General features: G+C 43.5%; 2 protein-coding genes across 2 annotated transcripts in view; both read right to left on the bottom strand.

Annotated features, from left to right (window-relative positions):
- The window catches only part of LOC120309534 (cytochrome P450 2J6-like), a 14,744-nt gene extending 9,076 nt beyond the window's left edge, over positions 1-5,668 (bottom strand). Inside the window, exons 1-3 of the mRNA XM_039346867.1 lie at positions 5,546-5,668; positions 2,727-2,886; positions 1,319-1,468 (exon numbers count right to left, since the gene is read on the bottom strand). Of these exons, the coding sequence (XP_039202801.1) occupies positions 1,319-1,468; positions 2,727-2,886; positions 5,546-5,668 (433 nt within the window). The remainder of the gene's footprint in view (positions 1-1,318; positions 1,469-2,726; positions 2,887-5,545) is intronic.
- A 35,050-nt stretch (positions 5,669-40,718) lies between these two features.
- LOC120309529 (cytochrome P450 2A5-like) lies at positions 40,719-70,940 on the bottom strand. Its single transcript, XM_039346852.1, has 8 exons — positions 70,755-70,940; positions 64,207-64,369; positions 62,280-62,429; positions 57,740-57,900; positions 53,990-54,166; positions 47,725-47,866; positions 43,600-43,784; positions 40,719-41,060 (listed from the first exon to the last, which is right to left on the bottom strand). The coding sequence occupies exons 1-8, from the start codon at positions 70,929-70,931 to the stop codon at positions 40,869-40,871; spliced, it is 1,347 nt and encodes a 448-aa protein (XP_039202786.1). The 5' UTR covers positions 70,932-70,940; the 3' UTR covers positions 40,719-40,868.
- Positions 70,941-72,089: the final 1,149 nt, after the last annotated feature.

Here is a 72,089-nt window from a genome sequence, read left to right as displayed (position 1 = left end):
GGAAGGCTGGGGGATGGAGCGGGGGCAGGGGCAGAGCGGAACGGGGTTAGGGAAGCACAGTTTTTGGGCACTAGATCTCTAAAAGGTTTGCCATCACTGGTCTACTCTAATGAAAAGAAGGACTAGGGTAGACCTGACAGCAGTGTTCCAATATCTCAGGGGTTGCCACAAAGAAGAGGGAGTCAAGCTGTTCTCCAAAGCACCTGAAGGCAAGACAAGAGGCAACAGATGGAAACTAATCAAGGAGAGAAGCAACCTAGAACTAAGGAGGAATTTCCTGACAGTGAAAACAATTAATCAGTGGAATGACTTGCCTCCAAAAGTGTTCCAACACTGGAGGCTTTTAAGAAGAAACAGGAGAGCCACTTGTCTGGAGTGGTATAGAGCAAGGTATAGAGCAACCAGTGGTACGGGTACCATCTGTAGTACATTGGCACCTGGCAGGTGATACGCGACCATCCTAAAAAAGTGGTAGTGGGGGAAGGGAATGAGCTGAACCGGTGGCAGCACTGCACAAGCCTGAGAGGGAGATGGCTGGAGTTGCAGGTCTGTCAGGGCTCAGCGGAACCACCAGGATCAGCACTTCTTTGAGGCTGTCAGGGCTCAATGGAACCGCCAGGATCAGCACCAGGCTCCAGCTGGAAAGCAGCACTGATCCTGGCACTTCTGCTGAGCCCAGAAGAAGCGCTGATCAGCTGGAATGTTGCAGCATCTCCAGGGTCTTGTGATTTACATTCAGATGCTTGGCAACTGATTCATATTTATGACAGTCACAGTGTCCCAGGGTCATGTGAAGTGACCAAAACCTGCTGCAACCACCCAGCAGACGGGAGAATAAAACCAAACACCTCTCCCCCCCACCCTACACCCCCCCACCAATTCTCAACAGAAATGCTCACAACAATGAAAACCTCGGACAGGAGGAAGAGCGCCGCCAGGTGGGCAGGCAGGTACCTTGCTCGGCTGTGGCTTGGGGGGCACTTTTTTCAGTGCCATTTTAACTTTGAACAGTCACTAAGCGAACTGTTGTAAGTTGAGGACTACCTGTACTTTATCACTTTTTTCCTTTTTTTTTTTTTTGGCTCATCAAGTTTTTGACACCTTGCTAGGCGACTGGCGGTACTCAGACGTTACCATATCCTAAAAGTAGTACAATGGGTAAAAAGGTTGAAAAGCCCTGGTATAGAGTCTCCTGCTTGAGCAGGGGGTTGGACTAGAAGACCTCTAACGTCCCTTCCAACTCTGTTATTCTGTAGTCTGTATTAATGAAACACCAGATATATCATTCTGAAGCATGCAGAGATTGTAGACAGGATACCTTTTGCACGTGCAAAGATTTTCACCAGCCGATGGGCCTCCTCTTCTATTCGATTCTCCATGCCTTTCTTCCCAAGTCCAAGTTTTCGCATAGTGATTAGGCCAAACCGTCTTTGTTGCTTCCAGTTTTGACCATTTGAAAATATAATACCTGAAGCCAGAAGAAATGAGTGAGTCATTATGCTCACAAAAATTATCACTAAAATATTGTTAGGTAGCTTAGATCAAGGAGTCTGCAACCTTGGCAAGATCAAGACTTTGTGGACTTCAAGTCCCAGAATTACCCTGGCTTAGATGAAGTGTGTTCTCGTGCAAATTCTACTTGGCCATCTCAGAGATCCCTCTTTTTTTTTCCAGCGAAAAACAGGATCAGTGATGCAAAATCAGCTTCTGCCTGGTACAAGTGGGACTGCCAGAATAAGACTAGATCTGCTCTGAAATCTCGTGGATTATACTGAACAATGGCAGAGAAACCAAAAGTCTACAACACTATTTCATTTTTTCCCTCCCCAAAAATGAGTTTTGCTTCTTGTCCTGCTTTGGAGAATAGATTGATCCCCTCTTCTTTGTGATGACATAGTGATGAGAATTTGCAATTTGATTTCTCAGTGCTCCTCTCTCTCTTTCTCTTTTTCTTTCTTTCTTTCTTTCTTTCTTTCTTTCTTTCTTTCTTTCTTTCTTTCTTTCTTTTTCTTTCTCTTTCTTTCTCTCTCTCTCTCTCTCTCTCTCTCTCTCTCTCTCTCTCTCGCTCGCTCGCTCTTATTTATTTATTTTATTTTATAATATATATCAGTGATGGCGAACCTTTTAGAGACCAAGTGCCCAAACTGCAATCCAAAACCCACTTATTTATCGCCGGGTGCCAGGTGGGCGTGGCCCACTGGATGGGCATGGCTGTTGTGGTCATGGCAGATTGGGTGGGTGTGGCCAAGGTGGGTGTGATCACCTTGATGTTGCTCGTGGGGATGGACGTCTGTGGGGGCCGGGCAGGGCTGGGGAGATCCAGGGGGTCTCTGGCAGGTGGGGCGATGGGCAGGAGGCTCATTCTGCGGGGTGAGGCGAGGCAAGGTGAGGTAGGGCTGGAGTGCCATTGTCACAGGGAAAGGTGAGGCAGGGGCCGGGGTGACTGCTGCCTAACACCATCTGCCCCCGCACACAGAGGCCAGCGAGCACATGGGTGCTGGGATGCATCCGGCCATGTGGGACCTCAGCCAGTTAGCGGGTGGCTGGTTGAAGAGGGACGGTTGCCATCTCTGGGGCATGGCGCGCATGTCCACAGAGAGGGCTCTGAGTGCCGCCTCTGGCACGCGTGCCATAGGGTCGCCACCACTGATATATATCATCTACCCCAATCTGCAAATTCTCTATTTTACCAGATAAATTACCCCTTAAGCTTCATGAAAACTTACCCTTGTTTTTAAAGGCCTCTTTAAAAAAGGGAGTCATTTGTCGCTCAGCAAAATCTTCAGTTTGAATGAGGGCTTCTTTGACTGCCTGAAATCCAGAGAAGACCACTATAGCCATGTGTCCCGACCATATTGTGTAGATGTTTCCATATCGCTTAGCCAGCTGCCATTTGAATCAAAACAGAAAATGAAAATATGACATTCAGCCAGCGGTGAGATTCAGCCAGTTTGCACCAGTTCAGCAGAACCGGTAGCTAATTTTTTTGTTGCCCAGAATGGCTCAGAACGGACTTCTGGAAGCGGCATCCATGCAGAGAACGGGTTGTTTACATATTTGAATCCCACCACTGCGTTCAGTCCTGGTTGCCTTGCTGCTAAGCTTAAAGTTTACTAGGCAGCAGTGCTAACTACCCTGATGTATGCTACTGAGACCTGGACAGTATACAGGAGGCACGTTAGGCAATTGAACTACTTCCACATGACTTGCTTCGTAGAATTCTGAGGATCCGGTGGCAGGATAAGATACCAGACACAGATGTCCTCTCCAGAGCAGGCCTATCATCAGTTTACACTCTGTTGATGAAAGCCCAGATGCGCTGGGCAGGCCATGTTGTAAGGATGTCAGATCATCACATCCCTAAACAGCTCTTTTATGGCGAGCTGTCTCAAGAAAACAATTGCACGGGGGACAAAAGAAGCAATACAAAGACACGCTGAAAGCCTCTCTCAAGTCCCTGGATATTAACACCATCTCTTGGGGACTTCTGGCGCATGATCGACCGACATGGCGCACCTTGGTGTACCAGGGTTGCCAGACATATGAACACAGAGGGACAATCTTGGCACAAGAGAAGTGAGCACTCTGCAAAGCCAGAGCTGTAAATGCTGAAGTAACAGTGTCTACATTTCTTTGTTCAGTATGTGGTAGAACATTCCGTGCTACCATCGGTCTTATCAGCCACCTACGGACACAAGATGTCAAGGTCCTCATCGAAAATCGATGGACGAACAACACCCTATTGTTTCCTTATGCCTGAATGTTTGCTTGCAGTAAATAGCACCGTATAAACAATCAGGGAAGAAACAATCAAGAAATTATTAAGGAAGAAATCAAGATAGGCAGGACAGGCTGCTAGAGATAAACCATCAGAAAATTACATCTTTACTGTTGATGTTCCTAGCCTGATGATGCCATCCTATTGCAATCTGAGATGTCTTTATTAAGTTTTATCAAATCATACACTCTTTCAAAATATCACTGTTAAATTATCACTGTACGTGCTACAGGAAGCAAGGAATTTACATTCCTTTTATTGGAAAAGACCTTGGATTGCTTTTTTAGAAAAATAGCTAACCAAATTGTAGGCTAACCAAGGAGAGAAGCGAACTAGAACTAAGGAGAAATTTCCTGACAGTGAGAACAATTAACCAGTGGAACGACTTGCCTCCAGAAGTTGTGGGTGCTCCAACACGGGAGGTTTTTAAGAAGAGATTGGACAGCCACTTGTCTGAAATGATATAGAGTTTCCTGCTTGAGCAGGGGGTTGGGCTAGATGACCTCCAATGTCCCTTCCAACTCTGTTATTCTGTTAATTCTAATTTTGAATTTAAAAAGTGAATCCAACTCAGAATTTAAGTTTGAATGGAAACTTTCATAATATTAAGCATGGAATTGTGTCATACCCCAAATTTGCTTTTAAAGCTTATATTTTAACACTGTGTAATTAATAGAATCGGTAGAGCACATTGTTTACTACTTCTGGTTTTAATCATTTGAATAATTGTTAACCAATTTGTTTTTGTTTAAAATTCAATAGGGATACTGCATTTTCACTGGCAAATGGGTATAAAAATGCTATAAACTTCTGATAATGAAATTTGGATATATTAGTATCATAAAATTCCAGATTTGCTATTTATCCACTTGTATTTTGTATTCTGTACTTCATTTTTAACTACTTATTTCTTGTACATAAGAAAGAACTTTTAAAAAAACCATAAAAATCAGTTCCTACAAAAAGAATCCTTGTACTGGTCCACAATTTAAGGATAATGCAAATTTATTTCTGTAATTTCTGAGAGAAATACTGGAACAGTGAGGGCCAAATGAACAATTAAGTTACATGAAAAGAAAACACCTTGAGATGTTAAAATCTCTTTAGGCTTTTAGTCTGAATGCAACATCATGTAATGCTGTTCTAGTTATGATTAAAGGATTAGTAAACAGAATGAAAGGCACAACCTTGAATAGTGCTGTCTTTGTTTTTAATTCTTTAATAGTATTTCATTCATTCATTCATTCATTCATTCATTGAGAGAGAGATGATAGATTAAATCTTACTATTAATCTTCCAAACTTATATGCACACCAATCTTAATCAAATAACTCTGCCCAGCTAACCAACATAAAAATAGAAAATCAACTTGTTAAACCAAATTATTAAACTATAAAATCATAATAAAATCGAACAAAATAAGTTTACACATGTTTACACACAACTTACTTCTATTTGAATATGCACATTAATCATAGCAAAGTATGCAGGCAGTCAATTTGTTATTTTATAAGAAAATAACTGATTATTGCTAGACAGGTAGAGGAGCAGAAGGGTCATTATATACCGGTGGGAAGATAATCATGATTAAATCATGATTAAAGGATACGGAGCCATTTTATCATATTGGCTCAGTATCTGGAGAATGAAACAAGAAGCATTTCTGCTAAGCCAGTTTCCATCACTACCTTCCAGAAAATTTTACTGACCTGGCAGAAAATAATATTCTCTTTGCTAAATAACATCATGATTTAAATCACACAGTACCTTGGTTAAAAGTGTCGGAGTTACTCGGATTCCAGTCTGCCATGCGACTCCAATGAATGGAAGTGGAAAAGGCCCAGGTGGAAAATTTCTGCGGGACCACAGTTGTTTCAGGAAATACAACATTACTGCAGTCAGGAACAAAGCAAACAACCATTTTCCAACTTCCTCCATGTTTTTTTGCTTGCTTTTTTTTTTTTTTTTAAATCTCCCTTGTTCTACCTCAAGCTGGCTAAGCTGGATCTCTTTCCCCAGTAGATTTTGTCTTCCTGAGAGAGGGTGACTCTGTTTTTCAGCCTTTTATACTCCCTATGTTAAAAATGTAAACAACACTTCTTACACCACATTCAGTTATGAAAGGAATGGCTTGTCTCCAAACCTGTTATAATAGAATAAGATCAGCAGCGTGGATGCTTGGATGATCATTGCATAATTTGCATAATTGAAGGGAAGAGAATTTGGCAATATATTCTACATGCCAGGTAGAGTTGGAAGAGTGACGTGATGCTACGTTTGCCAAGCCCAAAAGAATCGTGTCATCTGATCAGCAAATGGATCAAAATGCCAGCTAGGTGACCAATCCCTCTTCTTTAAAGACCACTGTGTTAGTGGACTTGTGATCTTCAAGGATGAAAGAATTGGATGAGTTGAGAACCATCAACCTCATTAGGGAGATGTCCAGCGCCAGAGAAATCAGGGGATTCAGACAATTCCGATGAGTATAAAGACATACCCAATTCCGGCTGCTAGAATTGGGTATGTCTAGTTTAATGAAGAGAAGGACGAGGGGGGACATGATAGCCGTGTTCCAATATCTCAGGGCCTGTCACAAAGAAGAGGGAGTCAAGCTATTCTCCAAGGCGCCTGAAGGCAGGACAAGAAGCAATGGGTGGAAACTAACCAAAGAGAGAAGCAACCTAGAACTAAGGAGAAACTTCCTGACAGTTAGAACAATTAACCAGTGGAACAACCTGCCTCCAGAAGCGTTGAATGCTCCAACACTGGAAGTTTTTAAGAAGAGACTGGACAGCCATTTGTCCGAAATGGTATAGGGTTTCCTTCCTGAGCAGGGGGTTGGACTAGATGACCTCCAAGGTCCCTTCCAACTTTATTATTATTATTATTATTATCGATCATCGCACAGTCAGCCAGATGTTCAGACTGGATTTGGCATTTTGTCTACCTATCGAATCCTTACCCAGGACCTGGGATAGGCAGATGTGGATGTTTGATGGTATTACAGATATCGTCGCAGGATGGAAGCAGTTCCTAATAAGGCTGCCTTTTGCAATTGACTAATAGCGAATTTGTCGATGCCAATGGTGTTCAAGTGGTGCTCCAGTTGTTTGGGGATTGCACCCAAGGAGCCTATGACTATTGGTACTACCCTTGCTTGCTTTTGCCACAGTCTTTCTATGTCTATTTGTAGGTCTTTGTATTTTGTTATCTTCTCCAGTTCTTTCTCTTCTATTCTGCTATCTCCAGGCACTGCCACGTCCACTATCCAAACTTTTTTGTCTTTCTTATCGACAATTGTTAAGTCTGGGGTGTTATGTTGCAGGTGCTTGTCTGTTTGAATTATTATTATTATTATTATTATTAATATTATTATTTGCAAGCTTAAATTCCCTACAAGAATCTGAACTACTAATGGCCAAAAGAAAACAGCAGGAGTTAAGAAAGGAATTCGTACTGAGCTCAACGTAGATCTCTTGGGGTGCACAGGGACTCATGACTGATGATACATTTGACACCTCCCTCAGGCTCAGCCTGGTCATCTCCTACATCAGACCAGACCAGGAAATTAATTCCACAGGATAGCTGAAACCACTTTTATTGAGACTGGCTATCACAACAGAGTGGGGCGCGGTGGCCTAGCAGTTTAAATGGTGGGTTTGCTGATGAAAAGGTTGGCAGTTTGAGACCCAAGACCACATGACTGGGTGAGCTCCGATTTTTGCCCCAGGTCCTGGCAACCTAGCAGTTCGAAAGCATGCAAATGCAAGTAGATAAATAAGAACCACTTCAGTGGGAAGGTAGCAGCATTCTCTGTACCTCGGATGTATAGTCATGCTGGCCACATGACTACGAAAGCATCTTTGGATGACTCTGGCTTCCTTGGCTATGAAACAGAGATAAGCACCGCCCCCTAGAGCCAGACATGAAAGACATTACCTTTTTTTTTTATCGTAAGAGAATCTTGCAAGTCTAATACAAGACTAATGTCATTGCATTTGTCTTGCATGCCAGATGAATCTTATTGCATTCTTTGACCAGGTGACAAAATCAGTGGACCAGAGGAATGCTGTGGATATCATTTACTTGGACTTCAGTAAGGCATTTGACAACCTACTACTTGATAAGAGAGAAAAATGTGGGTTAGACAGCATCACCACCAGATGGATTCATAGCTGGCTGACCAGCCATACTCAGCATGTGGTCCTCAATGGAACCGCATCTACATGGAGGGAAGTGTGTAGTGGGGTGCCCCAGGGCTCTGTTCTGGGCCCAGGGCTCTTCAACATCTTCATCAACAATTTGGACGAGGGGATAGATGGGGAACTCATCAAATTTGCAGACAACACCAAGCTGACAGGAATGGTCAACACTCCAGAAGACAGGCTTAGGATACAGGAGGATCTGGACAAACTTGAACCCTGGGCACTATCTAACAAAATGAAATTCAGTGGTGAAAAAAGTACATTTAGGCAAGAAAAGCCAAATGTATAGGTATAGTATAGATGTACTCTGTTCAACAGTAGTAACTGTGAGAGGGACCTCGGAGTCCTAGTGGACAATCACTTAAATATGAGCCAGCTTTGTGCTGCAACTGCCAAAAAAGCCAACACAGTGCTAGGCTGCATTAACAGAGGGATAGAATCAAGATCATGTGAAGTATTAATATCACTTTACAATGCCTTGGTAAGGCCACACTTGGAATACTGCATCCAATTTTGGTCACCACGGTGTAAAAAACATGTTGAGACTCTAGATAAAGTACAGAAAACAGCAACAAAGATGATTAGGGGACTGGAGGCTAAAGCATATAAGGAATGGTTGCTGGAATTGGGTATGTCTAGTTTAATGAAGAGAAGGACAAGGGGGGACATGATAGCAGTGTTCCAATATCCCAGGGGCTGCCCCAAAGAAGAGGGAGTCAATTAACCAGTGGAACAACCTGCCTCCAGAAACTGTGAATGCTCCAACACTGAAAGTTTTTAAGAAGAGACTGGACAGCCATTTGTCTGAAATAGTATAGGCAGTGGTGGGATTCAGATATGTGAACAACCAGTTCTCTGTGTGGATGCCGCTTCCGGAAGTCCGGTTTGGGCCTGGTTCTGCTGAAGTGGTGCAAACTGGCTGAATCCCACCACTGGGTATAGGGTTTCCTGCCTGAGCAGGGGGTTGGATTGGATGACTTCCAAGGTCCCTTCCAACATCATCATCATCATCATTATTAGTACTATTACTATTGATGCTGTACCTCCTCCTCCTTCTCAAAGTTTGGTGAATAAAAGGGGTGTTTACCAGAGCCTTTTTTGAATGTTATCTCCTTCTGGGCTTGAAATGTGTTTTAGCATTTTGCTTGGTTAAAGATTCCCGCATGTCTCCTTCAAGGTCATCTTCATTACTTCCTACAATTTCTTTGATATCACCACTGCAAGCAATTTCATATCGCATCACATAATGATATGCAAAACAGTTTCAGCATCCTAAATTCCCATGCCACCAGAAGCATGTGATTATAAGATCAAAGGAAATGGGATTCAATTTAAAAGAAGACTATATTTAAATGAAATATAGTTAATCTAATTTCTTTGAACAATGAGAACTGACAGTGCCACAAGTAGGAGTTTCTTCTTTTTGTAGGGTTCTTGGTGCTCTCTGAACTTGATGGTTTTCTTAAAGATGTTTCATTACCCAACTAGGTAACGTCATCACACCTAGAGGCAAACAGAGTCATTACTAAAAACCAACATGGGTTTGTCAAAAACAGATCATGCCAGACAAATCTTATTGCATTCTTTGACCAAGTGACAAAATTAGTGGATCAGAGGAATGCTGTAGATATAATTTACTTGGACTTCAGTAAGATGTTCAGTAAGATGTTGAGACTCTAGATAAAGTACAGATAACAGCAACAAATATGATCGGGGGACTGGAGGCTAAAACATATGAGGAACGGTTGCTGGAATTGGGTATGTCTAGTTTAATGAAGAGAAGGAAGAGGGGGGACGATAGCAGTGTTCCAATATCTCAGGGGCTGCCACAAAGAAGAGGGAGTCAAGCTATTTTCCAAAGTGCCTGAAGGCAGGACAAGAAGCAACGGATGGAAACTAATCAAGGAGAGAAGCAACCTAGAACTAAGGAGAAACTTCCTGACAGTTAGAACAATTAACCATGGAACAACCTGCCTCCAGAAGCGGTGAATGCTCCAACACTGGAAATTTTTAAGAAGAGAATGGACAGCCATTTGTCCAAAATGGTACAGGGTTTCCTGCCTGAGCAGGGGGTTGGACTAGATGACCTCCAAGGTCCCTTCCAACTTTATTATTATTATTATTATTATTATTATTATTATTATTATTATTATTATTATTAGTGCTAGAAGGGAGAAAGGATTTGTACTCTTTATATAAATGGGTTGCCTTCTCAGTGTTGGTGGGAACGTTGTTTTTTTCTTGGTAGTTCCTTGTTGTTTACTATTTAGTTGTCTGAGCTGATAGATCCTTGATTGGGATATTATTTACTGCTTAATTGTCAGTCTGATATTAATCCTAGTGTTGATCCCTGCTTATCCTGGTGTTTCCTTTTTTTTACTTCTTCTATTTATTTATTTCTGCTTGATTTCTTCTTTTTACTTGTTTTCTTTCTGTGGACATATTCTGGATTTTGAAAGGTTGCCAACACTGTTGTGGTAGTTGGATTCTAATGTAGCATTTCTAGGTGTATGGACAGTTTCTACTTGTGCAGAGAGGATTAATTTTTCATCTAACTGACCACGTTTTTCTGACATTCCCTATGCTCAAGCATCATCCAGAATGTTGTGGGTATCCCCTTGAGATCCTTGTGAAATATATCTCCAAATTTAGCTGAAGACGCTGCCTACATTCTTCATAGTGTAGGTTTGCTAAGTCACATAAACCTAAAACTGTGCCATAAATAGATTTGGTTTACATCCATAGCCTCATTTTCCACAATCAAGGTTGTCTCAAATGTCAAGTAGTGGTTAAAGATTTGGTCAGAGAGAGAGAGAGAGAGAGAGAGAGAGAGAGAGAGAGAGAGAGAGAGAGAGAGAGAGAGAGAGAGAGAGAGAGAGGCTGGTTGGAGCTGTTTGTTTGAAGCAGGCCAGGCAGTGTGGGTGTGTGTGTGTGTGAGGGGTGGGGAAAGGTGAAGTTTTATTGTTTCTTTCTCTTTTGTTGCAGGCAGGCCATACGAAGAGAGGGGGAGAGGGTAGTTGGAGGAGTTTTAATTCTGGAGTAGGTTAGGCAGAGGGAGAATTAGGGAAGAGTTTGACATATGTCTTTTAGTGGGAGGTAAGGTTTTTTTTTATTTATAGGATCAGCTGGGGGAGATAAAAAGAGATTACATGGAGTGAGGTCAGAGAGGGGCGAGGAGAGCGGATAAGGGAGACCTCTGCCAGCGTCAGAGATTGGTTGCCATCGTTCTAGGCAAGTTGTTGTCATCAAAGACGGATTAACATTGTCCTGAGCAAGTTGTTGCCACCAGAGACTGGCTGCCATTGTTTTAGGAAAGTTGCTGTCACCAGAGACTAACCACCATCGTTCTGGGCAAGTTGCTGTCACCGGAGAATGACCGCCATTGTTCTAGGCAAGTTGCTGTCACCAGAGGCTGATTAACGTCATTCTGGGCAAGTTGTTTTCTAATGAGATTGACTGCCATCTTCCCTGTAAGTTCTTATTGCCTAAGATCAACCACCATCATCCCAAGTGAGTCACTGTTGAGAGAGAGAGATTGTGACTGAATACCACCGTGTTACGTGCCCTGTTAGGCAGAGGTGAGAGATCTCTTTGGGCTGGTGGCCATTTGGAGGGGAGGTCGGAAGGGCCTGGACTTAACCGGTTCCTACGGGGGTGGCGCTACGCTTTCTTGTCTGTAAAATATCAGGTGTCAGGTAGCACTTTTTCTGACCAATGAATGCAATTAAAAGGTATAGACTTTCAGAGCTGCCACTGACCTTATCAGATACCTTGAGTAGCTAGAGCAGGATTTAAATTGCGATGGAGGGTGTAAATGTGGGAAGAGAGAGAATGATGGTTTGGTTATGCAGATGCTGGTTATCTTTTTTAGGTTTTATGGAAAGTGCTATCCGCTGCTTGAGATGACAGAGAGCCCTAATACAAAAATGTTCCGAGCACAACCACTGTTATCGCTCCCAGATAAAATTCTCTTCGTTGTGAGTTCAAAATCCAGGCCAAAGATAAGCAGGTATTTTGTAAGCAGGTATTGTGGTTGACTGTTATCAGTTGAGATATGTAAGATCGATTTATTTTCATTCTTTGTTCCTTTTTTCTGATAGTCTCACACTGATGATATAGGAGGAAGATGCTTCATTAATTAGATGTAAAGTAAAGAGGAAAAGTAGGTTACCAAAAGAGCTGTGGCAATAATAGACTTGTGTGAAGATCTGAAAGTGTGCTTTACTTTGATGCTTCCAATAAAGCATTGTGTTACCTCATCAATCCAACACCCAACCCAAACCGGCACACATGTGATCTGACACACAAATGCTCCTGGATGAAAACACCATGGGAAGAAATTCAAGAATTGTAGATGGTATAATTTGGAAGGGACTTTGAAGACTTCTTGTCCCAACCCCCTGCTCCTAAATTTACTGAATTATAAGTAATAATTCATTTTTGCAAATTTCAAGATAGTAGGGGTCCTCCCCTGTTTAGGGTCAGCTATTCCTCTGATCAACAAGTCTTACTATCAAGAAATTCCTCTTTCTTTTGACTCTGAATCTCCTGTCTTTTAAGTTTAACCTCCTATTTCTGTTCATTGTTTTCATAGAATTATTTGTACATGTGTGTGTAAGTTCGATGTGTGTGTGTGTGTGTGTGTGTGTGTGTGTATATATATATATATATATATATATATATATATATATATATATATATATATGTAGGTCTTTGGTTGTTCGGGTTTTCTCCCGCGTAAAATTGGAAGTGTCTTGGCGATGTTTCGACAAAGTCCCATTCGTCATTTTCAGGCTGGTGTTTTCAGCTTCGTGCTTTGAGCAGCAATGACAACCAAAGACCTACATACAAACATCCGCGAAAACCTCAGAAAACATATATATATAATAATCCTACCAGCAGACAAGGGCAACGCCACGGTGGTTATGAACACATCTGACTACCAAACCAAATTAACCAACCTACTCCAAGACTCCACATACAAAACCCTAAATACAGATCCCACCACCTACCTGGAAAAAACCACCAGATCCAAAATAAAAGCCTCCCCCATTAGCGAAGAGATCCAGCAAAGAATCATTCCCAGAGAGAAATCATCCAGATGGCCCAAACTCTATGGTCTCCCCAAGATACACAAGGAAGGAACCCCACTCAGACCTATAGTCAGCTCCATAGGCTCACCTCTACAAAACCTAGCCAAATTTCTCGCCAAACAACTACAGCCCTATGCAGAATCCATCACCTCACATGTAAAAAACTCATTCCACTTTATAGAGATCATAAAGAAACAAAACTTACAGCCCAGCGACCTACTCGTGAGCTTTGATGTCATATCCCTCTTCACCCAAGTGCCTATAAAAGAAGCCTTGACAGCTATCCAAAACAAATATAACCCCCCCAAACACATCCTAGATCTGACCAACCACTGCCTATCCAACACATACTTCATCTAGAATGGACAAAAATACAAACAAATAGAAGGAGCACCCATGGGATCACCCCTCTCACCTGTCATTGCAAACCTCTACATGGAACACTTTGAAACCCAAGCTCTAGAAAAATCTGAACACAAACCCAAACTCTGGCTCAGATATGTAGACGACACCTTCATAATCTGGCCACATGGGAAAGAAAAAATGGAAAACTTCCTCACACACCTCAACAGCCTACACCCCAAAATACAGTTCACCATGGAAACAGAAGCTAACAACCAACTTCCCTTCCTGGATGTCTTAGTCTACAAGAAATCCAATGGCTCCCTAGGACACACCATCTACCAGAAGAAAACAAACACAAACCGCTATCTGCACGCTCTCTCATACCACCACCTAGCACAGATCAACTCTGTAGCCAAGACACTCATCTCCAGAACAAAACGCTTAGCTGACGAACAACACCTAAAAAACGAACTACACACTCTCACCAATGTACGAACATCCAATGGATTCCAAAGAAATAAGATTACAAACCTAATCCAAAAAGAAACCCCCACTAAAATCCAAGACGAAGAACAAGAAAACGGCAAAGCCCTCATCCCATACATAAAAGGCACCACAGACAGAATCAGTAAGATCCTCCATAAACACAACATCAAAACAGCATTCTGCACAAACAGAAAAATATCCACCATCCTTAGAAACCCCAAAGAGAAAATTGAATTAGAAACTCAAGGAGTATACGAAATCCCATGCACCACTTGTCCCACCACATACATCGGACAAACCAACAGAAGAATAAGTGCACGCATTGAAGAACATAAGAACTCAGTCAAAAAAGAGGAACCAACATCTTCCTGGTCCAACACCTTAAAGCCACAGGACATGAAATTGACTTTAAAAATACCAGAACCATTGTCAAAAGTGAACATTTTAATAACAGAATAATCAGAGAAGCCATCGAGATAGAAAAACGCCCACACAGCATGAACAAGCGAGATGATACCTCCCGCCTACCAGCCATTTGGAAACCCGCCCTTATTGACAAACGACTCCCTAATACAAAAAATGATACCAGACCCACACTCACAAAAACCACACAGGATGTCACCACCACACATCCAAGCAAAAAGCAAACCCAAAGCCACACCGATGATGAGGCACGACCACAAACCAGAAGCCAGACCAGAGCTGCATCATTAGCCACTTTAAAGCCCTCCAATCCATTCATGAAGCAAACTGACACCCTCCATGAAAATGAGGCACGACCACAAACGCGAAGCCAAAAAATAGCAAGGCAGCCCAAAATCTTAAACCCCTCTGCAACTCAGACTAACCTGAGCACAACCAAACAGAACACTCCCCCAGCCAATCAGAGCACAGCCAACCCCCCAGCCAATCAGAGCACAGCCAACCCCCCAGCCAATCAGAGCACAGCCACGCCCCTAACCAATCAGAACACCCCTCCACCCAATCAGAACACAGCCAAGCTCCCACCCAATCAGTTCATACCCCCACTGGCAGTTAAAAGGAAGAAACAGCTAAGACCACACATTGCTCCTCGAAGCACGAAGCTGAAACACAGCCTGAAGATGACGAATGGGACTTTGTCGAAACGTCGCCAAGACACTTCCAATTTTATGCGGGAGAAAACCCGAACAACCAAAGACCTACATATATATATATATATATATATATATATATATATATATATATATATATATTTGTTATATATATATTTGTTTTCTGAGGTTTTCGCGGGTGTTTGTATGTAGGTCTTTGGTTGTTCGGGTTTTTTCCCGCGTAAAATTGGAAGTGTCTTGGCGATGTTTTGACGAAGTCCCATTCGTCATCTTCAGGCTGGTGTTTTCAGCTTCGTGCTGAAATATATATATATTTCAGTAAAAAAAGAAGTGATCACCAGGAAATAAAACACCAATAATCAAGCTTTCGATGGCTAACATCTGCCATCATCATCAGGATACAAGCCAGCTAGTGAGGAAACATGCTTATAAGCATAGCCACACCTAAATTCTATGCATGGACCTTGTAATAGGTCCAAGCTGACTAATCCTTACTTCACTTACAGCCTTCAGTGATTCTTTCTTATAGCTCTTACTTACATCCACACAACCACCCACTTCCCCTCTCCCTTTAGTTTCTGAGTCATATAGGCAACGTGTGTTTCTCAAAATTAAAGGGTCCTCTGCACTATTGAGTTGATTCTTCTTCCTGTGTTCCTCGGGACGTTTCTCTCCTCCACTCCTCCGGCATGCATCGCACTCATTTGCATTCTTCAATCCTGTCACTCCTTCAATCCCCCCACAATCCTTGCCACCAATCTCATCCACATTTTTATTTCCCCCCACTGTTCCCAGCATATCGCATCCTCCGTGCTCCTCCTTCGTGCCATCCGGTGCAACTCTCAATCCGGTTGCCTCTCTTTCAGTTTTCCGTAACGCCGCTCTCCGGTAGTACGTGACCACCCCCATAATGGGGTGGCTGTAAGTATTGATCTTCTGTACATCCATTGAAGGCATGTCTCTATCTCAGTGGCTCTGATCGGTGTGGCTGCATAGCAAAGGTGTTATTCTGCCGTTGCTCATAGTAGGTGTTGCCTTTTTTGAATTCCTATCCATTTCCAAGGCACCGGCGACCAGGTGCGTTGTAGCGGGGGCACCATTGGGGACAGTGGAGCCGGTATGGTCACTGGGGTAGCAAGTTTGTTTTGTGTTAATTGGGGCACTTGTTGTTCTTATTCTTGAGTATTGGGTACAATGCAAGGAGGTGTCTGGGGCATCCGAGGATGGGCCACCAATATCAATAAATTTCTTAATTAACGGCGGATGTACACACGAATCGTTAACTAAAGGGGTTCTAGATTGTAGATGTCTCTCTTCTTTGTTGCCAGTTTCATCTAATGGACACCCAGAGTTTTTGTTACTCAGATGTTTTTTCCCAGGTCGTCTACGCATTTCCCACGCCTTCATGGTCTGATATGCTGGGCGTAGGTCCACATGTCGATTGATTGACATGCTGTCTGAAAACCAGGCTTCTTTGAGTAACCTACCACTCTTGGAGGTGTCACTGGCAACCACCCTTATATCGTCAAAATTAAATTTATGACCAAATTCCTCCATGTGAGTCAGTATTTGGGAGTATTGCTCACCTCTTCTTATTGCCAACTTGTGTTCCTGCATTCTTGTTCCGACCCTTTTGGAAGTTTCTCCCACATAATTGCCTGGGCAGTCATTACAGTTAATCCTGTAAATGACTCCAGATCTCTCAACTATGGGGAGTGGGTCCTTTGGTATCATAATGCAGCAACACAATGTCCGGTCAGGTCTATGTGCAACCCTTACACCATACCTTACACCATAGGGTGCCAATAGTCTGGTGGTGGCTTCCGAGACGTTGCTAATGTAAGGGAGGGTAATACGAGTCGTCTGTGATGATACCATCCCACTTGATGGATTTTGGGATGGTTTGGACAGAGTATATATATATTTCTAAAATTTGGGTTGCTAGCAAAGAATTAAGGGAGAACTGGAATAGCTATTTCGAACTCTTTAGCTCTTTTCAACCAGACATATCCTTCTGAGATTCGAACCTGGGCTGTCTGCATGTTAGGCAGCTGTATTAACCTTTAGGCCACAGGCTCTGTCTCACTTTTGCCAGCTGTGTTAGGGAGGGAAGAAACAGGGGAGGAGTTATCTAGAATGCTGTATGTTACACCCTGTTGCCCAAAAGATTTCTCTCTCCCATATTTGCTGCTCAAAGCACGAAGCTGAAAACACCAGCCTGAAGATGACGAATGGGACTTCGTCGAAACGTCGCCAATATGCTCTGATGATGTCGGCAGTGTTGGCCGATGAAAGCTTAGCTTTACCTTTAATATTAAAAAGTTTTTGTTTTAATATTATCCTGGTGCTCAGACTATTTTATTTCTATTACACACACACACACACACACACACACAAAAACGAACACCAGGATAAAAATAAACAGGACCGTTTAATATGTATATATAAGATATGTATGTGTGTGTAAATAAAGAAACAGTCCTGTTGATATATCAAACTGATGTCATATATCAAACTTCTTAAGCGCCCATCTTCCTCATAGAGGGAATTTAGGTAGGAATTACTTCTTCCAGATTGGAATTTTAAAAAGGTATCGTCAGGAAAGATACTGATAATGTGACTAACACTGTGAATTTCACAATCTTTTAAGGGATTCGATTTTATCATACAGGTTAGAGGTTCTACAAAGATAATGAATGAAAGCAAAGTGAGAAAACAACCTCATTTCTCCATTTAAATGGCTAGGAAATATAGCTATTATTGTTAATGTTGCTGCTATACCCCTTCTAAGGTATAGAAAAGAAAGAAACTGAATACTTGAACTTTTTAAGTAAGTAAAAGAAGCAATAATAACTTTGAACGGTCACTAAACGGATGGTTGTAAGTTGAGAACTATCTGTGTACGTAAAGACCGAGCAGTGCATGTGATATTATCCAGTGTAAGAGTAGGAAAAGGAGGAGGAGAAGCAGGGATTTTAAATTACAGCAGTATGGATGCAATCCAAAATACTAAATAATCTTCTAAATATAACCCTTGAAGGCGGAACTTTTGTTCAGACAGAAAAGCCAGGTGAGCTCTTTAAAGCGTTAAATTGATGTGTCTCATTCCAAGCTGATAAGATCAAATTGTTCTGAGATATAAAAAATTGCATACCCATTTCCTTTTTCAGATGATTAACCATTCAAAAGAACATATCCATCTATGAAAATTAGACTCATATCCCTTCAGAAGGAAACCCTGATAGCATATAAACACATGGTACAGACCCACTTTGCAATTTTAGCAATTAGTTATACTCACCAATTTCTTCTCTCCAAACAGACAAATAATGTCCTAAAACTTGGTTTTTTCACTGTTTCTTCTTGTCCCTTGACTGGTCCCTTCTCACAAAATTCTTCAAAGCTTTAACAAGCATCTTCTCTATATCCAACATAAGATTAGCTGGATCCGTCTGTTGTTGTTTTTGTTTGCATGTCCCATTTAATTTTTAAGACATCAGCCAGCTTCTTTTGAATGTTCAATGTAGTATCTTTTTCCATGTCATTCTTAAAGCCTGTTTTTTTTTTAATCCACTTTCAGATCAGTGTCAATCTTGTCTGGTAAAACCGGTTCCTCTTCCATAACATCTTTTAAACACACTCTTATCTATAGAGGCAGGAAAATCTTAAAACTAACTTATCTGGGCTGTGCTGGTTTCTACAGGGAATTTGTCCCTAGTTTTGTAGACCTTATACTGGTAATCCTCAACTTATGACCATAATGGAAACCAAAAGTTCAGTTGTGGTACTAAGTCGAGGAATACCTGTATGTGGAAAGAAGGATGACATAATAAGACACAGGTGTCTAGTTTGTCTATAAAGTGCCTAAGCACATTGACTTTGTTTACAAAATAGCAGAGCTGTTGCCTTATTATGATGGGAATCCTAATGGACAATTGTCCGCTTCTAGGAAAGATAGTGATAGAAACACCATCTTGAAATCTACACATTTTCAAGATTGAGAAACACTGATATCAGGCATCCAAATAAGCAGACCGCCCAACTATTCTAGTCCTCAGTCTTTCTTCCTTGCATTCTGGACTCAAAACACTTAATTTAAGGAACAAGAATCTCAGAGCTCTGGTTATTAGTATTCAATGGAAGGAAAACTTAAATTATAACAGATTTATTTATTTAGCATATGGCATACCATACATGGACCATCAATATACCATATATTCTGGCATATAAGATGACTTTTGAGAGCGTCGAAACAGCCTCCGAACTCAGAGGTTGTCTTATACGCCGAGTCATCTTATACGCCAGAAATAAGGTAGTTTCTGGTGTATAAGACTACTTTCTGGGCATGCGACTCAGCGTCGATCGTCTTATACGCTGGAAATAACGTAGTTTCCGGCATATAAGACGACTTCCTAGGCATGCGACTCGGCATTGATCATCTTATACGGCGGAAATACTGGTAGTTTCCAGTGTATAAGATGACTTTCTAGGCATGCGACTCGGCGTCGATCATCTTGCAACTCGATGTCAATCATCTTGCAACCCAGCGTCAAACTCGGGGGTTGTCTTATACGCCGGGTCACCCTATACACTGGAATATACGGTATATATATATATATATATATATATATATATATATATATATATATATAAACATTTCACCTAGACTAGTAAAACACAATAAAATATTTTTAAAAGATCTATGTTAAAATACCAATGTCTAGCTGCTGGCTCAGGAATTCTGGGAGTTGAAGTCCACGAGTCATAAAAGAGCCAAGGTTGCCTACCCCTGATTTAGGCCATCTAAACATTGAAACACAGCATCATTTATATTTTTAAAAAATCAGATACTGGACTGGTATATGCCCTCAGAATAACAGAATTGGAAGGGACCTTGGAGGTCATCTAGTCCAGGGCTTTTCAACCTTTTCACCCATTGTACCACTTTTGGAATATGGCAATATCCGAGTACCACCAGTTGCCTAGCAAAGTGTCAAAAACTTGATGACCAAAAAAAAAAAAAGGAAAAAATGATAAAGTACAGGTAGTCCTCAACTTACGTTCACTTAGTGACTGTTCAAAGTTACAATGGCACTGAAAAAAGTGCCCCCCAAGGCACAGCCAAGCAAGATACCTGCCTGCCCACCCGGCTGTGCTCTTCCTCCTGTCCGAGGTTTCCATTGTTGTGAGCATTTCTGTTGAGGATTGGCAGCGGGGGTGGGGTGGGAGGTGTCTGGTTTTTATTCCCCCCATCTGCTGGGTGGTTGCAGCAGGTTTTGGTCACTTCACATGACCCTGGGACACTGTGACTGTCATAAATATGAATCAGTTGCCAAGCATCTGAATGTAAATCACAAGATGCTTGTGATTTACATGCTGCAACATTCCAGCTGATCGGCGCTTCTTCTGGGCTCAGTGGAAGCACCACGATCAGCGCCGAGCTACAGCTGGAGCCTGGAGCTGATCCTGGCACTTCCGCTGAGCCCTGACAGCCTTGCAGCTCCAGCCATCTCTCGCTCAGGCTTGTGTGGTGCTGCCACTGGTTCAGCTCATTCCCTTCCCCCACTACCACTTTTCCAGGATGGTCGCATACCACCTGCCAGGTGCCAATGTACCACAGGTGGTACCTGTACCACTGGTTGAAAGCCCTGTTCTAGTCCACACGCACACATACACACACACACACACACACACACACACACACACACACACACACCGCTCAATAGGAAATTCTATATCATTTCAGACAAATGGTTGCCAAACGTTTCTTAAAAACCTCCAGTAATGGAGCACCCACAACTTCTGGAGGCAACTGTTCATCATATGTTTTAGCCTTAAGTCCCCTAATCATCTTTGTTGCTCTTCTCCGCACTCTTTCTAGAATCTCAGCATACAGCCAGTCATGATATGATCTACAGTGTGACATGGGACTGCACAGTCACATTGAGGAGATATTATGCCCCATTTATACAGAGAGTTCTGGCAGATGTCATTTGAGGTGTGAATCCTATTCAAGGTTGACCATTGCTGATGTGGTAATTCAAAACCTGGCACCTTTTTTGTGGGGCCATTTATATTTCTTCCTATGAGCATTCAGTGACCCATTTGGTTTTCCATTGGGAATCGATGTTAAATAATAATAATAATAATAGCAGTAGCAGTAGCAGCAGTAGTAGTAGTAATAAATAAATAAATAAATAAATAAATAAAAAGTTGGAAGAGACCTTGGAGGTCATCTAGTCCAACCCCCTGCTCAGGCAGGAAAACCTATGCCATTTCGGACAAATGGCTGTCCAGTCTCGTCTTTAAAACTTCCAGTGCTGGAGCATTTACCGCTTCTGGAGGCAGGTTGTTCCACTGGTTAATTGTCAAAGTTCTTGGGCAGATGTTGAACAAGTGTAAGGACCCACTTCAACTAACCACCCAAGAAAGCAGAACTCTTGAAACAGGCATCGTCTCAAAAGGATACTTTAATTAGGAGTCAGTGACAGTAAGGGAGTCAAGGCAAGATCTGGGGAAAATCCAGCGCAAACGGTATAGTTCAGCTGGCAATATTCCTCCTCCCACCAGAGTCATAACATCCATTTGAAATTTAGCCAATCCACAGGTGGCACGATGTGTGGGTGACTGGTACAGTTGGGTGCATCTCAAGGTCTTCTCCAGCTTTCATTTCTCTGATAAAGGAGACTATTCCTTTCTCAGGGATGAAGGCAGGAGAGGGAAAGTAGAAAGCGAAAGTTATCCCAGGCTCCCCCTCCCCCCAACAGAATGGGAAGTAGAATATGTTATGTCCCGAGCCTTTGCAAACGGCTCGGGCGTTTGCAGGCAGTCCCGGGCAGGTGCAAAGCTGCCCGGGACCAGACAGGCTGTCGCCAGCGCCGTGCGCATGCGCGGGTGCTGGCGCGGGAAAAGTAACCCATTTACCCGGGAGTTGCCTATATAAGAGGCTGCGAGGCGTTTGGGCGAAGCTGAAGCCATCTTCCTGTAAGCTGAACGCTGAATAAAAGAAACTGAGAACTCCAGCTGCTTCTCGTGTCTGTTTTCCCGCCAAGGACGCAACACTGGCGACGAAGGTGGGATGCCTTGCACTACCTGGAAAGGAAAAAGTGTAAGCTTACCCAAGGAGTCCTGAGCGGCGGAAGAGGAACGGTGTTGACTCAGCAGCTGCCCGCCAATCCAGTGCGCATTCGGGGGTAGGCTGGCTGATAGACCCGTCTCCTGAAGATCCGAAGATGGCGAAAATCGGAAGGCTTGCGGAAGTCGACGTCTCACATCCAGAGCGGTGGGAGTCCTACGTATCCAGAATGGAGAACTACTTCAAGGCAAACCAAGTGAGGGAAGATAGCTTGAAGGCTGCCACCCTGCTTTGCGCTTGCGGCCAAGACGCCTTCGAAATCGCAGAAAACCTTGCAGCACCTGTTCCAGTAGAGTCTGTAAGCTACGCAGACCTGAAGAAGCTGCTGAAGGACCACTTCCACCCCAAGGTGTCCGTTATCTCATGGCGCCACACATTCGAGCAGAGGGATCAACGGTCCGGGGAGTCAGCCAAGGAGTACATCGCCGCGTTACGGAAGGCCGCCAAGCCCTGCGAGGTCAAGGACCTCGAGGAACGACTGAGGGACCGATTCGTGTGCGGGTTGAGGCATCGAGAGCTACAACAGAGACTTTTCGCTAAGGAAGAATTATCCTTCCAAGACGCTTTAAGGGAATCCACCGCGGAAGAAGCAGCAGGCGGCGCCGTCAAGAACATGCGGCCGATCAGAAGCAGTGCAGAGGGTGCGTCCGTGCACCAAGAAGACGTCCGACGAAACTCCGAGGAGGATCCGGACGAAGAAGTCGACCGTCTACACCCCGCGAAGGGAGAAAATCAGAAGGAAAGCTCTTCAGCTCCGCTCAAGTGCATCGGCTGGGGAGGTCGCCACAGGAGACCCGACTGCAAGTTCCGCTCCGCTACCTGCCGGGCATGCGGCAAACAAGGGCACATTGCAGCTGTGTGTCTGGGCCGACGAAAGGCACAACCTCAAGAAGAACGCCTGAAGGGTACCAGAGTCCCCAGCCAGAGTAGGGTAGGTTTTTGCGCTTCGCGTAGAAACATTTGTAGGACAGGCACACACAAGCCCATGAAGAAAAAGCTGTCACTCAACGTGAAGCTACAAGGGGTTCAATTATCTATGGAACTAGACACAGGGTCCGCCCTTTCCATCATTTCATTGCATACATTTAGGAAGATTTGTTCCAGTAGTGGGACTAAGGCCAAGTTAAGTCCTTCTGATATTGTATTAACTGATTTTCAGAACTCAAGAGTGTGTGTTAAGGGGGAGGCCACCCTTAACGTGCAATACAAGAGTTTTGAAGGTCCACTAGACTTGTTAGTAGTAGGGGGTGAAAGAACGAGTCTCATAGGACTCGATTGGTTTGATGCCCTGGGGATACACGTCACAGGACTCAACAGCTTACAAACACTCGACCTACAGGAAGTCTGCAAGGAATTTGCAGATGTTTTCAGCCCCCAGCTGGGCACATTCAAAGGACCACCTGTGTCCTTAAAGCTAGACCCCACTGTCACTCCCATTAGGATTAAAGCAAGAAGGGTCCCTTTTGCTTTAAAAAGTAAGATTGACACTGAATTAGACAAACTAATCCAACAAGGAATCCTAGAACCTGTTGATTCCAGCCCGTGGGAGACCCCCATTGTCACGCCTCTAAAGGCAAATGGGGACATTCGCATTTGTGCTGATTACAAATGCACACTCACTAAGGCATTGCAGCAACATGCCTATCCTGTTCCTGTGGTCAGTCACATCCTGGCCTCTCTCAAGTGGGGGCGTGTTTTTGCAAAGCTTGACCTAGCTCAAGCATATCAACAGCTGCCTGTTGATAATGATGCTGCCATAGCTCAGACTATTGTGACCCACAGGGGAGCCTTTAAGGTAAAAAGGCTGCAGTTTTGAGTGAATGTCGCTCCTGGGATTTTCCAAAGCGTAATGGAAAACACACTACGAGGTATACCAGGGGTCTGCCCCTACTTTGACGATGTCTTGATTGCAGGAGACTCCACACAGAACATTCTAGCTGAAAGTGCTTAAGGGCTGTCCGTTAAATTCAGGAAATCAGCCTTAAGCTCAAGGACAAGACAAATGCAAGATTGGGGTGCCTATCCCCCCCCCCACACCCCCACCCCCCCCCCCCCCAAAAAAACCCCCCCCCCCCCCCCCCCCCCCCCCCCCCCCCCCCCCCCCCCCCCCCCCCCCCCCCCCCCCCACCCCAAAAAAACTGAATTTCTGGGATTCAAAATTGATGCTGCTGGGATTCATCCTGCTGAATCCAAACTAACTGCTATTTTAGATGCACCCAGGCCAAGTCTAAGGCCGAACTTCAGGCCTTTCTAGGCCTCCTGAATTTCTACAATTCTTTTCTTCCACATAAAGCTAGTGTAGCTGAGCCTCTTCACAGGCTACTAGACAAACAGGCTGTGTGGCTGTGGTCACAAGCGCATGAGGCTTGCTTTAAAGAAGTCACGGCCTTGCTCACTTCTAACAGTGTTCTTGCACATTTCAACGAGTCTCTCCCTGTGTGCATCGCTTGTGATGCATCCCCCTACGGGGTCGGAGCTGTCCTGAGTCACCTCATGTCTGATGGAACTCAGGTTCCTATTGCATACTACTCCAGAACATTGTCTTCTGCCGAGCGCAACTACGCTCAGATAGACAGGGAGGCTCTGGCTGTTGTTGCTGGAATTAAAAAATTCCACGATTTTCTATATGGCAGGCATTTCACGGTCTTCACTGACCATAAGCCTCTGCTGGGACTGTTTACCACACGTAAGCAGACTCCCCACATCATTTCCCCTAGAATGCTTAGGTGGTCTATTGTTTTGTCTGCATATGATTTTTCATTACTCCACAAGCCTGGGAAAGAAATGGGCCATGCTGATGGCCTCAGTAGGTTGCCTCTGCCAGTATTAGAAGCTGACCCCGCGCCAGCTGTCAACATTCTATCAATCCAAGCCTTACCCGAGCTTCCTCTTAGTGCCAGGGATGTTACCGCTGAAACAGGTACAGATCACACACTTTCACGTGTCCTCTCCTGGGTCCTGTCCGGGTGGCCTGAGCACTGCCCTAGTCCTGAGTTTCAGAGTTTCTGGTCCAAAAGGAACGAATTGTCCCTTTCTCAGGGTTGTTTGCTTTGGGTAAACAGAGTTGTCATTCCCACCTCAATGAGGGCTAGGGTCTTAGAATCCCTCCACGAGGGTCATCCTGGCATTGTTCGTATGAAGGCTCTTGCACGACTACGCTGGGCCCTTTCAGGGCCAGTTCTTCTTGGTCATTGTTGACAGCCATTCAAAATGGCTTGAGGTTGTGCCTGTCTCGTCCACCACCACTGCAAAGACTATTCAGGTACTGAGGGGGATTTTTGCTGCACACGGGCTGCCAGATGTCATTGTGTCTGACAACGGCCCTCAATTCACCTCCACCGAATTCCAAGCTTTCTTACAGGCAAACCTGATTCGTCATGCCACATCTGCGCCTTTTCACCCATCCACCAACGGTATGGCTGAACGCATGGTGCGCATCGAAAAGGACGCCTTGAAGAGACTCACCTACGGGGACTGGCATCACAGGTTGGCTGACTTTCTCCTTTCCTTAATCGCACCACCACCGTCATTCTACGGGAGAAGCCAGATGAACTCGTTGGGGCAGCCCAAATCCACACTGTATACTAGACTTGACCGGTTTGCATCCGGACAGACTGCCTTCATCTACCTCACATCCTAGGGCACCTAGACAACTACTTGTGGGTGCCCCGGTTTGGGCTCGCAATTACGGGCCTGGTCATACATGGGTCCCCGCTTCTGTGTCCAGGATCACAGGTCCTCTCTCCTACGAGGTTGCCCTGGACAACGGTCGTGTCCTGCGTCGGCACATCGACCAACTCCGCTCTAGGCGGGACTTTTCTGCTGAAACTCCTGGGTCTTTTCCAGGGGGGGAGGGGGACCCTTTGGAGCAAAGGGAAGGGCAAGAGCTACTGCCCATCGCCACTGAGGGAGCCACAAACGGCTCGTCCCAAGATCTGCAATTGCTCCGAAAAGGAAGTCTTGGAGCTTACCCACACAACAGGCACTCACGCCTACTCCAGCCAGGGAGTTACCCCGGGGGCATACTCAATTTCCACACACAGCACACAGCACTCCAGCAACGGAGGATACCCGGGGGCATCCCAACAAATCATTCCCCGCAAGAGAGCTGGCACACAATGCCCAAGGTTGGCCTGACCTTACCCCAAATCCTACAGGGGGTCAAACATACACAGAGCTAGTCGAGGAACCAAGTCCCGACTACAACAACCCTAGCACAAATCAGGGAACACCTGAGTTTTGGGAAAGTACAGAAACCCACACGAGCCCGAACACAGAATGGGGTTCAGGGAATGGACAGCCTCCTGACAGGTCTTGGACTGACCTAGGAGGTTCTACAGAGACGCCCAGCAGCGGCTATCACTTCAAGGGGCCTGAGGGTCTACAGCTAGGTAGGTCAACCAGGTCACAAAGTAACAGAAGCCCTGGCCTGACGAGCCCGGTGGGCAAGCAAGCAGGCCAGGCATCGGGGCACAGTCCTTGGAAGACACCAGGACACAATAGAGAGAACAGGCTCACGCCTCCCTCCAGTCAGGGGACTTATGCCAGTAATCCAGAGCTAAGAAGGTCACAGAGAGCAAAGAAATCTCCCAAGTACCTAGAAGACTACATAACATTGCTGGCAAGGCAAAGGCCAGTAAACAGTGGGAGCACTGGGGAGCAAAATGTCATATAAAATAAATGTTGTATGTTGGTAGTAGTTTTAGCCCGGGGGAAAGGGGTGTTATGTCCCGAGCCTTTGCAAACGGCTCGGGCGTTTGCAGGCAGTCCCGGGCAGGTGCAAAGCTGCCCGGGACCAGACAGGCTGTCGCCAGCGCCGTGCGCATGCGCGGGTGCTGGCGCGGGAAAAGTAACCCATTTACCCGGGAGTTGCCTATATAAGAGGCTGCGAGGCGTTTGGGCGAAGCTGAAGCCATCTTCCTGTAAGCTGAACGCTGAATAAAAGAACCTGAGAACTCCAGCTGCTTCTCGTGTCTGTTTTCCCGCCAAGGACGCAACAGAATATATATGCAAGAGGAAACACAGAGGCTTTGGGGACCTGACAGCAAATGCCAGTGGGGGCCTCCTGGATTTGAGTCTTCTGGCTGATAAAGTCAGCATTATAACAGAATTCCAGCAAGTACCCAATTTCAAAAAAAGGGAACTTGTAAATGAGCTCTCCAGCAAGTGTCAAAACTCTTTCCACTTTTTAAAAATGTACATCAGGCTCGGAGCTTGCTGGTTTGTGAAGGGCAGTTTGCATCTGTCTCCTAAATCTAATTTCTAGCATTATGAGAAACTATCTAAGCCAGTGGTGGCGAACCTTTTTGAGACCGAGTGCCCAAACTGCAACCCGAAACCCACTTATGCATCGCCGAGTGCCAGGGGCGTGGCCAGAGTGGGAGTGGCCACATAGTGGGCATGGCCACATAGTGGGCATGGCTATGGTGGTTGTGGTAGCATGAGAGGGTGTGGCCTGAGTGGGCGTGACCATCTCAATGTTACTCATGGGGACGGACACCTGTGGGGGCTAGACAGGATTGGGGGAGATCCAGGAGGTCTCTGGCAGGCGGGACGGTGGGCAGGAGGCTCGTCCTGCAGGGTGAGGCGAAGCAAGACAAGGTGAGGCAGGGGGCAGGGCAGTAGAGGTGGTAGAGCACGCCCACGCCCAGCAAGCCAAAGGCTACCCCAAGCAGAGAAAGCCGGATCTCCATCAGCGCCATAGCCCCCCAGTCCCAGCTAGGCTTGTGTGCCTCTCTCCATCTTTGCTGGGTTTCCCTGCTTGGGGTGGTCTTTTGCCTGCTGGCCCTGGGTGTGCTCTACCACCTCTATGCCTAAGCGGGGCTTCCTAGCTGACTGCTTCATCCCCTTTGTGCTGGGTGGGCATGCAGCTCTGGGCGGTGGCCTAATGGACCTGCGCGAGTAGCTGGCAGCCATGTAGGTACTGAGGTGTGCGGGGAGGGGGGGAGCGGATTATATAATCCACGTAAGGTGGATTATTTTCTCTGCCATACTTTTAAAACTCTCTTTAAAGTTTACTTACTGCAGAATGTGGATCCTTCCCATTCTGCTGCATCAAGCAAAACAGTCCGGCAGCTGAAATGCTCCCCCCCCCCATCCCACGTAAGGAGGCTTCTCTCCTCTCTCTTTGGCTTTTTGCTCCCAGATGGTCTGGCAGCGAACAGCCAAAGGGAGTGGAGAAAAAAATCCTGATCCCATGTAAGGGGCAAGATTTTCTCGAATACTGCCATACTTTTAAAACTCTCTTTAAAGTTTACTTACTGCACAGAGCGTGCAGTAAGCTCCCCCACACACACACACGGAGTGTTCTGCTCCCGCAGCCCCAACCCTCCCACGGAGCGTCCTCCTCCCCCCGCCCCAACCCCCACATGGAGTGTTCTCCTGCAGCCCCAACCCCTGCACGGAGCATTCTCCCACCGCCCCAACCCCCACACGGAGCATTCTCCCCCCACCCAACCCCCTCACGGAGTGTTCTTCTGCCGCCCCAACCCTCGTACGGAGCGTTCTTCCGCCTCTCCAACCTCCGCATGGAGCATTCTCCTGCCGCCCCAACCCCCGCATGGAGAGTTCTCCTGCCACCCCAAGCCTCGCACGGAGCATTCTCCCACCGCCCCAACCCTCACATGGAGCGTTCTCCCACCGCCCAACCCCCCGCACGGAGCATTCTCCCGCCGCCCCAACCCTCACATGGAGCGTTCTCCCGCTGCCCCAACCCCCGCAAAGAGTGTTCTCCTGCCGCCCCAACTCCCACATGGAGTGTTCTCCCACCGCCCCAACCCCCGCATGAAACATCTTGCTCCTGCCACCCCAAACCCTCACATGGAGCGTTCGCCCACCGACCCAACCTTCGCAGAGCACCCTTTCATGCTCTGCTTGCAAGGCCCTGTCCACTGTCTCTTTCAATTTCCCTTCTTGCCACCGGATATTTTCCATCCATTCCTATGAGTCAGAGCTTTGGTGGAGATCGGCCGCCTGTGCCCCCCAGGCCCACCCACCAGGCCCGCCACCCCACATTGACCATGACAGACAGACAGCACTGCCTCTCCTATGATTTCCCCCACAGTTGGGACACAGCCAAGTTTGTTGCCGCCGGCACCTACAGGTTGTCCGCCAAGTGCAGCTCGTCCTATGGAGGAACGAGCTCCTCCTCCTCCTCTGCGAGGCCCTGCCCTGCCTGACCATAAGCGAGGCATGTCTGCACTGCTGTGCGGGGGGGAGGCAGCACCTTCCCAACAGCGGCTCCAGGCTGGCTGGTGTTGGCGAACTTTTAGAGACAACGTGTGCTGGGGCGATGGCACGTGCCCACAGAGAGAGCTCCGCGTGCCGTCTCTGGCACACGTGCCATAGGTTCATCACCACTGATCTAAGCCATCCAGATATGCTGGTTAGCATATTTTGGATGGCAGAAACCTGTGGTTGTGTCTCTGGAGGTTGTCTATATACGGTAGCTGAACTCTTTCATTAAGTTATGTATTTCCTTTGTTATTTCTGAGCGAGATCTATTTTGACAAAGTATAGCACTGAAGAGTTGACTCATCTCATACAACTTGATAAGAGCTACTTTTGTGTTAATTTGAATGCACTTGATGTTTTCCCAGCATCGTAGAAATAATTATATAATAACAGGACACCTATTTAAATTGCCCTGATAAGAAACATTGTATTTTAATGATTTAAACAAAAACCCTACACCAAAAAAAATTTTAAAAAAAATATCTTAAAAAGGTTAAATCGTGGCAACTGGACCGAAGTTTGTTAATCTGAGACATTTCGCTACTCATCCACGTAACTTCATCAGTCAAAATAAAAAAATAAAAAAAAATAGGCAGAGAGTCAAAGAATCGTTGGAATGTACCAACTCTTGCTAGATCAACTGCGGGGATTTCTCCCCAAAATATATTGCAGCATGTCAATGAAAACTCAATCATCCAGGCCAAAAATATCTTTAAAAAAGTTAAATGGACCAAAATTTGTTTCGTTACTCATCAAAGTAATTTCATCAGTCAAAATATATTTTTTAAAAAGTAATTGGGGGTGAGTGGGGAAACTCTTCAAATGAAACTTTTCAGATTAACAAACTTTGGTCCAATTGCCATGGATTTAACCTTTTTTTAGATCTTTTTGGTTTTGATGATTGAGTTTTTATTGACATGTTTTTAAATGACAAACTAAACAAGAAAAAAATGACAAAGGATTAAATCATAAGCATCCTCACCTTAAACCAGACCTGATTAAATCTTCACAGTTTTTTTCAGGTTGCTGTGGCTGGAGAATTCATTAGTATTGCTCCATTCACGTACCACACTTAACCAGGTTACTGAATTAATCTTTTTTTCAAGACTGGGCTAATTCCTTAAACCCCAACCAAAGGGACTGTTTTGCACGGCATACTTAGCAGAAGAAAGCTAAGACTGACACAGCTTAAGCTGACATGTTACGCAAATGTAGCTTCTGGGTTTTTATTTCAACGGGTAAAACATGTCGGATGATTCCAATTTATTTTTTATAGGTTCACTCTCTTGTTTTTCCATTTCTGCTCCTCATTCATCTTTCACCCCTCAGCTCCTCGTCACTTTTTCATCTTTTCCACCTCAATCTCTATTTTGGGTTTTTTTTTTTCTTTTTTAAAAAAGTTTAACCTGTGGTCTTTCTTCTCCATTCCACCTTCGTCCTATATTCCGTAATTCCATAATGTTAGGATATTAAATTTAGTAGCCGGAACAGTAAAGTGTACAGGTAATCCTCGAATTATGACCACAATTGAGCCCAAAATTTCTATTATTAAGTGAGACATTTGTTAAGTGAGTTTTGCCCCATTTTACAACATTTCTTGCCACTGTTGTTAAGTGAATCACTGCAGTTGATAAGTTAGCACCACGGTTGTTATGTGAATCTGGCTTCCCCATTGACTTTGCTTGTCAGAAGGTCGCAAGAGGGGAATCACATGACCTCTTGGGACACAGCAGTGGTCATAAGTATGAACCGGTTTGCCAAGCATCTGAATTTTGATCACATGATCATGGGAATGCTGCAAAGGTCGTAACTTTGACAAATGGTCTCAAGTCACATTTTTAACGCCGTTGTAACTTTGAACGGTCACTAAATGAACTGTTGTAAGTCAAGGACTACCTGTATAATGGGCCAGAGCACACAGCAATAGTTGATTGGTTGGAGAGTTCTGTCTCCTGCATGAGGCAATCTACGCTATGATTGGTTGCTGTGAGTGCGAAGGGGGAGTTTCCCTTTTCTCCCGCCTTTTTCTTCTGTGGGCTCTGTATGCTGTTAAGATTTACCTCATGATGTTTCTGTGTTTCTGACTATCTTGTCTGCTGTAAATACAGACGTTAAATATATTTATGTATATAAAACTACAAGTTTGTGCCAGTGTCTCTGACTTCATTTGACACCTGCTGAGCAATTACTTGACATATAACATTCCAAAAACCTTGAGGAACATTTCAACCTCTTCCTTTAATTGTTCATTGCAGATAAGCTCTGTGACTCAGATTCACACCCATCGCCCCCATAGATAGTTTGTTCCCATTCTAATGCATTCCTCACCAAAAAATAATTTGGTTGGATCTTCCAGAATGCCTACACTCCTTGGTGAAGACTCTTGAAAAATACCATGGACACGCAAGAAACAAACCAATGGCATTATCGACCAAATCAACAAAGAGTTCTTATTTGAGGCACAAACGACTTAGGTTCAAATTATCGTATTTTGGATACATTATGTGAAAACCCAGGTCTCCTGAAAAGTCTAAAATGCTGTGGAAATGCGAGAGAGAAGATGAGAACGATAAACAGCAGAGTGGGTGGACTCAGTTACAATAATTATGTTTTATCATCATGTTTAACATTGTCGTTGTTTGGTTCAAGATTTAATATTAAAGCTGGCTTTAATTAATCACCCTGAACATAGTAATATGGAGGATGAAGCCTTTAAAATAAAATGAAATAAATAAAATGCTGATGCTTGTATCTCAGCTTAGTTTAATGAATACATATATAACATTGTTTAAAGAATTCCTTGCTACTAAATGATCAGTGTGCCCTGAATGCTGGTTCAGTTTTGACTGCAGTAGTGTACTTGAAAGACAGGTATTCTGGAAATCAATCGTTTGTCAGCAACAATCATAATGACATGTTACGTGTGACTTCATTCGTGCAACAGGAAGAATGTGTGGCTGTATGTGGGTGCCATTGACCTGGAATTACAAGGAACATTTCTAGAATTGTGTTCTATAGGAATAGCACTTAGACTTTATAGCCCTCTAAGCAGTTTATAGAGTCAGCATATTGCCCTCAGCAATCTGGGTCCTCAGATGGAAGGCTGAGTCAATCTCGAGCCAGTGAGGATCGAACTCCTGGCAGTGAGCAGAGTCAGTCTGCAATACTGCATTGTAATAACTACATCACTACGGCTTGCTTGCTTGCTTGCTTGCTTGCTTCCTTCCTTCCTTCCTTCCTTCCTTCCTTCCTTCCTTCCTTCCTTCCTTCCTTCCTTCCTTCCTTCCTTCCTTCCTTCACAAGCAATAGCACATAAACTTACATACCGCTTTACAGCCCTAAGCAGTTTACAGAGTCAGCATATTGCTCTCAGCAATCTAGGTCCTCGGAAGGACAGAAGGCTGAGTCAACCTTGAGCCGGTCAGGAGAAAACTCCTGGCAGTGAGCAGAGTCAGCCTGCAATACTGCATTGTAATAACCGCGCCACTACAGCTTTCTTTCTTTCTTTCTTTCTTTCTTTCTTTCTTTCTTTCTTTCTTTCTTTCTTTCTTTCTTTCTTTCTTTCTTTCTTTCTTCCTTCCTTCCTTCCTTCCTTCCTTCCTTCTTTCCCTTCCTTCACAAGCAATAGCACTTAAACTTATATACCGCTTCAGTGCTCTACAGCCCTCTCTACGCCCCATCAGGATCAAACTCCAGGCTATGGGCAGAGTTTAGCTGCAATACTGTACTTTAATCACTGCACCACCTTGACTCTGGTAGGTAGGTACTGGTCATGTTGCCCTGATCAATGAGAAAGTATCTTCTTCACCTGAAGAAAATTAGTTTAAAAACAATCACAATTTTGTGATTATAAAATGACAAACAGGACACAACATCCTCCCTGAGGTACCTGGTGACCAAATACTGTAAGTCACAAGGTTTATTTGCAGCATGGACATAGGATGGGAGAGTGGAATGGTCAGCAATTAAGCCCTGATTGGAAGGCAGTCCTGTTGACTCAGCTGTGTAAGTGGGTCCTCTGGAAGCACTCTCAGTGACATTGATTCAGTTGAACCTTATAGCCCTGTTTGCATATCATGGCCAGCTGGCCAAGAAAAGATGGTAGGGATGCAAACACTAGCTCAATTGACCCAGCTCATTACCTCTGATGGGGTTACATTTAGCTCAGCAGAACCATGAGGCTTTAGGGCCGTGGTGGCGAACCTATGGCACGTGTGCCACAGGTGGCACGCAGAGCCGTCTCTGGTGGCCCGCGAGCCATTGCTGGGCTGAGCTTCTCCCTCCTCCTCTCGCTCATGCGTAGTCTGGGAATAGGCAAGAGGCTAAAAAGGAGCAACTTTCTGCAGAAGAAGTATTTGCTGCAGACAGCAAATACTTCTTTGAGAGTGAGCACAAGTCAGAGCGGACAGTGAGCGAGCGAGCACAAGCCGACAGCCGGCACCCGGCGATGCATAAGTGGGTTTTGGGTTGCAGTTTAGGTACTCGGTCTCTAAAAGGTTCACCACCACTGCTTTAGGGGATTGAACTAATTCTCCCTGGATAGTCATATCATCCAAGTACGAGGAACCATTCCCCTATCTCTGGCGAGAACGATTTCCCAAAGGCCCCAAAGGTGCTTTTTCACAAGGCAACTGGATTTTCTTTGTGCACCCATTTGCACTATTCAGGTGACCCTGAAGGCACAGATGAACCTCCAGCTGGCCTCAATGACTCTCAGAAAGAGGGCTAAGGACCAGATGACTGCAAAGAATATAAATCCTTCCATCCTCCACCATTCAGTGAGAACTAAAGGCGCTTCTTGGATGAGAAGCAAAATGTATTCAAGGGAAAATAAATTAAAAAAAAAAGTCCAACTGCCTTTTGAAAAATCACCTTTAGTAAAACCATGACTTAGATCAGACCTGTCAAACACAAGGCCCGGGGGCTGGATGCGGCCTGCGAAGTGGTTTCATGTGGCCCGCGAACCCATCCTGGAAACAGAGGGAATGGCCCCCGCTGCCTTGGCCCTGGCCCAGGCCAGCCGGGAGCCAATGTACAATTTTGTGGTGGCCATCTTGGCACTTGCCTCAGTGGACCATGCCTTGGCACTTGCCCTGGTCCCACCCCCTTCTGCCAGAGACCCTCAGATATGTCCCACTCCTGCCCAGGCCCCCATAGGCACCCTTACGCGAATGATGTAGAACTGGGCACGCCCACCCAGTAGACCACACCCACTCCATCCATGCCCACCCAGTAGGCTGCACCCACTCTGGCCACACCCATCTGCCCCTCCCAGGGCAACCGCAATGCTGATGCGGCCCTCAGTGAAATTGAGTTTGACACCCCTGACCTAGATGACTGAGAATCTCCATAGACAATTTCCCAATGGATATCTCTAAGCCCTCCATCTTTGTGGCCATTTCCATTGTCATCTCGTAGCAGCCACGAGGAAGGTTAAAACAGATCTGGAGGATTGAGTACAGCCTCTACAACTCAAACCCATCATACTGCTGTGGGTGGTGGCTATTTTTTCTCAATTATTTTTCGCTCCAAAGGAAAGCATTAAGACGCAAGAAGGGAAATGTCAAACTCCCATCTTCTGCACAATGATTCTGGGATTGACTAATTAGGATATTCCTGACTCCAGTGCCTGGAGTTTAGGGAATGGAAGGATGTTGTAGTCAGCTGTCTCATATTAATGTAGTTACTAGACAATCACCTGTCTGAGGTGGCGGAGGTCAGTAGTGGCGAACCTATGGCACGGGTGCCAGAGGCGACACTCGGAGCCCTCTCTGTGGGCACAAGTGCCGTTGACCCAGCCTCACCTCCCCCCACGACCCCCTCCTCTCCAACAGCCCCCCTGAAGGAGAGTCGCCCCTGAGCATGGCCCACACGGAGCAGCGCAGCCAAGGACATGGCCTCCAGGTAGTGTAGACAAGACTCTGTCCTCACTCCCCATCGTGCATAATTGATGTTGCAGGGCGTGACTGCCATAGCGCTGCTGGGCTAACTGGGCGATCTGCGGCGGGCCCTGGAGGTGGTGAATGGCCCTGCGGGCAGGCGGGGCAGGGGATGGGGGGACAGAGCGGGGGAGAGGGAGGGGCCAGTTTTGGGGCACTTGGTCTCTAAAAGGTTCACCATCCCTGGCGTTGGTTCTCCTGCTTGGATTAGAAGACCTCCAAGGTCCCTTCCAGCTCTATTCTATTCTGAGACCAATCAGAGATTTAGAATTTCACTGTAATAAATAAGCAACGATCATTATTTGGATATTTACAATGAATTGTGGCGGGGAATAGCACAGACTTTAAAAGAATGGGGATGCACTGTGAGCCCACTTATAGGATCTTCTCTGAGTTGTTTAACTCCTTTAGGCAGCTGAAACCGGAAGTTCCTCAGCAAGCTGGTAAAGACAAGGAAAATCTCCATCCTCGCCATCTGCTCCCCCAAACATATGCGTGCCCCTGTGGAGAGGAAACAGAGGACAGCGGCAAGTAAGAAATTAACTGATATCTTGTTCTGAGCAGTTGTCTCTATCAATACAGATACTCCTCGCCTTATGACCACAACTGAGCCCCCCAAACTTCCATTGTTGTCAGATACCTAAGCAACTTGTGCCCCCGTTTTATGACTTTTTTGGGGGGGCATGGTTGTTAAGCAGTTGTGGAGTGAGTTTTGCAATTGTTCAGTAAATCTGATTTCCCCATTGATTTTGCTTAATAATAATAATAATAATAATAATAATAATACTGGAGAAGATAACAAAATACAAAGACCTACAAATAGAAATAGAAAGACTGTGGCAAAAGCAAGCAAGGGTAGTACCAATAGTTATAGGCGCCTTGGGTGCAATCCCAAAACAACTGGAGCACCACTTGAACACCATTGACATTGACAAATTCGCTATTAGTCAATTGCAAAAGGCAGTCTTACTAGGAACTGCTTCCATCCTGCGACGATACCTGTAATATCATCAAACATCCACATCTGCCTATCCCAGGTCCTGGGTAAGGACTCGATAGGTAGACAAAATGCCAAATCCAATCTGAACATCTGGCTGACTGTGCGATGATCAATAATAATAATAATAATAATAATAATAATAATAATAATAATACCTTGACGTGGTTGTGGGGCTTGTGTACTCTGAGGAAGATGAGAGCTATGCCAGAGGTTCAACCATACTGGACAGGTCTCATCAGAGGAGTCAGACAAAGAGTGTCTCTCCCATAAAAAATATGGTGAGACGTAAATTTCAGAATGCCATACCGGCTCGGACGTCGCCCGGGTTAACAAGGTCCGCACTAGATATTGGAGTTCCTGGATATCTGGTGAAAAATGGGTTACAGGACTCAGGACTGTTGGCTGAGCAACCAGGGCCAGCAGCTGCAGAACTACTGGAAGAAAAGGTGTTTACCCGTCGCAGATACACAGTGATGGAAAACAAAGAAATAATGATCTGTTACTACAGATCAAGTCCAACAAGACGAGGATATCTAAAACGAATGCACCAATTCTGGAAAGAACAACATCCAGAATCAGAAATAACAGAACAGAGACTAGCAGATCAACGCCGATTTATAACACGAAATAAAGTATTTACAGAAACAGAATTGGACGAACTGCAAAGGTTTACCCAGGGCAAAGAAATCAAAGCCTTACAAGAAGTAATTCAGAATGTAGAGGCAAACCAGGGGGAGTTGGCAGTGAAAGAATCCAGTAGAGATATACAACTGTTCTCATTTGGAAACCAGGCACCTCTTTCCTCAGGAAGAACAAAACCCTCTAACTAAAGAAATAAAAGAATTGAAACAAAGAATAATTGAGCATCTAGAACAGCACAAAAACAACAGAATAAGGCTGCCTGCATTGAAGCTTGTTCCAAAGAAACAGCTAGCACAAGCATTAAAAGATGCAAATACTGCAATAGCAAGTATAAGCACCAATTCACTGCAAGAAACAAACCAACTAATGTACAGCACAGCTGCAGTTATAACAGAATACCTGGGATGAAAATCAACAAAAAAGAAAAACAAACAAACAGTGCACCAGAAAAATGGAAGGTTAGACTAGAAAATAAGATCAGCAAGTTAAGATCACATGCAAGCAAGCTAGAACAGATGAAAGAAAAGAAGCTGAAGAACAAGAAGACCAAAGAATACCTAATCAAGAAATACCACTTAGAAACAAGGAAATCAAGGAAGCACTGGAAATAATAAAGCAACAAATAACAGCTATAGCCAGGAAAATCAGTAGATATGAAGCTCGAATTGCAAACTATAGGCAGAACCTCCAATTTCAATCCAATCAGAAACGTTTCTACCAATCCATCAATGGAGAAACTGCAAGGAATCAGTCAGTACCTGACAAGGAAGAAACAGTGCAATTCTGGAAGCAGATATGGGATAACCCAAAGAAATACAACAAGGATGCAGCTTGGTTAAAAGAGGTGGATGCAAATAAAACAGAAGTTGAAATGAAAGAACTAGTAATAACAACAAAAATGGTAGAAAAAAGAGCAAAGAAAATCAAAAATTGGTTAGCACCAAGGTGAAGATGAACTGCATGGGTTTTGGTTGAAACATCTAACTGTTATACACCCACTCATTGCCAAGCAATTCAACAATATACTACAAGGAGGAGAAATTGAAAAGTGGCTAACAACTGGGAAAACCTACCTAATAATGAAAAATCCAGCAAAAGGGGCAACACCAGGTAACTACAGGCCAATTACCTGCTTACCAACAACATTCAAATTACTAACTGGTGTGGTAGCTGATGCAGTACAACAGCATCTAGTTGAAAACAATCTCTTTCCACCTGAGCAGAAAGGAAACCGCCCCAATAGCAGAGGAACAAAAGATCAACTCCTAATAGACAAAATGATCTTGGAAAACTGCAAGAGAAGGAAAACCAACCTGAATGTAGCATGGATTGACTACAAAAAGGCATTTGACTCTCTGCCACATGATTGGATAATCAAGTGCCTAGAAATAACAGGAGTAGTAGAAACATCAGAAAATTTGTGCAAAATCGATGGCACAATGGAAGACACAGTTGCAGATCAATGGTGAAAGCTGGGAGAGGTTAATATCAAGAGAGGAATATTTCAAGGAGATTCATTATCACCATTACTATTTGTTATTGCACTGTTTCCTCTGTCAACAATACTGAATAACTCAGGACATGGCTATCAAACATCAAAAACATCTGCCAGACTATCCCACCTCCTTTATATGGATGATCTGAAGCTGTATGGAAAAACATCATCTGAAATAGAATCGCTGCTCAACACTGTCCGTATATATAGCCAAGATATTGTAATGGAGTTTGGCTTGGACAAATGTGCCACACTTACTATCAAACAAGGAAAAATAGTGAAAACTGAAGGAATCAAGATGCCCCACGAAAATAACATTAAGAGTCTGGATGAGGAAGAGTACTACAAATACTTGGGTATCCTTCAAGCTGACAACATCAAGCACACTGAAGTCAAGAAAAAGATTAGAGGTGAATACATCAAGAGAGTGAAGAAGATCTTAAATCCAAACTCAATGGAGGAAATACCATAAAGGCAATCAACACCTGGGCAATCCCAGTCATTAGGTACACAGCTGGAATAGTGGACTGGACTCAAGCAGAACTAAAAGCAATGGATAGGCAGACCAGAAAAATAATGACAATGAATCATGCCCTTCATCCACGCAGTGACATTGATAGACTTTATCTACCAAGGCAAATAGGTGGGCGTGGAATGCTACAAGTACATCAGATGGTTGAAGAAGAAAAAATGGCTTTGGAAGAATATCTGAAGAACAATGATGAAGATGCACTGAAATTAGTATATCAGGAAGGCTTACTAACTACTGGAGAGACCAAACTGGCCTACAAGAAAGACCAAATGAAGAACAGAATAGAGGCATGGGAAGACAAAGCACTACATGGCCAATACATGAAAAAAATAGCTGGGAAAGCAGATAATAATAAAACCTGGCAATGGCTAAGAGCAGGAAAATTGAAGAAAGAGACCGAGGGACTAATTCTGGCTGCACAAGACCAAGCCTTAAGGACAAATGCATACAAAGTCAAAATTGAGAAGACAGCAACAGACAGTAAGTGCCGCCTATGCAAAGAAGCTGAAGAAACAGTGGACCACCTGGTAAGCTGTTGCAAGAAGATTGCACAGACTGACTACAAGCAGCGGCATGACAAAGTAGCAACAATGGTGCATTGGAAGATCTGCAAAAAATATCATTTGCCTGTAAGCAAAAACTGGTGGGATCATAAAATAGAGAAAGTCATAGAAAATGATAAAATTAAACTGCTCTGGGACTTCAGAATTCAAACAGACAAGCACCTGCAACATAACACCCCAGACTTAACAATTGTCGATAAGAAAGACAAAAAAGTCTGGATAGTGGACGTGGCAGTGCCTGGAGATAGCAGAATAGACGAGAAAGAACTGGAGAAGATAACAAAATACAAAGACCTACAAATAGAAATAGAAAGACTGTGGCAAAAGCAAGCAAGGGTAGTACCAATAGTAATAGGCTCCTTGGGTGCAATCCCAAAACAACTGGAGCACCACTTGAACACCATTGGCATTGACAAATTTGCTATTAGTCAATTGCAAAAGGCGGCCTTATTAGGAACTGCTTCCATCCTGCGACGATACCTGTAATACCATCAAACATCTACATCTGCCTATCCCAGGTCCTGGGTAAGGTCTCGATAGGTAGACAAAATGCCAAATCCAGTCTGAACATCTGGCTGACTGTGCGATGATTGATAATAATAATAATAAAGTTGGAAGGGATCTTGGAGGTCATCTAGTCCAACCCCCTGCTCAGGCAGGAAACTGTACACCATTTCAGGCAAATGGTTGTCCAGTCTCTTCTTAAAAACTTCCAGTGTTGGAGCATTCACCACTTCTGGAGGCAGGTTGTTCCACTGGTAAATTGTTTTAACTGTCAGGAAGTTTCTCCTTAGTTTTAGGTTGCTTCTCTCCTTGATTAGTTTCCACCCGTTGCTTCTTGTCCTGCCTTCAGGCCCTTTGGAGAATAGCTTGACTCCCTCTTCTTTGTGGCAGCCCAAGATATTGGAATACTGCAGTCATGTCCCCCCTCGTCCTTCTCTTCATTAGAGTAGACATTCCCAATTCCAGCAACCGTTCCAGCTGGGTAGGTTACACATGGTGATCACATGAATCCGCAACTGTCATAAATACAATGCCATAGCCAAGCGCTTGAATTTTGATCATGTGACCATGGGGATGCTGCAACAGTTGTGAGTGTGAAAACCGGTCATAAGTCGCTTTTTTCAGTGATGTCACTTTGAACGGCCGCTAAACGAACAGTTGTAAATTGAGGACTACCTGTAATGCGTTTGATATTAAGAAACATGTGGCAACATGTTGGCTCTGGAGCCATAAAGACAGGGCTCAGAGGTTGCCTGATGCCCACAAAGGGAAGCTTTGAAACAGCAGGATGTTATTTATGCTACCTCCAGATCTTAAGGTTATAGTTAGAGCACAAAAGACTTTTTACCTGCTCCAAATGGAAAAGACTTTTTACCTGCTCCAAATGGAAGGAATTCTTCTCTCGCCACAAAATGTCCATCTTTGTCCAAAAAATGATTGGGGTTGAATTTTTCAGGGGTCTCCCAATGCATGGGATCAAGAAGAACTGAGCGGAGATCCGGTACAATTATAGACCCCTGTAAGGAAAAAGCAACTCAATCAGAATGCTTCTGAGGTCTTCAAACTTGGCCCTTTTATGATGCTGACTGAGGAACTCTGGGAGTTGGTCCACAAGTCATAAGTCCACAGTGCTAGGCTGCATTAACAGAGGGATAGAATCAAGATCACGTGAAGTATTAATACCACTCTTCAATGCCTTGGTAAGGCCACACTTGGAATACTGCATCCAGTTTGGTCACCACGATGTAAAAAAGATGTTGAGACTCTAGAAAGAGTACAGAGAAGAGCAACAAAGATTATCAGGGGACTGGAGGCTAAAACATATAAGGCAGTGGTTCTCAACCTTTTTAATGCCGCGACCCCCCCAACCGGTCGCAAGTTGAGGACTACTCCACCGGTCGTAAGTCAAGGACTATTCAACTGGTGCAGCACCGTTTGCAGAATGGGACTTTTGGCGGGCTCAGCAGGGCAGAGACAGCCTGGACAATTCCTATTGGCTTTTGAAAGCCAATAGAATTAGACTCTATTCAAGAGAGTCTATTCTATTGGCTTTCAAAAGCCAATAGAATAAAAGGGAGTAGCACAGCTAAGGAAAAGGGGGGGGGAATGACGGACTGCGTTGTATATCAGTTGAGAACCACTGATATAAGGAATGGCTGCTGGAATTGGGCATGTCTAATTTAATGAAGAGAAGGACGAGGATGACACAATAGCAGTATTCCAATATCTCAGGGGCTACCCCAAAGAAGAGGAAGTCAAGTTATTTTCCAAAGCACCTGAAGGCAGGACAAGAAGCAATGGGTGGAAACTAATCAAGGAGAGAAGCAACCTAGAACTAAGGAGAAACTTCCTGACCGTTAGAACAATTAACCAGTGGAACAACCTGCCTCCAGAAGCGGTGAATGCTCCAACACTGGAGGTTTTTAAGAAGAGACTGGGCAGCTATTTGTCCGAAATGGTATAGGGTTTCCTGCCTGAGCAGGGGGTTGGACTAGATGACTCCAAGATCCCTTCCAACTTTATTATTATTATTAAAAGGGCCAAGTTTGAAGACCCCTGTTCTATGTCAACACGACACTATTCTATTCTTAACCAGAATGTCTTTCAGGGATGTTACTGAAATTCCAGCGTGTTTGTGACAGCCAACTTCCCCGTCAAATGGTCATGGCAATATTATTTTATTGACTAAGAAAAAATAGTACAATAATACTTTAGATTGCTTCCTGACAACCAGCATTTCCATCTTCCAATCTTTCTGATTCCGGTATCAAGTGTGCATGAAACTAATTCAGACCATTGTAACATTCTCAACTCTCTTCAAATACCAGGTTGGCATAGACACGGACACATTGGCATGCTTGCAAGCTTAGGTGTTCTGCTCACAGGGAATTATTAGCCAATGTATACAACCACAACTGAGTTCAAAATTTCTGTTGCTAAACAAGACGGTTGTTAATTGTGTTTTCTCCCATTTCACAACTTTTCTTGCCACAGTTGTTAAAGCAAGGGTCTTCAAATTTGGCCCTTTTATGACTTGTGGACTTCAACTCCCAGAATTCTTCAGCCAGCATGCCTGGCTGAGGAATTCTGGGAGTTGAAGTCCACAAGTCATAAAAGGGCCAAGTTTGAAGATCCCTGTGTTAAAGGAATTACTGCAGTCGTTTAAGTTGGTAACAGGGTTGTAAAATGAATCTGGCTTCCCCCCATTGACTTTGCTTGTCAGAAGGTCGCAAAAGGTGCTCACGTGAGCCCAGGATACTGCAATGGTCATAAATAGGAACTAGTTGCCAAGCATCCAAATTTTGATCATGTGATCATGGGGATGCTGCAATGGTCATGTGAAAAATGGGCATGTCCTAAGACAGGGGTAGGCAACCTTGGCTCTTTTATGACTCGTGGACTTCAACTCCCAGAATTCCTGAGCCAGCCATGCTGAGGGGAGAGGGAGAGGTTTCCATACTGAGCCATGCCGGCTCAGGAATTCTGGGAGTTGAAGTCCACGAGTCATAAAAGAGCCAAGGTTGCCTACCTGTCCTAAGAGATGGAAAATCAGAATGTTGCATTGAAAATGGGCATAAGATTCTGAAATAGTCATATGTTGAAGAGAATTTTATTCATATAATATTACATTAGCATATGGCATTTATTTTGCCTCCGTAACTTCTCTTCAACTTTGGAATCCAATTGTTTTTGTTTTTTTTAGTACAGCACACTGAAATGTTAGTTCCTGCAACATTTTTTGAAATTTTACTTTTCTGCATCATGCGATATCTCAAACATTGGTTTGGGAGTCTAAAATTTCATCCTAAATAACAATGCAAATTGATGATGACTTATAGCTAGCATACTATAGTTTCTTACTCTTCCGATCTCTGGGAGGAGGAGGAAAAGAATTTCTCATCTTTCAGATTCTGTGCCAGATCAGAAATTCCTAAGTATCTAAAAGATAGATCTAAGTATCTATTAAATTATTATTATTATTATATTAAATATCTAAACATATATCTAAAAGAGCACCCTTCGATACAGGACTGTAATGGTATAAATTATCTGTACCTTTGGAATGTAAAAACCAAGTATATTCACATCCTTCTTGCATCTTCTGGCAATACCAAAACTTAAGACATAATGGATCCGCTGGAGCTCATGAATCACAGCATTGGTATAGGGCAGTTTCTTTCGATCTCGATAGCAAATTAAGCCCGAGGAACAAACATTTTGTATCTCCTTGTACACTTTATCTGAGAAAAACAAGAGAACAAAATGGTTTCTTTAGCTATGACTTCAACTTATATTTATTTGTTGAGACTCTAGAAAGAGTACAGAGAAGAGCAACAAAGATGATTAGGGGATTGGAGGCTAAAACATATAAGGAACGGCTGCTGGAATTGGGTATGTCTAGTTTAACAAAGAGAAGGACAAGGGGGGACATGATAGCCGTGTTCCAATATCTCAGGGACTGCCCCAAAGAAGAGGGAGTCAAGCTATTCTCCAAAGCACCAGAAGGCAGGACGAGAAGCAACGGATGGAAACTAATCAAGGAGAGAAGCAACCTAGAACTAAGGAGAAACTTCCTGACAGTTAGAACAATTAACCAGTGGAACAACCTGCCTCCAGAAGCGGTGAATGCTCCAACACTGGAAGTTTTTAAGAAGAGACTGGACAGCCATTTGTTTGAAATGGTATAGGGTTTCTTGCCTAAGCAGGGGGTTGGACTAGATGACATCCAAGGTCCCTTCAAATTTTACTATTATTATTATTATGGATCATCGCACAGTCAGCCAGATGTTCAGACTGGATTTGGCATTTTGTCCACCTATCGAGTCCTTACCAAGGACCTGGGATAGGCAGATGTGGATGTTTGATGGTATTACAGGTATCGTCGCAGGATGGAAGCAGTTCCTAGTAAGGCCGCCTTTTGCAATTGACTAATAGTGAATTTGTCAATGCCAATGGTGTTCAAGTGGTGATCCAGTTGTTTTGGGATTGCACCCAAGGAGCCTATGACTATTGGTACTACCCTTGCTTGCTTTTGCCAAAGTCTTTCTATTTCTATTTGTAGGTCTTTGTATTTTGTTATCTTCTCCAGTTCTTTCTCTTCTATTCTGCTATCTCCAGGCACTGCCACGTCCACTATCCAGATTTTTTTGTCTTTCTTATCGACAATTGTTAAGTCTGGGGTGTTATGTTGCAGGTGCTTGTCTGTTTGAATTCTGAAGTCCCAGAGCAGTGTAATTTTATCATTTTCTATGACTTTCTCTATTTTATGATCCCACCAGTTTTTGCTTACAGGCAAATGATATTTCTTGCAGATCTTCCAATGCACCATTGTTGCTACTTTGTCATGCCACTGCTTGTAGTCAGTCTGTGCAATCTTCTTTATTATTATTATTATTATTATTATTAATTCATTCGTATCCCAACATTATTATTTTTACAAATCACTCAAGGTGGTGAACATATCCCACACACCTTTCTCCTCCTGTTTTCCCCACAATAACCCTGTGAGGTGAGAGGGACTGTATGAGCTACATGACTTATTTCATCATACAAATCATTGGAGGGCTTTAGAAGATGTTGTCAATCTTCCAAGTTTTTTTTTCCAATTTTTTTCGGCTTTTGACAATCAAGTAAGTTATTGTTATAGAAATGGCTAGTGTTTATTGTTTTATAAAAAAAAAACCTGAGGTTATATTATGCATCTTGCCACACTGGAAGAAGTTGGACATCACTGCTTTTTGTATCTTTTTTCCCCCTTCACTTTGTTCTCCTTCCTCTTTCCCTTTTCCATGGTTTCCATTGTCTTTATTTTCATTTGCTTTTTATGTTAAGAAAAAAAAAATCTTTTTAATAAGAACTATGTAAAAATACTGGGGGGAGAACCAGGGTCATTTTGGTAAAAGAGTGGAATTCATTGTGCAGATCAGATTGGGGATAAAATAGAATAGTCATAGCATTTAGATCAGTGTTTCTCAACCTTGACAATTTTAAGGCATGTGGACTTCAACTCCCAGAATTCCACAGCCAGCAATGCTGGCTGTGGAATTCTGGGAGTTGAAGTCCACATGCCTTAAAATTGTCAAGGTTGAGAAACACTGACTTAGATTTATATACCGCTTCACAGTGCTTTACAGCCGTTTCTAAGCTGTTTACAGAGACAGCATATTGCCCCCAACAATCTGGGTCCTCATTTTACTGATGTCAGATGGATGGAAGGCCGAATCGACCTTGAGCCGGTGAGACTCAAACTGCCGAACATTTGGCAGTCGGCAGAATTAGCCTGCAGTACTACATTTAACCACTGAGCCACCAAAGCACATAATAAGAAGGTTAGGTTCACCTTTTCTTTCCAGATTATTGTCGAGTAGTTATATTTAAACTTGATTTTAATAAATCCTTTCTGAGAATATGATAACCTATACAGGTATCCTTTTCAAATACAAATCATAGGTTTAAAAACATCTCTCTTACATACGCACTCATCTAAAAAGAAAACATGGTTAATAAATGAAGTATTGCCAATCATTATATATTAAGTAAGGAAAATTGTGATGATAATGAGGTTGTGTATGGCAAAAAAAAATACATAAAATATCACTTGAATTTACAAGAGTTAAGATTTCAATCCTATTCCAGATTAGGTGTGAGAATTCACTGGATTCAATAGGACCTATATGTCAGTAGACATGTCAAAAATTCCACTAAACATAGTTACACAGAATATGTATAATAATAATAATAAAGTTGAAAGGGACCTTGGAGGTCATCTAGTCCAACCCCCTGCTCAGGCAGGAAACCCTATACCATTTCAGACAAATGGCTGTCCAGTCTCTTCTTAACAATTTCCAATGTTGGAGCATTCACCGCTTCTGGAGGCAGGTTGTTCCACTGGTTAATTGTTGTAACTGTCAGGAAGTTTCTCCTTAGTTCTAGGTTGCTTCTCTCCTTGATTAGTTTCCATCCGTTGCTTCTTGTCCTGCCTTCAGGTGCTTTGGAGAATAGCTTGACTCCCTCTTCTTTGGGGCAGCCCCTGAGATATTGGAACACTGCTTTCATGTCCCCTGTAATGTATTGGCCACAACTGTTTTAAATCACTTGCTTAATGTCTGACCTACATTGCTGTATTGTTTAACAGTTGCTGTTACTGAAAGCCAGACTGGCTGTCTCCAAGCTGATAATGAGGTTTGGGGTGGGAAACTGTTACTTTAAACCTATTGGTTGCCACCTAGAGCAGTGGTTCTCAACCTTTCTAATGCCGCGACCCCATAATACAGGTCCCCATGTTGTGGTGACCCCCAACCACTTATACATCACCGGGTGCCAGGGGGGTGGCCAAAGAAAAGGGGGAAAAAATGCGGACAGCCTTGTTTGGTGACCCCCGTGAAATGGTCGTTCGACCCCGAATGGGGTCCCGACCCACAGATTGAGAACCACTGACCTAGAAGCTAACTGTATAAATAGCTGTGCAGCAGCCTTTAGGGCTGCTTCTGTTCTGAGTTAATAAACTTGTTTGCTGTTTCAACACTCTGCCTCATTCAATGCCTAAAGAACTGAAGATATAACATCACCCCTCATCCTTCTCTTCGTTAAACCAAACATACCCAATTCCAGCAGCCGTTCCTTATATGTTTTAGCCTCCAGTCCCCTAATCATCTTGGTTGTTCTTCTCTGCACTCTTTCTGGTTCAGTGGTTCTCAACCTTTCTAATGCTGCGACCCCATAATACAGTTCCCCATGTTGTGGTGACCCCCAACCACTTATACATCACCAGGTGCCAGGGGCGTGGCCAAAGAAAAGGGGAAAAAATGGCGGACAGTCTTGTTTGGCGACCCCAGTGAAATGGTCGTTCGACCCCAAACCACTGTTCTAGTTGATTGTACCGAAGGAGATGCGGTATACCCCTTCCCTCTCTGGATATACAGTATAGAATAACAACATTATCCCTCTGTCTCCTAATGCTTCTCAAATAAAAAAAAATAAACACATCCTGCTTGAAATAGATTCCATTGAAGGTCTAACTTGGACGATTAAGGCTCAAGGGCATCTTTTCCCAAATGTCCTTATTTTAGCTGTTCATCACCCATCCTATGTGACTTCAAAGAGAAATTGCAAGTCCCTGCCACAGAACATAAGTTCCTCCACGTGGAACAAAGTTTACCTCTTTAATTACGTAGCTCTCACCTTGGACATCTGGATGATTGGTGACGAAAAGCAGTGCCCATTGCAAACTGATGGCGCTTGTCTCCGTCCCAGCTATAAAAAAATCAACAATGCACTCGGCCAGATTATCTTCATCGTAGGTATTGTTGGGATCATCCTTGCTCTGTTGGGAGCGTTAAAAAAAAAGAAAAGAAATGCCATTAGAATGAAGGTATAGATCAACTTTTTCGTAGAGGAGCATGTCTGCAAAGAGTTTTCAGCTGGGACGGTAATCCGTAACGCCCATTAATGGGCAGACAGAAAAAAGATAGTTTTGAAGCTCTTCTAAGGATCCCTTTCCGAAACTGGACCTAGTCCTTTCAGGGAAGCAGAAAAGTCAAAATGATGGATGCGGCCATATGATCAAAGCCCCACACTTTGTGACACATCCACAGGGAGGCTGCAATGGTCGCAAGGGTGAAAAACGGCCGTATTACTTTTTTTCAGTGCCGTGGTGACTTCAAAAGGTCACTAAATGAACTGCTGTAAATCAAGGAATACCTGTAATGTCTCGTGTTCCTTGATCTTTTCTAAAGCTATCTGGGACACCTGGCACCTCTTTTCCAATTTGAATTCTAATCTGCATTGAATCATCCTAAACACTACTTTGCTAGCATGTGTAATTAAGTAATTACATAGAAACATAATTTTCCTGTAACCATTTTGGTAAACCATTGTCTTTCTTCTGGATTTTTTTTTTAAACTTTTCAGCGTAGCCTACTGACCTGGGATCTCCCACAGATCTCCCATCCAAGTGCTAAAGCCCATCTAGCTTTTTCTGAGATAGCTAGGATCCAATGACTGACAGGGTTAGAGATTATTCATGTTGTTGTTGTTTGTTAATTGCGAAGTCGTGTCCGACCCATCGCGACCCCATGGACAACGTTCCTCCAGGTCTTCCTGTCCTCTACCATCTTCTGGAGTCCATTTAAGTTCTCACCTACTGCTTCAGTGACTCCATCCAGCGACCTCATTCTCTGTCCTCCCCTTCTTCTATTGCCCTCAATCTTTCCCAGCATTAGGCTCTTCTCCAGTGAGTCCTTCCTTCTCATTAGGTGGCCAAAGTATTTGAGTTTCAACTTCAGGATCTGGCCTTCTAAAGAGCAGTCGGGGTTGATCTCTTCTAGGACTGACCGGTTTGAACGCCGTGCAGTCCAATAATGGTCCAAGGGACCATTATTCATATGATAGGCAAAATACAGAATACTGAATAATAGAATTGGAAGTGACCTTGGAGGTTTTCTAGTCTTTTCACTAGACTAGACATCTCCAGGTGCTGAAACTGTTCTTCATATGTTTTACTCTCCAGGCCCTTAATCATGTTAGTTGCTCTTCTCTGCACTCTTTCCAAAGTCTCGACATCTTTTTAATAATGAGGTGACCAAAACTGGACGAAGGATTCCAGATGTGGCCTTACTAAGCAGTACTAATACTTCACATGATCTTGAGTCTATCTCTCTATTTATGCAACCACGGATTCCATTAGCTTTTTTGGTGGCAGCTGCACATGGCTGGCTTATATTTAAGATTGTCCACTAGGATTGTCTACTAGGACACACCACTAGGATTGTCCTTAAGATAGATTTCAATTGCCAATAGACCAAGAAAAAGTTCTTTGTCACTTTTTCTCAAAGTGATTCAACAAGGGGATCCAGACCACAGTACCATACAAAACTCCAGTTCCAAACTTATCAAGAGCTCTAAAGAAGCATCAAAGTCAGTTGTAGCAAACTTTATTGAGATATCAAGGAGTATGAATGAGGCCACATTCTTCTCCTGTCTAGAAAGAGACATCAGACCTTGGTTTTTAGCTAGGACAGTGGTTCTCAACCTTTTTAATGCCGCGAACCCCCAACCAGTCGTAAGTCGAGGACTACTCAACCGATCTTAAGTCAAGGACTACTCAACTGGTGCAGCACTGTTTGCAGAATGGGACTTTTGGCGGGCTCAGCAGGGCAGAGACAGCCTGGACAATTCCTATTGGCTTTTGAAAGCCAATAGAATTAGACTCTATTCAAGGGAGTCTATTCCAGAGGTTCTCAACCTGTGGGTCGGGACCCCATTTGGGGTCGAACGACCATTTCACGGGGGTCGCCAAACAAGGCTTTCCGCCATTTTCCCCCCTTTTCTTTGGCCATGCCCCTGGCACCAGGTGATGTATAAGTGGTTGGGGATCACCACAACATGGGGAACTGTATTATGGGGTCGCGGCATTAGAAAAGTTGAGAACCACTGGTCTATTCTATTGGCTTTCAAAAGCCAATAGAATAAAAGGGAGTAGCACAGCTAAGGAAAAGGGGAAAAAATGGCAGACTGCGTTATTTGGCGACCCCCGTGAAATGGTCGTTCGATCCCAAATGGTGTCCCGACCCACAGGTTGAGAACTGCTGAGCTAAGAGGACATTTACAACTACAAGGCGATGTGAGAAATTGTGAGGAGGCTTGGACAGGAATGGAAGGAAGTTAGGTATGAAAATAGATATTAGGTGAGGCAATAGGCAGTTTATCTCGTTAACATCAACATTTTGCCTTCCCAAATGTTGTGCAAGATCCTTCAAAGAGACTTACTAAAAAGAATGCTGGAAAATTCCATTTACAGTTTTCTAAGTGTCTATATCTACCAGATGAGCATTAACAAAACCTTACTAAGATCTATGCAGTTCTTGCTTCTTTGATCTTGCCCATCGGTGTGGGGCTTCATAGATACGTTATTTATACCTCCTTGACATGAATGTGATGACAATAGTCAGATTTTCTAGAAAAGGAAAAGGGAAATGGTTTTTTTTAAAAAAAAAGTAAAAGCCAAAGTAAAAAGCTCAAATCCTTGCGACTTTATGGTGATGACCGTGTAGGTTTCCTGTGCAGCAATACAAGCAGTCCTTGACTTACCAAAAAAGCTAATACAATCCTGGGTTGCACAAACAGGGGCATAGAATCAAGATCACACAAAGTATTAGTACTGCTTTATAAAACCCTAGTGAGACCACCCCTGGAATACTGCAGCCAGTTTTGGTCACCGTATCACAAAAAAGATGTTGAGAGTTTGGAAAAAAATTAGAGAAGAGCAACTAAGATGATCAAAGGCCTGGAGGCCAAAACATACGAAGAACGGCTGCGGGACTTGGGTTTGGCCAGTCTAGAGAAAAGAAGAAATAGGGGAGACATGATAGCAGTGTTCTGGTATCTGAGGGGCTGCCACAAGGCAGGGGGGGGGAAGGTTGTTCACCAGAGCACCAAAGGGAAGGACGAGAAACAATGGTTGGAAACTGACTAAAGAGAGAAGCAACCTGGAATTAAGGAGAAACTTCCTGACAGTGAGGACAATCAACCAGTGGAACAACTTACCTCCAGAAATCGTGGGTGCTCCATCACTGGAAATTTTTAAGAAGAGACTAGACAATCACCAGTCTGAGATGGTATAGGTTCTCTTGCTTGAGCAGGACTAGAAGACCTCCAAGGTCCCTTCCAGCTGTATTGTATTGTATTGTATTGTATTGTATTGTATTCTATTCTATTCTATTCTATTCTATTCTATTCTATTCTATTCTATTCTGGAACCGTTCAAAATTACAATGCCACTCAAGAAGTGGCTTATGGCTGGTCCTCTCACTTACAATTGCTGCAGTGTCTCCAGAGTCACATGATCGCAATCTGGGCACTTGGCAAGTGACAGGTATTTATGATGGTTATGAAGTCTAAGTGCCATTCCTATTGCAAATGGGAGCAATGAGAGCTAACGTTTGTTAAAGATGTTAAGACGGGCTTTAGATGGGTGGTAATTTCACCCTGTTTTTAATGATCTTGGTTTTGACTTGATTATACAGTATCTGTCTCGTAAAAGATAAAGAACCCGCTTGATGTCATAGTTAAGGCACTAGGCTAGAAGCTGGGAAAACATGCAGTCGCCTTCTCTCAGCCCTATGAAGGAAGCAACAGCAAACCACTTCTCAAACCTTGCCAGGAAAATCTCAAGAATGTATCCAGGTGGTCACCGGGAGCCAAGATTGACTCAAAAGAACGCATACCTGAAAACTTCATAATCTTTACTGTTTCATTTCTATACTGTGGATCGTCAAGAGACCTCAATACTCAGCAGTCTAAAACAGTGGTTCTCAACCTGTGGGTCGGGACCCCATTTAGGGTCAAACGACCATTTCACGGGGGTTGCCAAACAACGCAGTCCGCCATTTTTTCCCCCTTTTCCTTAGCTGTGCTACTCCCTTTTATTCTATTGGCTTTTGAAAGCCAATAGACTAGACTCTCTTGAATAGAGTCTAATTCTATTGGCTTTCAAAAGCCAATAGGAATTGTCCAGGCTGTCTCTGCCCTGCTGAGCCTGCCAAAAGTCCCATTCTGCAAATGGTGCTGCATCAGTTGAGTAGTCCTCGACTTACGACTGGTTGAGTAGTCCTCGATTTATGACCGGTTGGGGGTCGGGTCATTAAAAAGGTTGAGAACCACTGGTCTAGAAGGACAGATAGTTCATAGACAAATAAAACACGAGGCTGAGAAAATCTTATGATGGCTCTGCAGCTGTTATGCTTTAGTCACAGCAGGGCACGCGGCTGTACAGGTGGTCCTCGATTTACAACTGCAACTGAGCCCCCAGTTTATGTTGCTAAATGAGACATTTGTTAAGTGAGCTTTGCCCAATTTTAGACTTCTCTTGCCACCGCTGTTAACTGAATCACTGCAGTTCTTATGTTAGTAGCATGGCTGTTAAGTGAATTTGGCTTCTCCACTTTTCACACATTTGACCCAAACTGGAGCATCCCCAGGGGTCACGCGATCAAAATTCAGAGGCTTCGAAACTGGCTCATATATTTATGACAGTTACAGCGTCCCCCGGGATCACGTGATCATCTTTGGGGACTTTCTGACGAGCCACGTCAATGGGGAAGCTGGATTCACTTAACAACTGCAGTGATTCGCTTAACAACTGCAGCGATTTTGTTAGCAACTGTGGCGGGAAAGGTTTTAAAATAGGGCAAAATTTGCTTCACAAAATTTTTCACTTAAGGACAGAAATTTTGGGCTCAATTGTGGTGATAAGTCCAGGTCTACTGTCCTGTGAAGGCAGTTTGAATGAGGAGGGGGAGAGAGTAAGCTGAACGATGCAACTGCAGTACACTGTTCAAATGGTTGGGCTGTTGCTTAGGCTCCATACATAGTAATAATAATAATAATAATAATAATAATAATAATAATAATAATAAAATTAAACTGCTCTGGGAATTCAGAATTCAAACAGACAAGCACCTGCAACATAACACCCCAGACTTAACAATTGTCGATAAGAAAGACAAAAAAGTCTGGATAGTGGACGTGGCAGTGCCTGGAGATAGCAGAATAGAAGAGAAAGAACTGGAGAAGATAACAAAATACAAAGACCTACAAATAGAAATAGAAAGACTGTGGCAAAAGCAAGCAAGGGTAGTACCAATAGTCATAGGCTCCTTGGGTGCAATCCCAAAACAACTGGAGCACCACTTGAACACCATTGGCATTGACAAATTCGCTATTAGTCAATTGCAAAAGGCGGCCTTACTAGGAACTGCTTCCATCCTGCGACAATATCTGTAATACCATCAAACATCCACATCTGCCTATCCCAGGTCCTGGTAAGGACTCGATAGGTAGACAAAATGCCAAATCCAGTCTGAACATCTGGCTGACTGTGCGATGATCCATAATAATAATAATAATAGTAAAGTTGGAAGGGACCTTGGAGGTCATCTAATCAACCCCTGCTCAGGCAGGAAACCCTATACCATTTCGGACAAATGGCCGTCCAGTCTCTTCTTAAAAACTTCCAGTGTTGGAGCGTTACCGCTTCTGGAGGCAGGTTGTTCCACTGGTTAATTGTTCTAACTGTCAGGAAGTTTCTCCTTAGTTCTAGGTTGCTTCTCTCCTTGATTAGTTTCCATCCATTGCTTCTTGTCCTGCCTTCAGGCGCTTTGGAGAATAGCTTGACTCCCTCTTCTTTGGGGCAGCCCCTGAGATATTGGAAGGCTGCTATCCTGTCCCCCCTGGTCCTTCTCTTCATTAAACTAGGCATACTCAATTCCAGCAGCCATTCCTTGTATGTTTTAGTCTCCAGTTCCCTGATCATCTTTGCTGCTCTTCTCTGCACTCTTTCTAGAGTCTCAACATCTTTTTTACATCGTGGTGACCAAAACTGGATGCAGTATTCCAAGTGTGGCCTTACCAAAGCAAAGGAAGAGTTCCAGTGAAGGATGATACTCACTCTCTTAAGCTGAAAAAGATAGTAATCAATGAAATCCTGAGGTTCGTGCAAGGACTGGTTTTCCTTGTGCTTCTCTATCTCCTCCTTTGCCAGATCATAGATAAACTGAATGTGGGACAGTGTCGTTTGATGAGGCCCAGGAATGTGTCGCATCAGCCAGGGAAGTAATTCATACAGCTAAAAGAGAGTAAAGTCATCGTCACTGTTATCATGATACAATCTATTTTCTACTCCTTGCAATTAAACTTTTTGCAGACATGGATCGGACCATTGCTTGTGGGCCGTGGTATCTATGAAGGAGGCCAATGCAAGCCAAGTGATGGACATGGCTACTAAAGAGGGGTCCTTGGTGCTCTCTAAGCTTGCTTGTTTTCTTGCAAACGTTTCATTTCCCTAACTAAGGTAACATCCTCAGTGCTAGCAAGGAGTGCTGTTTGCTATCAGTTTATATTCTGGTGTCTGGTCTGAAGTTGACCTTGGAGTGAATCAATGCTGATCTGAGTGCTGATTCCTGGTGGAGAGGTGCTGGTTGATTTTCTCTTTTGCATAGTCAATAGATGTTGTTAATGTGTCTATTGATGGTTGATTTGTCAGAGTGCCAGGCTTCTAGAAAGCCCTTGGCATCTAAGAGTGTCACATTTTCCCAATTAAAACTGTGATTAAATCTGTCTATATGTTGTGAAATTAAAGTCTTTTCCTCATGCCTTTTGACTGCCAGGTGGTGTTTGTGGATGCGTTCTGCCAGTCTTCTTCCTGTTTGTCCTTCATAAGTGTTGTTACAGTTCTTACACTGTATGTTGTAGATGACCAAAACCCTAGTAAGACCACACCTGGAATACTGCAGCCAATTTTGGTCACCGTATCACAAAAAAGATGTTGAGAGTTTGGAAAAAATTCAGAGAAGAGCAACTAAGATGATCAAAGGCCTGGAGGCTAAAACATACAAAGAACGGCTGAGGAACTTGGGTTTGGGTTGTCTAAAGAAAAGAAAAAATAGGGGAGACATGATAGCAGTGTTCCAGTATCTGAGGGGCTGCCACAAGGCAGAAGGGGTCAGGTTGTTCACCAGAGCACCAGAGGGAAGGATGAGAAACAATGGTTGGAAACTGATCAACGAGAGAAGCAACCTGGAATTACGAAGAACAGCTGCGGGACCTGGGTTTGGCTAGTCTAAAGAGAAGAAGAAATAGGGGAGACATGATAGCAAATAGCTTTGGTGAACAAGCTGCCCCCCTCTGACTTGTGGCAGCCCTAGAGGGGCTGCCACTGGGCAGATGGGGCCAGCTTGTTCACCAGAGCACCAGAGGGAAGGACGAGAAACAATGGTTGGAAACTGACCAAAGAGAGAAGCAACCCGGAACTAAGGAGAAACTTCCTGACAGTGAGGACTATCAAGCAGTGGAACAGCTTGCCTTCAGAAATCGTGGGCGCTCCATCACTGGAGATTTTTAAGAAAAGAGTAGACAATCACCTGTCTGAGATGGTATATGTTCTCCTGTTTTGAGCAGGGGGCTGGACTAGGCTTCCAAGGTCCATTCTATTCTATTCTATTCTATTCTATGCTATGCTATGCTATGCTATGCTATGCTATGCTATGCTATGCTATGCTATGCTATTCTATCCTATCCTATCCTATTCCTTTTCTCTATTCTATTCTACTCTACTCTACTCTACTCTACTCTATTCCTTTTCTCTATTCTATTCTATCCTATCCTATCCTATCCTATCCTATCCTATCCTATCCTATCCTATCCTATTCCTTTTCTCTATTCTATTCTACTCTACTCTACTCTACTCTACTCTACTCTACTCTACTCTATTCTATTCCTTTTCTCTATTCCAGTGGTTCTCAACCTTTCTAATGCCGCGACCCCATAATACAGTTCCCCATGTTGTGGTGACCCCCAACCACTTATACATCACCGGGTGCCAGGGGTGTGGCCAAAGAAAAGGGGGAAAAAATGGCGGACAGCCTTGTTTGGCGACCCCCGTGAAATGGTCGTTCGACCCCAAATGGGGTCCCGACCCACAGATTGAGAACCACTGCTCTATTCTATTCTATTCTATTCTATTCTATTCTATTCTATTCTATTCTATCCTATCCTATCCTATCCTATCCTATCCTATCCTATCCTATCCTATTCCTTTTCTCTATTCTACTCTACTCTACTCTACTCTACTCTACTCTACTCTACTCTACTCTACTCTACTCTACTCTACTCTATTCTATTCCTTTTCTCTATTCTATTCTATTCTATTCTATTCTATTCTATTCTATTCTATTCTATTCATAAATGTCATGGTTCCGATAGACGAAACCCATCAAAAGAACCTCGAGGCAAAATTCTTCCTTAAAGAACATTTATTCGGGAAACAAATTATCGGCACTAGATAGTTGAACCCAAAAACTAAATTCCCTTCCCCCTGATACAAAGTAACAAAGTGTAATTCCCACCCCCCAATAAACTGTCATAAAACACATTCCCCAATCAGCTTCAAGCGCGGACTTTTTCCTCAGCCCCTCAGCTGCCAAAATGTTGAATTGAGTTCCCACGGCAGCGTTATTATTATGACTTACTGAGCTTACATCCCAACCCCCAACCCCCGCTGCACCTGAATTCTAAAAGGAAAGAAAAGCGTGTTAAAGGAGAAGAGAAAATGGCTGCATTTTCATCAGTTGTCAGAGCAGGAACATCCAACGTTAGCAGTGTTGACAATAACACTATCAAGGCTCCTGGGCTACCAATCCCTACTTCTTTTTGCACAGGGGAATCTTGCCCCTACAAAGGGATAGATCTTAGATCAGGAGTCTCCAACCTTGGCAACTATAAGACTTATGGACTTCAACTCCCACGAGGCTGAGGAATTCTGGGAGCTGAAGTCCACAAGTCTTAAAATAGCCAAGGTTGGAGACCCCTGTCTTAGACCATCCATTCCCCATTTTGCCTGTTTTGACCGCCTTTGGAAGCTGCTACAGGCCCCTCCTCCAGGAGGGCGTGGGGTTCTTTGATTGTTTAGTGACTGTTCGAAGTTACAATGGCACTGAAAAACAGTGACTGGTGGCCATTTTTCACACTTACAAGCATTGCACCATCCCCGTGGTCACGTGATCAGAATTCAGATGCTTGGCCACTGGTTTCATATTGATGACGGTTGCAGTGTCCCAGGGTCATCTGAATCACGTGTTATGATCTTCTGACTAGCACGGGGGAAGCATTGAGGCCTTTGAACTATGGTGCTGGAGAAGACTGCTCCTTAGAAGGCCAGATCCTGAAGTTGAAACTCAAATACTTTGGCTACCTAATGAGAAGGAAGGACTCACTGGAGAAGAGCCTAATGCTGGGAAAGATGGAGGGCAATAGAAGAACAGGGCCACAGAGAATGAGGTGGCTGGATGGAGTCACTGAAGCAGTAGGCGTGAGCTTAAATGGACTCCAAAAGATGGTAGAGGACAGGAAGGCCTGGAAGAACGTTGTCCATGGGGTCAACGACTTTACAACTAACGACTTTACAACTAACAACAACAATTACCAATTTAACAACCTGCAGTGATTCACTTATCGATTGTGGCCAGAAAGATTGTAAAATTGGGGCAAGGCTCAGTTAATTGCTATCTTGTTTAACAACAGAAATTTTGGGCACAACTGTGTTCATAAGTTGAAGATCACCTGCATAGGTTTTTAGGCCACCATAATACAGGGTTTTAGATGATCTGAATCATATTTAGTAAGAAAATAAAAGTTTACTCACCACATGAAAAAAGCTACCTATAAATTTTGAGCTAAAACGTAGGCCTCCTATTAGTTTCCGGAAGTTTTCATCTTCAAGAGAGAATCGGTACCCAAATACCAAGACAGCTATCAAATTGAACAAAGCATTGGTGACTGGCAACAAAGGATCCAAGGGTTGACCTGAAAATTAAGAAACAGAGGGTGAAGTTTCATTCTCCGAGCTTGTGGGTTGGTTTGCGAACCTTTCGTTACCAGGCTAAATAACATCTTCAGTGACATTTAGGGGGATGTTTGTGTCAGTGCTCTTCTGTCTATAAGGGCTTCAGGTGTGGGTGTGTCGAGTGAGGGTTTTGTGATGAGTCATCAGAGGGAGGCTTGGGATGGGCCTTGTAATAGGGAGGTTGCTTCAGATAAGGCTTGTTGGAGGGTGTGAGGGGTGAGTCATCACTGAGAGGCCAGTGATGGGTCTTGTGATGGGGAGGTTAGGTGAACTTCTGGTGGGAGGAGGATGGGGGGCTGGCGCGGGATGGTTGTGGGTCAGTACTGTCTCTGGTTGGCTGTGCGGTTGGTTTGGATCATGAGGGGTTCGTAGGCTGGCTGTAGGTTTGATGTGTCTGTGGATGGAATTGCTTGTGGAGTGCCCAGCTTCGACGAACTCACGAGCGTGGCGGTTGGTCACGTAGCCAATGATTTTTGTGTGGCTCCAATCAAACTGGTGTTATTTGGTGTCATTGTGGGCCGCAATTAAAGATTTGGGATCATGGCGTTTGACTGCTAGCCAGTGCTTGTGGATACTGGTTTTTAATTGACATGATGTTAGCTCCACATAGAGCGGTGCCAATCATAATGATAATGACAAATTGAAAGACAAAGACAAAAAGGACAAGTATAAAAAGTGGAAAGAGGGGCGCATAACTAAGGCAGAATATCAGCAAATAACCCGAGTCTGCAAAGATGAAGTGAGGAAAGCTAAGGCTCCAAATGAACTAAGGCTTGCAACAAAAGTCAATATATAACAAAAAAAAGCTTCTTTCAACATGTAAAAAACAAGAAAAAAGTTAAAGAAAAGATTGTCCATTAGTGGGGGAAAGTGACAAGAAGGCAACAAGCAACAGGGAGAAAGCAGAACTACTCAACTCATTTTTTTGCATCCGTATTTACAAAAAGGGAATAAACAGTCCAACCTATCACAAACAGTACCGTAAAAAACAGATTAGAAACACAAGTTAAGATAGGCAAAAAATGGTAAGTGAGCATCTGTCCACCCCAGGACTCGATGGACTACACCCCAAGGTTCTGAAGGAACTGGCAGGTGTGATCTCAAAACCACTGAACTATATCTTTCAAAGATCCAGGAGCACTGGGGAACTTCCAGAGGACTGGAAAAGAGCTGATGTAGTTCCCATCTTCAAAAAAGGAAAAAAAATGGATCCAGGAAACTACAGACCTATCAGCCTGACCTCCATACCTGGGAAGATCTTGGAAAAGATAACCAAGCAACGAATCAGCGAACACCTAGAAGCAAACAAAGTCATTACCAAAAGCCAACATGAGTTTGTCAAAAACAAATCATGCCAGACAAATCTTATTGCATTCTTTGACCAGGTGACAAAAATAGTGGACCAGAGGAATGATGTGGATATAACTTATTTGGACTTCAGTAAGACATTTGATAAAGTAGATCGCAACCTAGTACTTGATAAGATAGAAAAATCTGAGTTGGACAGCATCACCACCAGATGGATTCATAGCTGGCTGACCCGCAGTACTCAACGAGTGGTCCTCAAGGGAACTGCATCTACATGGAGGGAAGTGTGTAGTGGGGTGCCCCAGGGCTCTGTTCTGGGCCCAGTGCTCTTCAACATATTCATCGATGATTTGGATGAGGGGATAGATGGAGAACTCATCAAATTTGCAGATGACATCAAGCTGGCAGGAATAGCCAACACTCCAGAAGATAGGATTAAGATACAGACTTGACAGACTTGAACATTGGGCACTATCTAATAAAATGAAATTCAAAGGTGAAAAAAGGTTCTAAATATAAGCAAGAAAAACCAAACATACAGTATAGTATAGGTAGTACCTTGCTCAATAGTAGCAACTGTGACAGGGATCTTGGAGTCCTAGTGGACAATCCCTTAAATATGAGCCAGCCGTGTGCTGCAGCTGCCAAAAAATCCAACACAGTGCTAGGCTGCATTAATAGAGGGCTAGAATTAAGATCACGTGAAGTGTTAATATCACTTTACAATGCCTTGGTAAGGCCACACTTGAATACTGCATCCAGTTTTGGTCACCACGATGTAAAAAAGACATTGCGACTCTAGAAAGAGTACAGAGAAGAGCAACAAAGATGATTAGGGGACTGGAACATATAAAACATATAAGGAACGGTTGATGGAATTGGGCATGTCTAGTTTAATGAAGAGAAGGATGAGGGGGGACAGGATAGCAGAGTTCCAATATCTCAGGGCCTGCCGCAAAGAAGAGGGAGTCAAGCTCTTCTCCAAAGCGCCTGAAGGCAGGACAAGAAGTAACGGATGGAAACTAACCAAGGAGAGAAGCAACCTAGAACTAAGGAGAAACTTCCTGACAGTGAGAACAATTAACCAGTGGAACAACCTGCCTCCAGAAGCGGTGAATGCTCCAACACTGGAAGTTTTTAAGAAGAGACTGGACAGCCATTTGTCTGAAATGGTATAGGGTTTCCCTCCTGAGCAGGGGGTTAGACTAGATGACCTACAAGATCCCTTCATCATCATCATCATCACTACTACTACTTCTACTACTACTACTACTATTACTACTACTACTACTACAGTTGATTTGTAGATTACATTGGGTTGGAGAATTCTGGCTGTCATTTCTGACACCCCTTTTGTGTATGGTAGGGTTAGTTTTTGCATGGCGGTCAACTGTGTGTTGTGTTGTGGTTTGGGTGCCAGGTGTCGGAATATGAAGAGACTGATTGTCAAATGAATGTAATACATAATAATAGAAGTATTTCATTCTGTTGCTTGTAGAAATAAAATATAGGTAGTCCCTGACTTATAGTCAGTGTTTTTTTTCTAAAAAAAAAAAAAAAAAGGTGCCGGAACTCACACACATCATACAACCCGCCTTGCCTACCCTACAAGGTTCCATCAAAAAAAGGTGCCGGAACTCCGTTCTGGGCGTTCTATGAGGAAAAAAACCCTGCTTATAGTTACTTAACAACTGGTTAAAATTACAACGGACGCCTAAAAACATGCTTATGAGCTGGATCAGAAGTTCTGATAGCTGCACATACACTGCCACCATCACACGTCCGCATTTTTGGCACTCAGCAACCAGCCAGTGCCAAAGTGGTCGTGAGGCTGCAATTGATGACATTTTGCTGGAAACCAGCATTTCCAGGTATCCTTGATTTACGATCCTAATTGAGCCCCTAATTTCCACTGCTAAATTGTTAAGTGAGTTGCATCTCGTTTATGATCTTTTTTTCAACCACAGTTGTTAAGCGAAACACTGCAGTTGTTAAGTGAATCACGCGGTCATTAAGCAAATGCAACTTCCCCCATTGACTTGACGTATTGGAAGCCTGGCTGGGAAGGTTACAAATGGCGATCAAGGGACCCGCAGACAGTGCAACGGTCATAAATGCATGCCAGTTGCCAAACGCCCAAATTTTGATCCCGTGACCCTGGGGATGCTACAGCTAAGAACACAGAATAACAGAGCTGGAAGAGACCTTGGAGATCTTCTAGTCCAACCCCCTGCTCAGGCAGGAAACCCTATAACAGTGGTGGCAAACCTATGGCACGGGTGCCAGAGGCGGCACTCAGAGCCCTCTCTGTGGGCACACGTGCCGTCGCCCCAGTCCTAGGCCTTCAGCTGGGTTTTATAAAACCTTTTCGCTTTGGGCCTCCACTGCCGTGTGCAAAAAAAAAAGGTTCAATCAGTCAATTTCAACTTCTTGCAGAAAAAAAAGTTCTTGCAAAGTTGGAATTGATTGATTGAACTTTTTAGTCCCACCCAGTCTGCCGTTACTACTGCAGCCATGCCCACCCAATGGGCCACGCCCACCCAATGGGCCACACCCACCTAATGGGCCACGCCCACCCAGCATCCGACGATGCATAAGTGGGGTTTGGGTTGCAGTTTGGGCACTCAGTCTCTAAAAGGTTCGCCATCACTGCCCTATACCATTTCAGACAACTGCTCGTTAAGTCCCTTTTTTTCAGTGCCGTTGTAACTTCAAACGGTCACTAAGCAAATAGTTGTAAGTCGAGGACTATGGGTGCTTCTGGTTTCTGGCAAAAAAAAAAAAGCCCCATTGCAAACAATGGATTTGCTTAATAACCGCGGCATACACTTTACAACCAATGCGTTTGCTTAATGCCCGACACAAAAATGGGTTGTAAAAGTCAAGTGCAAGTCATGTGGTAACCGGCTGAATGACTATCACATCTTATGACCAGAATTACGGGCTCAGTTATGATCATAAGCCAGGGACTACTTGTAAAGGTTTGGGCAAGCTGGCTCTAGTGCTGTCAGCTTTCGCTGGTCTCGCCTACCGTTTGCGTAAGCGAAGGTCTCCACTAGCCGACTGGCTTCTTCTTGTATTTGACTCTCTATGCCTGTCCTCCCCAGTCCAAGTTTACGCATGGTAAGTATGCTGAATTGCCTCTGTTGCTTCCAGGTGTGGCCGTTGGAAAGAATGATACCTGAATCAAACAGAAATAAGTGAGAAATTGTTACCCACAAAAGGAGATGTTCCAAAGGTATTAAATCATAGGCTTGAGGGGGTCCTTGGTGCTCTCTGAGCTTGGCTGTTTTCTTGCAGACGTTTCATTACTCAAACTAGGTAACATCATCAGTGCTGGTAGGGAGTGGGGTGTGCTCTCTGTTTAAACACACGTGGCTGCACAGTCAAGCTCAGAGAGGACCAAGGACCCGTCATTTCAACCCTAAGCTACAAATAGTCTCCTTTATTGGAATTATCGGCTTAGAAGAGGCCACATTCAGCAAATCATACTGGTATACTCTCGCAAGAATGAAGAGTGCTGCAGAATGAAACACAACGCTTAAGGAAAGATATCCTTTTAACACAAAATGTTAAAACTGGATCTTTCACTTCAGCTTGGTTGTCTGAGACAGGGCCCAGGTCAAAAATCATAGCTAATTTTTAAGGCATAAACTCTCAGATATAAATATTTAACATATTTGGAAGCTGGGGCTGTTTCTCAAGGCACTGCTGAGAGTGAGATAGGGTTCCACTATGGGCTTATTATGTTTTCTGTCCTGAAGTTTCAGAGCAAAATGAAATAACACAGTTGGAAGGAACAGTTGGTCTTCTAGTCCAACCCCCTGCTCAGGCAGGAAACCCTATACTGTACTATTTCAGACAAAAGGCTTTTCCAATCTCTTCTTAAAACCTCCAATGTTGGAGTATTCACAGCTTCTAGAGGCAGATTGTTCCACTGTTAATTGTTCTAGCTGTCAGGAAAATTCTCCTCAGTTCTAGATTGCTTCTCTCCTTGGTTAGTTTCCATCCATTGCTTCTTGTCCTGCCTTCTGGTGCTTTGGAGAAGAGCTTGACTCCCTCTTCTTTGGGGCAGCCCCTGAGATATTGGAAGACTGCTATCATGTCACCCCTTGTCCTTCTCTTCATTAAACCAAACATAACCAATTCATGCAACTGTTCTTTATATGTTTTAGCCTCCAGCCCCCTAATCATCTTTGTTGCTCATTTCTTTCTCTTTTTAAAAAAAACAGTTGTTGTTTTGAAAGCCTCTTTGAGCCTTCCTGGCTGAATGGCATCTATCAGGGGTGTCGAACTGCTGGCCCACGGTACGGATGTGTCATGCCGAAACCGCGCCTACCCCAGCTCCGGCAACAGGGAAAAAGTTGCGATACGTCGCAACACGTCACGTGAAGTGGGGAGTTTGACACCCCTGGCATATATCCTTTAGTAAGTAAACGAAAGGAAAAGAAGAATTGTGCTGGACCAGTATGTAGCCATCTGGTCAGAGTGTACAGCTAGCTTAGGAAATTGTGTGTAAAGCAAGTAGCATTTTAAGGGTTAAAGCCCCCTTAAGGGTAGCCTTCTGGGAAATGTAGTTTTAGTTGTTACATGGTTATATCTCTGTTCTAATTGGCCACTGGGAGGGTCTTGTGGTTTATTACCAGATATCCTTTTACGTGCCAGGTTTTATTATCTCTCTCCTGGAATCCTAGCCACGAGGCTAGGCTAGGAGCTCCATAGCAGCATGTAACATTTACGTAGAATGGTGAAATCCATTATTCTTTTACCTATGAGATGAGTCCAGATTATAATCTACATTCTGGAAGAACTTCTACAAGAACTGTGAGTTAATGTCTTGAGGATACCTGGAATAAAGTCATTTGTCTGACTTATCCATTGAGTTTATTCTGCCTGTTTCAAGTGGAATCCAGCAACCTTCTCTGCATAAGACAGGAAAAGTACATTTCACAACTTACCCTTTCCTTTGGATACAGCCCTTAAAAAGGGGGTCTCTACTCGCTCAGAGAGGTCTTCAGAATGGCTGACCAATCCATGTTTTACAAATTTGTAGCCTGACAGTACTATTATGGGTAAATTCCACACCAGTAATGTGTAAATATTTCCATAACGTTTTGCAAGCTGCCGTTAGGAAAACAAAAAAAGAAGAGGAAGAATCGGCACATTTGGATGAAGAAGGCAACTTGACAACCACAAATCAGCCCCAAATCTCTGCGGCTACGCGAGACAGTTGTTAAGTGAATTTTGCCCCATTTTGCGACCTTTCCTGCCACGGTTGCTAAGAGAATGACTGCAATTGTTAAGTTAGGAGCACGATCTTTAAGTCAATGTGAGCTCTTCGTTTTGTTCGTCAGAAGATCACAAAACGGGATCACAACGTCCCGGACACTGTAACCATCGTAAATACCTGCCAGTTGCTAAGCGTCTGAATTTTGATCATGTGACTAAGGGGATGCTGCAACAGTCGTTAAGTGTGAAAAACAGTCATAATAAGTCACTAAACAAATGGTTGTTGAGGGCTAGCTCCATTCGGTTCCTTCTTTCACAGCAAGTAGGGTGTAAAAATTATCATCACCATCATCACCAACAAACCATGATCGTCATTTCGAAAAGCTGCTATTCCCTTTCCGTATTTGACTCACAATCATCATTCCGTATTTGACTCACAATCACAATCATCAGCCTGTCCCTCCTCCTAGCTTTGTTTTTCAGCCAAGGTTCCTGCTGCATACCCCTCTCACTTTCCTTTACCTCCCTGTTGTTGTTGTTGTTGTTGTTTGTTGTTGTTTTCCACCCATCCCTTTCTGTCTCATTGCTGGAAAGGACTAAATTGCTCCACCAGATCGTTGCCGTCCATTTTCTGGGACTGAACTGGGCAAAGTCACCCAGTTTGCTTCAATCCAGCTCTCTGGGCTGCCAGAAAAAAAAAAATGAATTGCTTTGGACAAGTTCTACAGGAAAAGTCTCATCCTAGCCTTGTCTCCTACTCCACACTAAAAAGCTACCAGGTCAAGCGATTTCAAGACAGCCTATGCCAGGGGGTCTTCAAACTTGGCCCTTTTATGACTGGTGGACTTCAACTCCCAGAATTCCTCAGCCAGGCACGCGTGCCTGGCTGAGGAATTCTGGGAGTTGAAGTCCACCAGTCATAAAAGGGCCAAGTTTGAAGACCCCTAGCCTATGCTGAAGCTGATCATTTGGAAGTCTTCAGAAAAGAACAGAATAAGAGAGTTGGAAGGAACCTTGGAGGTCTTCTAGTCTAACCTCCTGCTCAAGCAGGAGACCTTCCACCATTTCAGACAAGTGGATGCCCAATCTCTTCTTAAAAACCTCCAGTCATCCTTCAACATAATAATAATAATAATAGTAGTAAAGTTGGAAGGTACCTTGGAGGTCATCTAGTCCAACCCCCTGCTCGGGCAGGAAACCCTACACCATTTCGGACAAATGGCTGTCCAGTCCCTTCTTAAAAACTTCCAGTGTTGGAGCATTTACTGCTTCTGGAGGCAGGCTGTTCCACTGATTAATTGTTCTCACTGTCAGGAAGTTTCTCCTTAGTTCTAGGTTGCGTCTCTCCTTGATTAGTTTCCACCCGTTGCTTCTTGTCCTGCCTTCAGGTGCTTTGGAAAATAGCTCAATTCCCTCTTCTTTATGGCAGCCCCTGAGATATTGGAATACTGCTATCATGTCCCCCCTTGTCCTTCTCTTCGTTAAACTAGACATACCCAATTCTAGCAACCGTTCCTTATATGTTTAGCCTCCAGTCCCCTAATCATCTTTGTTGCTCTTCTCTGTACTCTTTCTAGAGTCTCAACATCTTTTTTACATCGTGGTGACCAAAACTGGATGCAGTATTCCAAGTGTGGCATTACCAAGGCATTGAAGAGTGGTATTAATACTTCGCGTGATCTTGATTCTATCCCTCTGTTAATGCAGCCTAGTACTGTGTTGGCCTTTTTGGCAGCTGCCGCACACGGCTGGCTCATATTTAAGTGATTGTCTACATGAGCCAAGAGAGCTCCAAACTGGAACCTTCAGAGAAGGAGAAGCTTTAGATTCCACTCTAGGTAATGACTGTCCTCAATCTTCTTCTGCAGGATCCAGAAACATGAGGTTTTGATCTCTTCTTGCTGCTGGCCTCTGTTATTCACCCATCACCATGGAGGCAATATGGAGAGCCCAGCAGTCTGAAATAAGCTTTTCCATACCACTGGCTACTTTCAAATGGCTTGGAAGAAGCTTCCCTGCAGCCCAATTTGAAGTCAGCCAACATGGGAGACTCTGTAGTTTGTGCCAAGAGATGATGGTGATGATGATGATGATGATGATAATAATAATAAAATAGACGAGAAAGAACTGGAGAAGATAACAAAATACAAAGACCTACAAATAGAAATAGAAAGACGGTGGCAAAAGCAAGCAAGGGTAGTACCAATAGTCATAGGCACCTTGGGTGCAATCCCAAAACAACTGGAGAACCACTTGAACACCATCATTGGCACTGACAAATTTGCCATTAGTCAATTGCAAAAGGCGGCCTTACTAGGAACTGCTTCCATCCTGCAACGAGATCTGTAATACCATCAAACATTCACATCTGCCCATCCTTGATCCTTGGTAAGGACTCGATAGGTAGACAAAATGCCAAATCCAGTCTGAATATCTGGCTGACTGTGCGATGATCCATAATGATGATGATGATGATGATGATGATGATGATGATGATGATGATGATGATGATGATGATGATGGTGGTGGTGGAAGGGACCTTGGAGGTCATCGAGTCCAACCCCTTGCTCAGGCAGGAATCCCTACACCATTTCGGACAAATGGCTGTCCAGTCTCTTCTTTAAAACTTCCACTGTTGGAGCATTCACTGCTTCTGGAGGCAGGTTGTTCCATTTGTTAATTGTTCTAACTGTTGGGAAGTTTCTCCTTAGTTCCAGGTTGCTTCTCTCCTTGATTAGTTTCCATCCGTTGCTTCTTGTCCTGCCTTCAGGAGCCTTGGAAAATAGCTTGACTCCCTCTTCTTTGTGGCAGCCCCCGAGATATTGGAACATTGCTGTCATGTCCCCCCTCATCCTTCTCTTCGTTAAACTAGACATACCCAATTCCAGCAACCGTCCCTTATATGTTTTAGCCTCCAGTCCCCTAATCATCTTTATTGCTTTTCTTTGTACTCTTTCTAGAGTCTCAACATCCTTTTTACATCGTGGTGACCAAAACTGGATGCAATATTCCAAGTGTGGCCTTACCAAGGCCTTGTAAAGTGGTATTAACATTTCACGCAATCTTGATTCTATCCCTCTGTTAATGCGGCCTAAGACTGTGTCGGCCTTTTTGGCAGCTGCAGCACACGGCTGGCTCATATCTAAGTGATTGTCCACTAGGGCTCTGAGGTCCCTCTCACAGTTGCTACTATTGAGCAAGGTACCCCCTATACTATACCTGTGCATTTGGTTTTTCTTGCCTAAATGTAGAACCTTGCTTTTTTCACCATTGAATTTCATTTTGTTAGATAGCGCCCAGTGTTCAAGTCTGTCCAGATCCTCCTGTATCTTAAGCCTGTCTTCTGGAGGGTTGGCTATTCCTGCCAGCTTGGTGTCGTCTACTCTCTAAGTTGGCCTCTTTGGGATGCACACTGGATTCTTGACAAGCTGGGTTGGAGCTGCATAGCCTGGGAATACTCTTGTCACACAACGTTTGTATATGCTGGAGTCATTCTAATTCCAATTCCTCGAGTTACAATCCCAATTGAGCCCCACATTTCTGTTGCTATGTGAGATGGGGGTTAAGGGACTTTTCAACCTTTCTTGCCCCAGGTGTTAAATCAGTGTTTCTCAACCTTGACAATTTTAAGGCATGTGGACTTCAACTCCCAGAATTCCACAGCCAGCATTGCTGGCTGTGGAATTCTGGGAGTTGAAGTCCACATGCCTTAAAATTGTCAAGGTTGAGAAACACTGTGTTAAATGAATCACTGCAGTTGTTAAATTAGTGATGCGGTTGTTAAGTGAATCTGGCTCCCCCCCCCCCGATCCTGCTTGCCAGATCACATGACACTACAAACATCTCAAATACCAGCCAGTTGCCAAGCCTGTGAATTTTGTATCACATGACCAAGGGGAGGCTTCAATGGTGAAAAGTGTGAAAAACGGTCATAAGACCATTTTTTCAGCACCGTTGTAACTTTGAACAATTACTAAACGAATAGTTATAAGTTGAAGACTACCTGCATAATAAAACAAAAGCTTATTGTTGGAGTTGTAAATAAAGAGAAGAGACTTCTTTCCATATTGCTATATAAACACGATGGATGGATGGAGGGAGGGAGGGAGGGAGGGATGGATGGATGAATGGATGAATATTGGATAAAAAACAATAGCTTCCTTTTGAACACACAGCAAGATTTCTTCCCAGAGGCAGACAGCTTGTAAAATCAGCAGTTTTCCTGATCACATTAACAGAGGGATAGAATCAAGATCACGTGAAGTGTTAATACCACTCTTCAATGCCTTGGTAAGGCCACACTTGGAATACGGCATCCAGTTTTGGTCACCACGATGTAAAAAAGATGTTGAGACTCTAGAAAGAGTGCAGAGAAGAGCAACAAAGATGATGAGGGGACTGGAGGCTAAAACATATAAGGAACGGTTGCTAGAATTGGGTATGTCTAGTTTAACGAAGAGAAGGACAAGGGGGGACATGATAGCAGTGTTCCAGTATCTCAGGGGCTGCCACAAAGAAGAGGAAGTCAAGCTATTCTCCAAAGCACCTGAAGGCAGGACAAGAAGCAACGGATGGAAACTGATCAAGGAGAGAAGCAACCTAGAACTAAGGAGAAACTTCCTGACAGTTAGAACAATTAACCAGTGGAACAACCTGCCTCCAGAAGTGGTGAATGCTCCAACACTGGAAGTTTTTAAGAAGAGACTGGACAGCCATTTGTCCGAAATGGTATAGGGTTTCCTGCCTGAGCAGGGGGTTGGACTAGATGACTTCTAAGGTCCCTTCCAACTTTATTGTTGTTGTTGTTATATAAAGATGGATCTCATATAGAGATTGCTTCATTTAACAGTTCCCAGGTTAAGACACCCATGACTTTATGACTGATCCTTGCATTTATGCAAGAGAAATCTGAAGTAAGTCCATAACAGGGGTCTTCACACTTGGCCCTTTTATGACTTGTGGACTTCAACTCCCAGAATTCTGGCTGAGGAATTCTGGGAGTTGAAGTCCACAAGTCATAAAAGAGCCAAGTTTGAAGACCCGTGCCCTAAAGTAGTGTTTCTCAACCTTGGCAATACAGACCTCTGGTCCATAAGAACAGTCACCAGTTGACTCAGTGTCCAGTCCCACCGGTGATCACTAAATGAGGACTACAGATATCATTATCCATTTCTCCACTAAACAAATTCTCAATCCTCTAAATATTAGGCGTTCATTCTTCAGGCTTTACAGACCCAACATCCTTCTCCATCACTGGCTCAGAAGTCAAATGACTGCAGTTCTCTTCAATAAGCTTAATAAATAAAATAAGTTTAAATAGATAGATAGATAGATAGATAGATAGATAGATAGATAGATAGATAGATAGATAGATAGATAGATAGATAAATAAGCAAGCAAGCAAGCTTCATAATCAAGAAACAAAATACACAGTGAAAAAAAAAATACCTGAATTAGAAGTTCAGGAGTAAGTCTAAAACCAGACTGCAGTTCTCTTCAATAACTTAATAAATAAAATAAGTAGAAATAAATAAGAAAGCTTCATAATCAAAAAACAAAATACACAGTGAAAAAAAATGCCTGAATTAGAAGTTCAGGAGTAAGTCTAAAACCAGACTGCAGTTCTCTTCAATAACTTAATAAATAAAATAAGTATAAATAAATAAATAAGCAAGCTTCATAATCAAAAAACAAAATACACAGTGAAAAAAAAATACCAAACCAGACTGCAGTTTTCTTCAATAACTTAATAAATAAAATAAGTTTATAGATAGATAGATAGATAGATAGATAGATAGATAGATAGATAGATAGATAGATAGATAGATAGATAAATAAGCAAGCAAGCAAGCTTCATAATCAAGAAACAAAATACACAGTGAAAAAAAAAATACCTGAATTAGAAGTTCAGGAGTAAGTCTAAAACCAGACTGCAGTTCTCTTCAATAACTTAATAAATAAAATAAGTAGAAATAAATAAGAAAGCTTCATAATCAAAAAACAAAATACACAGTGAAAAAAAATGCCTGAATTAGAAGTTCAGGAGTAAGTCTAAAACCAGACTGCAGTTCTCTTCAATAACTTAATAAATAAAATAAGTATAAATAAATAAATAAGCAAGCTTCATAATCAAAAAACAAAATACACAGTGAAAAAAAAATACCAAACCAGACTGCAGTTTTCTTCAATAACTTAATAAATAAAATAAGTATAAATAAATAAATAAATAAGCAGGCTTCATAACCAAGAAACAAAATACACAGTGAAAAAAAAATACCTGAATTAGAAGTTTAGGAGTTAGTCTGAAACCAGTCTGCCAGCTGATTCCAATTAAAGGAAGTGGTAAAGGTCCAGGTGGACATTTTCTGAGTAACTGGAGTTGTTTCAGAAAGTGCAGAATCGAAAGACCCAACAGCAGAAGCAGAAACATTGAGAATATCCAGAGTTGCTGCATTATTTCCACTTTTTCTTCCTCTCTTTCAATGTCTCCAAGACAGCTGGCTTGCGATCAGCTCTGTTTTCTCCAATACCTTCCACAGAGAAGTGACTAGCATTATTGTTTATTTTTTAAAGGGTGTTTTATATAATCCATTCAGGAAATGTTTGCAACATAAAGGCTTGTGTGATGATATATAATTTGTGTAGGAATGTGTTCCTCCTTACAAGAGTCGAAATGGCATTTGTGGTTCGGAGGACGGTTAAACCTGATAAGCGACTTGAAAGGAGCTGAAATCAAAGGCTACAGGACAGGACAGCCTATTATCAGTTGGGCAGGGATGCAGCAAGGGTTAGTACCAAATACATCACATTCTGTTTTCACTGAGCCCAGAAACCAGGAGGGGAGGGAACACTTTTCCAAACAGCAGACAAGCAGGAAAAAAAAGCTGCAGCTGCCAAAAAAGCCAACACAGTGCTGGGCTGCATTAACAGAGTGATAGAATCAAGATCACATGAAGTGTTAATACAACTTTACAAGGCCTTGGAACAGCCTGCCTCCAGAAGCAGTAAATGCTCCAACACTGGAAGTTTTTAAGAAGAGACTGGACAGCCATTTGGCCGAAATGGTGTAGGGTTTCCTGCCTGAGCAGGGGGTTGGACTAGATGACCTCCAAGGTCCCTTCCAACTTTACTACTATTATTATTATTATTATAAGGCCATACTTGGAATACGGCATCCAGTTTTGGTCACCACGATGTAAAAAAGATGTTGAGACTCTGTGGTGTGGAAGCCGATGGTGCAGTGGGAGACCCATAAACATTAAAAGTAATCTGTTCACTGAAAAAGTTTCAACTTTAATTTGTTTCAAGTCAATATCCATATTAAACTCCAAATGTAAATGTTTCCACCTTGTTTGACAGCTTCTTAAAAATAATTCCATCTTTTACAAGCAACCAAATTTTGCTTTATTGGGCCAATTTCATTCCACATAGAAAGCTGACATTTCCACTCATTAAACTAAATGGGTATTGTTGAGTCCTCGAGTCAATGGCGAATGAATACAGCACATTCTGTAATTCCAACAGCCCTTTATTTTAAAGTAGTTCTCTCTCCGTCACAGCTCTGAGGCTCGCAGGCCTCTCAGACTCTTTTAATAGACTCCCCGGGCAAAAA

Source organism: Crotalus tigris, unplaced genomic scaffold (genome assembly GCF_016545835.1).
Source record: "Crotalus tigris isolate CLP2741 ecotype Arizona unplaced genomic scaffold, ASM1654583v1 scf7180000017552.641344, whole genome shotgun sequence".
Lineage (NCBI taxonomy): Eukaryota > Metazoa > Chordata > Lepidosauria > Squamata > Viperidae > Crotalus > Crotalus tigris.
Note: the sequence above shows the minus strand (reverse complement) of the source record. Positions and strands in the feature narration are given on the sequence as shown.

Coding starts and splice junctions, on each gene's coding strand:
- LOC120309529 (XM_039346852.1), bottom strand. CDS start 70,931: ATGCAGCAACTCTGGATATTCTCAATGTTTCTGCTTCTGCTGTTGGGT. Junction 62,430..64,206: donor GGCTGTATCCAAAGGAAAGG/GTAAGTTGTGAA, acceptor TGTTTGATTCAG/GTATCATTCTTTCCAACGGC. Junction 41,061..43,599: donor TTGGTTTTTACATTCCAAAG/GTACAGATAATT, acceptor TTTTCCTTACAG/GGGTCTATAATTGTACCGGA.